Raw genomic sequence first — 72,089 nt, 5'->3', positions numbered from 1 at the left:
ACACACACACACACATACACATCAACCAACTTGTTTCTTTGAAGTTCTGTGTAATTTTTCACTTGCACAGAAACTCATACATGTACATTTTTCGGTGCATGTGCCTATTGAGTAAAGCATTGTCAGCACATTACCTTTACTACCACCTCAGGAAAATAGGGCAAAATACAATCCACTCCCCTCTAGTGGCCAGTTCTGATACTGCACCATGTAAATGATTAACAAGATTTCTGATGCTGTTTAGGATTAATGAGAGAGTGATATATGAAAAAAAATTCTGACAGAAATCCTCTACAAATGCTGTAAAATACCCTTTCAATATGACTTTCAAGAGTAATGAGAAAATGCTAATCGTTGCACCTAAAAGTAACTTTATTAACTTCTTTCCCTATCAATTTTAAAACACTGTGAAGGCTGTGGCTGTATTGATTTTCAATGTGTTTCACCCTTGTCTTTATTAATCATAGATTTGTCGGTCAGTTTAACTGCATTTCATTTGTTTCTCCTCCTTCTTCCTGCTCCAGTTCATGCTCTTCCTTACCACTGATATCATGACCTAAACCGGTTGATCTCAAACTTTGGCCTTCCAGATATTTTGGACTTGAGCTCTCAGATGCCCTGACACCTTGACTAATGGTAAAGAATTCTGGGAGCTAAAATACAGAAGCTTAAAAACTACAGATCTTCCCAAGCAATTTCCCCACAATTATTTATTTTATTTTATTTTATTTAACTTATATGCCGCCCACACTACCCAATGGTCTCTGGACGGCTTACAACAATTAAAATACAATAAAAAACCAATTAAAATACAATTAAAATATATACTCTAAAATTGCCATCAGGACATACAGTTGATATTATTTCAATTAAAAGCCTTCTGGAACAGAAAGGTTTTGACCTGGTGCCGAAATCTCATCAGGGTCGGCACCAGAAGAATCTCAGTCGGGAGGACATTCCATAGTCTGGGGGCAGCTACCGAAAAGGCCCTTTGTCTACAAGCCATCCTTCTTACCTCTTTGAGGGATGGCTCTATCAAAAGGGCCCCCTGCCTAGATCTTAACTGCCAGGTAGGTTCATATGGAAGGGTTACACTCAAATTACACTCAAAGGCATGCTTTCCATGGCATAAATTCAGTCATCAGTCCTAACAAGAAACAGAACCACTGAATCAATTGCCGAATGGTCACTTGTGCAAATCCCACCAATCCAATGGATGCAACTCTAGGTGGGACTGGCAACTGGATGCAGGTCTTAAAGCCTTCCAAGAGTCTTACTTCTTCAAGAGTCTGAATGGCTTTAAGTGCATGAGAGATCTGTTCACTCATCAGTTTGATTAAATTTTTCTTCTCCCTCGTTTTCTCTCTTTGGGTAGCTGTCATAAGAACTCACAGTAATAGCTAAATCACTGCAGAAACTGCAGGCAAATGCAGAATTACATAGTAGCTACTAAAAGCTTGGAGTGGTGGATGCTTTTGCAACATGCTCAGGCTGGAAAATAAGGGTAGATGTTAGAAAATTGAAAATGCTCTGACAGAAGGATTATTGGAGGTGCTGAGTCAGTTCAAAGACTAATTATTTATATAACAACATATTTACAGTTAGGTTGAGCATAAGCTGAGAGCAGTGCCACCAGTTTCCAAATATATGCCTGTAAGATGTATTGATATATATATATTTGGGGGGGGGGGGAAGGGACACGGAGCATGGTAGATGTCTCAAAAAAATGTGACAGTGATTGTTGAAAAAATTCTTCAGATTGGCCTACGTTTTCCTGGGTGGTTGAGCGGAAAAGATACTCAGGAAAGTTTTTTCTTGGTTCCAAAGTCTTCCAATCACTCTGTCTTAGCTTTACTCACCCGTTGCTATCTCCTGTAATTTCTATAGTAATGCATATATACTGAAGTGAAGATGATCAGGGCATTCTTCATGGTCATGCCATCAAGGAGAGTTATAAGAAAGAAAGAGAGAGGAAGAGAGAGTAGTAAGTTGTAGGCATCCTTCACTCTCGAGAGACTATGGTAACGTGCTCTGAATAGAGGTCTTGGAATAATGTCTAGTGTGGCCAAGAAGGCCAATTCGAGAGTGACAATCCTTTTCACACTGAAGACAAATACAATCTGTCCCCTGTCCAGCTCCCTGATTTTGCTGGTTTTGGGACTGCCTTTTTGCTGCGGCCTGCTGAACAAATGTGTCTTCAAATTGGGAGAGGCCGTCATGCACCGCCTGCCTTCAGGCTGAACGCTCAGATGTCAAGGTTTCCCATCTGTTGAGGTCCATTCCTAAGGCCTTCAGCTCCCGCTTCCAAATATCCTTGTATTGCAGTTGTGGTCTCCATCTGGGGTGCTTTGCCTGCAATAATTCTCCATACAGGAGATCTTTTGGAATCCAACCATTAGCCATTCTCATGACATGCCCAAGCCAACATAGATGTCACTGTTTCAGTAATGTATACATGCTAAAAATTCCAGCTCATTCTAGGACTACTCTATTGGGAACTTTGTTCTGCCAGGTGTTACCAAAAATGCATCAGAGACAATGTGTTTAGTTTCCTCTCTGGCTATGCAGAAAGGGTCCAGGACTCACTGCAGTACAGGAGTGTACTCAGGACACAGGCTCTATAGACCGGGATGTTGGTATATGCCATCAACTTCTTATTAAACCATACTCTGAGTCTAGAAAACATGGCAGCTGCTTTGCCAATGCATTTATCCAGCTCGACATCTAGGGAGAGAGTGTCAGAGATCATTGAGCCAAGGTATACAAAGTCATAAACAACCTCCAATTCTTGTGTGGTAATAGAGGGAAGTGAGTCCACACCCTGGCCCATGACTTGTGTTTTCTTCAGGCTGATTGATAATCCAAAGTCATGGCAGGCCTTACTAAAACAATTCATGAGTTGTTGGAGCTCTTCAGCAGAATGCACAAGAACAGCTGCATCATCGGCGGAGAGGAAGTCCTGCATGCATTTCAGCTGACTTTGGTTTTCGCTCTCAATCTAGAGAGATTAAAGAGCTTTCCATCTGATCTAGTCCAGAGGTAGACGCCTTCTGTTGCAGTTCCAAAAGCGTGCTTCAGCATGACAGCAAAAAAGATCCCAAACAGGGTTGGCGTGAGAACACAGCCCTGTTTCACTCCGCTTCGGATGTCAAAGGGGTCTGATGTTGAGCCATCAAAAACTACAGTGCCCTTCATTTCCTCATGAAAGTATCTGATGATGTTAAGGAGTTGAGGTGGACATCCAATCTTGGGAAGTATTTTAAAAAGGCCATCCGTGCTAACCAAATCAAAGGCTTTTGTAAGATCTATGAAGGCCACTAAGAGTGGCTCTCATTGTTCCCTACATTTCTCCTGCAACTGTCTGAGGGAAAATATCACGTCAGTGGTGTCTGCAAGCACCTGGAGTCTCTTCAGAAAAACACAGGGAAGCAGCTTCCCTACAACGTTGAGCAGAGAGATGCCATTGTAGTTATTGCAGTTGCATTTGTCTCCTTTTTTCTTATACAACGTGACAATGTTTGCATCCTTCATGTCCTGTGGTATTCCACCTTCCCTCCAGCAGAGACGAAAAACTTCATATAGTTCGGTGGTGATGATCTCTTTACAGCACTTCAGCACTTCAACAGGGATGTTATCATTCCCAGGTGCCTTGCTGGAGGCGAGGGAATCCAAGGCCGCTTTTATTTCTGCTAAAATTGTTTCGCTGTCCAGCTCTTCCAAGACAGGCAGGCACTCAATGTTATTTAATGCCTCTTCGGTTACTGCATTCTCTCTGGAATACCGTACAGCTCAGAGTAATGCTGCACCCAGCGTTCCATCTGCTGTTGTTGTTCATGACCCAGCGTTCCATCTACTTGGTCCTGGATGATCACCCCGGTAGCAGTTTTCAAAGGAGCATATTTGGACATCAAGCCTGCTTGATACCATCATATATACATAACACTCCTCCAGCAGGCCAGTTTGTGGTTTGTTTCTTGAGCGGTTTGAGGAGCAGTGCTTTCACGAAGCAGAACAAAACACTGAAGTTTTTCATCTTTGACATTTCATTTCTCTTCACCCACCCTCCGTCTGGCAGGTACCTTACTCACTCTGGGCCTCTGCCCAGCTGAGTGGGATAGCAGACTGTCTGGAGCCTACTTCCTACCCCAGTACTTCCTGGGAGGCTTAGGTTATTGTAGAGAGCTTAGTTCTTTGAGGGTTCCCTATATATAGCCAAATGGGCAGCAAAAGTAAACTTCCCACAATACCCTAAGCTTCCCAGGAATCACTGGGGCAGAAAGTAGGTCCCAGAAAGCCTACTCAGACAGGCAGCGCAGCTGTGGCAAAAGGGATGAGGCCCTAAGCGAGTAAGGTAGCTGCTGGGGTCCATGAAGTTGAGCTACACAGAAAGCTTCCCTTCCTTTAGAGATGGGTCCAAACTCAATGAATCATGAACTGGTTTGATTTTTAAAAAAATTTGGCATAGTTTGTGAACACCAACGAATCATTGCAACCTGCCATCATGCTGGTACGTGCCCTTCTCTATCATTAGCATTAACACTATTGCTGGCAACAGGTTGTTTTCACATTCAGAAGAGTTTACATTATGACCCATGCTAGTTTAAAAGTCCTTGTGCTTCAGACCTGTAAATCCGGGCTCCACTGCATAACTAAGCTTACATCTCCAATGGTACACTAATGAGGGAAAGAGGCATAGTCTTTGATAATCTGGCCCTATCATTGCTACACTCACCTGTATGTTGTGCTTTAATTTTTCACATCTGATCCCAGTCTGCAACTGGTCATTAATTTGAATAATTAATATTTTCTCTAGTTTTTTTTTTTTTAAAAAATGTGTCATGAGCTGCAATGGATACATTCAGTTTGAATGGGACCTGCTGAAATCAGAAGAAAATTAGATCAAGACCAGAAAGAGCAACAGACAAGGACACTTTTAGTCCACGGGTTGAAAAAAAAAAACCCACCCAAGTGCAGCTCTCTCAATCTTGCTGGAGACGTGTCTGCATATATTGATCCTATGTTCCTTCTGTTGGAGAAGCAAATGTTTTTGAGCTCCAACAGCTGAAAAGCAGGCATCCGCCCTCTTGTCCCAGGATTAAAGTGTAAGTGTGTGTGTTTGTGTGTTTTTGTGTGTGTTTGTGTGTGTGTGTGTTTGCATAAGAAAGCTTCATGTCTCCTCAGCAAGCCACAGCCAAGTGTGAATCACAGGTGCCTTGCCCTGCCTCCTCACTGTTCCTCACCTAAATAATGACACTGAATCTCCTACACAGCCTTCTGTTCAACCAAATGACTTGTGTGTTTGGCATTATATCTGACTGACATTTTCAGGGTTCACCAAGAAACTGGGGGTGTGGGAAATAATGGCTTTCTGTCAGCATACATTGACCAGCCCAAGTTGTCCTCTTCCTTTCTAAAACTGCACTGTCACCTTGGCTGTCCACTAAAAGTGATTCATAAGAATGCCATGCCTTCCTCATGGACAGTCGCCTTGCCTTTAGAGCAGTGGTTCCCAACCTTGGGTAACCTTGGGTGATTGTAGACTGCAACTCCCAGAAGCCTTTGCACTAGCTGTGCTGTCTAGGGTTTCTGGGACTTGCAGTCCAAGAACACCTGAGTTTCCCAAGGTTGGGAACCACTGCTTTAGAGACTAAATATCTTCACTGATCAGAGGATTGAAAACCAGAGCATATCTGCTTCAGCATGAGCCTGTGTCCAAAAGTGCAGGATACTGTAATATGCTTGACTAAGGCTGCAACGACATGGTCAAATGCTGCAGATTTACTCTGGCTATAAAAGAGATGACTCTTTTACTGATCACATGAGACAAAAGCCAGTTGGTATCAATCCAACTCTTTTTTTTTTTTTTTGTTCTCAGAGCAGAGTTTTTTCTCTGCCAGGAGGGGCACCTACTTTTTTCAAGCCAGAACCTGAATGGAGTGTGATCAGTTGCTTCCTTCTGAAAAAGGATGGAGTATGCATCTGTGGGTGGTGTTATGGCATGTAGGCAGCTGGGGACTGCAGGAACACTCTCTTGCCCCCCTAAGTGTCCCCTGGATAGAGTGGGTGGCATATAAATAAAATAAAATAAAATAAAATAATAAAATAATAAAATAATAAAATAATAAAATAAATAAATAAATAAATAAATAAATAAATAAATAAATAAATAAATAAATAAATAAATAAATTTGTTTGTGGGTCTTTTTTTTAAATAAACGGCTCTAGCACTGAGTCATTCCATTGGTACGTTGATGCACTAGTTTAGCACTAGATTATTTCCACAACAAAATAGATAAATAAAACATTGCTATGAAATAGAAACAACTCTGATGAGATCTAGAAGTCTACATATGTTTCTGTAGTATGCATTTTTCTGTGTATGTTATAAAGAACTTTGGAAAATTGCTACATTTTCCCTACTGCTGGGAAACTCTTTAAAAACCAAGTGGCTTGACAGTGAACCATAAAATGATCAGAAGAGGTTGGAACACAGTAAGGAAGGAAGCAAGGGGTGGCTGTGGGCTGAAATGCGGATCACACCATATTCATGTGTGAACACACTGTCACTGACTCAATCTGTGATCGCTGTTTGCTTACTAACTGCAAATTGAAACAGAAGATAGGTTGTGAATCGTCAGAACCTAAGTGAACTGATCCAGCAATGGGTGTTTTACACAGGATGACTGACATGGCAGAACATCACTAAAAGCATCAGCTAAAAAACCAGGAAGTCCCTCGGTGAAATTTCACCTCTTACCAATTCACTAGACAGTTTAACGTAGATTAAAACTCTGTCAGCCTTAGTCTTATCTACCCCCTTACTATGTGAGGATAATAATACTCCAGACGTTTTTGGAATACTGGACATGGTTTTGGTCACACCAGAAGGTGAAAAAGGAGAACCACCAACAATTGTGAGTATAAGGTCGGGGAGGAGAGCCATGTCTATCACCCTGAGGGGAAAAGAAGACGACAAATGTAACAAATTAAACAAATCAACGGCAGGATAGAGAACCTTCTCACTTGTGACATCCCCTCACGGAACTCTTTCCTTTGGGAACTTCACCAGCATTACTGTTGTTAGGGCAGAGTAACTGGGCTTTGACCCACGGTGCAAGAATTTAGGAGGCACAAAAAATTGCTGCTGGAAAGATGCAAACCCATTTGTTGGTATTTGCTGCTGGAAGAGTGAAAACTTTCCCACCCTGAAAGCAACTCCAGGTGCTCCTCCCTGCGCAGAGGGAAATGTTAAAATAAGCAGGTTTAGAATGGAACCAGTAAGGTTGTCATAAGCACAGAACCAGGAAATTCATTCCTCCCCCTGTCCTCTTCATTTTATTTTATTATTTTTATTTGTTTGTTTGTTTGTTTGTTTGTTTATTGATTTGATTTGATTTGATTTGATTTGATTTGATTTGATTTGTACCCCGCCCATCTGGTCTATACAACTACTTCACCCCACATATGTCAGTTTCCCATGGCTCAGACTGAATCAACAAGGCAGTAAAGCCCCAGGCACCAACATTGCTAGTTACAGCTCCATTCATCAGCACTTACATTGATGACTATTCATAAATAGGATGACTAAAGGTTTCGGCACCTGACCCAACTACACAGACCCCGTTTCCAAGATGAAGTAGAACAGAAACAGATGTTCACAACTGAGGCTGTCCTACTTTGGGCACATCATGAGAAGATAGGATTCTCTGGAAAAGACAATAATGCTGGGAAAAGTTGAAGGAAGTAGGAAAAAAGAAAGACCAGATATGAGACAGACTGTCTACTAAAAAGGTCATAGGCCTCAGCCTGCAATAGATTAGCAAGACAGCTGAGGACAGGACATTTTGGAATGCACTCATTCATAGGGTCACCATGAGTTGTAGGAGACTTGACAACACACAACAACAACAACAACAACAACAACAACAACAACAACAACAACAACAGCAACAACAGCAAGAAGAAGAAGAAGAAGAAGAAGAAGAAGAAGAAGAAGAAGAAGAAGAAGAAGAAGAAGAAGAAGAAGAAGAAGAAGAAGAAGAAGAAGAAGAAGAAGAAGTTCTATAATAATTTTTCCTGATGAGTTCTGGAGAACTCAAATGTTCATTTTTATTTTTAAATATTTATTTACTTTTTCTTTTAGAAGGATAAAATTTTCATGATCTAGTAAAAGTATTACCCAGTCTTAGACTGTGTTTCTATGAACACAAAGTCATTTTGTGGTAGTTGTAACACCCACATGGAAAGAATCCTATTGGGATTTTACTCCAGTGTAAGTTGAATTATATAAGTCACACTGGCAAATGGCAGTTGATTAACAAGGTGCCAGTTGTAACCAGGCACACAATTGTCACTTTGTTAATGAGCTATAATTTGCCACTGCATCTTACATGATTTCACTTACCCTGGAGTAAAATCCTATGAGGATCCTGGCCAGTGATTGCTGAAGGGATTTGATTGCTTGGAACACTTCCCTAATATTCTCTTTGAGTAAAAGAGGAATTCTCAACCTTATCAGGAAATTTTAAGAAGTGTTTCTGTCAGGGGATACAGTTCATCAGCAGTTTGCCATTGTGTGTTTGCTGACTGGCCAACCACCACAATGAAGAGTTGAGTTGCTGATTTCAGCAGAAGTTAACCAATCATTAATCATCTACTTGCATGCAGGGCTTGGAAAAATTAATTTCCTAGACTACAGAGGCCATGCTGGTTGGTGGGTTTTTGAGTTCTGGTTCAAAAAGAAAAAAGAAAAAGAGAGGGAAGTAATTTTACACTAGCTTCCTGTTTCCACCATCTTTCATGTCTGTTCCCTGTCAAATCCCCCTAGTGTGTTTGAAAGGACATTTCTGCTGGGGAAGTGGTTCACCAAATTCAACCGGGGACAAACCAATACGCATGTGATGTGTTGATGCAGAACTTTGGAAATGTTAGTCTTTTAAAATGAAAGTTCCCCACATCACTACCCAGCCAACATGTGCACTGGCAACATGGGTCATGTGTTCTGGTAAATGTAGCCCAGTTTTTCCAAGCCTGTTATGGACAGACGTGTGAATGAAATGAATTGCAAATTCAGATGGGGGCAGTAAGCTGAGGCTGGCATTCTTTCAGATTCTTCTCCCATGTTAAGAGCAAATGTTGCAGTCCTGTTTAGGAGAAAGTGGTTGTATAACATCCATGTTTATCAGGCAGAAGATCTCAGGTTCAGCCCCTGAAATTCTCCAGGTAGGCCTGGGAAACCTCTTGTCTCAATCCTCAGTCAGCTACTATTGCTTAGTCTAGGCAAGCCTATTCCTAATTTACTGCCTTTCAAAGATGTTGAACCATGGTTTCCATCTTCCACAGTATTGTGCCAGACAGATCAAGGCATAAGTTGGTATGAGATGACTCCCTATCTGCCCGTTCATATTTGGTGCATAGCATATCCTACAGAAATCTGAAAATAAAAGTTGCAAATCCTAGTATTTTAAATGTACTTAATCACTATTCCTGTATTCTTTGCATGTGTAAGGAAACAGGCACTACTTTTGTAAAACAGGCAGGGTATAAGTGATTTTAGTTAATCAATCAACCAGCAGCACATTACAAGGGGCTGCTCCAGTGATACATTTATGCAGATAAGAAAAGGCCAGTGTTGAAAGTGGAGAAGAGTGCAGGTTCTGTAGTTTGGTCTTCTCCACTGATGAGTTTTTGTTTTTTTGGTTTTTGCTACAATCCTACTTTTATTGGTTTTCACTGCATTTCCAATTAGCTGGAACTGGACATCACTGCAAGAGCTAATAGTGACATGGAAAATGGGATAGCTCTTACAGAGATGAAAAGTTAATTTTTCTTCAATATAATTTGCCTGTATTGTGGAGGTATGTGGGTGGGGAAAATCAGCTAAGATTGACTGTTTAGGATGAAAATCAATTTGTCAATCAATCAATCAGTCAATCAGCCAAACAATCAATGTTGGATTTTTCCATCAGCCACCTTCAGCGTATAATATATGATTATGAGTACTTACAACAATGTATAGGGCTTTTATTTTGGAATGCTGTTAGAGGCATGACATTAGTACTATTAGGAATATTGAATGTTTATATTTCTTACCCATTGTTCTTCCAGCTCATAGACCAAAGAGAAGTTGGTCTATGAGCTGGGAGAAAATGGGTAAGTTGACTTTACGAGACACAACGCAAAAAGAATGGGAGCATCACAATGGGAGGGCCCTCTCACCTGTGCCCATCCAGAGGACCTTCCTGAGCAAAGGTGTCCTCAAAAGGATTCCTTTTTGCAGATCTAACTGAAAGACTCAGGATACCTGAGGTTGCAAATCCATACTTCACCATACTGGGTGACCTTGCACCAATCACAATCTTTTAGCCAGACTTACATCATAGGGCTGTAATGTGGGGAAGGAGGAAGCCATGTACACTGCTTTGAGCTCACTGGAATAAAGATGGGATACTAGTAAAACAAACAAATAAAAAAGAAACTACAGAAGATTGACAGTCCCTTAAATAGCCAAGCTTTAAATCATGTTAGTTAGGGCTTAAAAAGATAAAACCAACTGGGAACATAAATCCATGTTGGACTTGTCCTTGAACACAAGGATGAGGAACTGCACAACCAGCCTCCTCATCTGGCAAGAAGGTGGGGTATTCAGTGACACTTTCAAAAAGAGGATGACAACAATACATTTTTGTGTGCATTAAGAAAAGCATGCAAATAACACAAACGCTTTAATGCATATTGCACAAAATGATCAGAAGGATCAGAACCATCAGAAGAGTTGTTTCTTTTTAAACCATCAGCCAGGAATTCTGTATTTGCTGCATGTATTGTGTGTGCTTTGCTTTTCAAAGGGAAAGGACACTGTTTTTGTGCAAAGACTGGTAGGGCAAATTACAGAGATGCTGAGAATAAGAAGAAATAGCACTGTATCTTCTCAGCTGGAGGTTAGGGATTTGTGAGATTTGAGGATTCTTTGTGGGGGTGTTGTCAAGAGATTGGGAAAACAAGGATTGTGATTTTTACTGCCTTTTTGGAAAACAGGCCTTGTAGTTCATGGCTAGGAGAGTTTGAGCTGATTAGGAGAAGGAGGAGAAAGTCCCCACTGTTAATTGGAAGACAACCAGCACCTGTGCCTTATTTCTGTGAGAATGGAAACTTCAAGGCCAGTCTGAGCTCACTCTTTGGTACAGAGTTAATTAAGAGGACTAGATTCAGATGAATGAAGGGAGTGGGAAGAGAAGTTACTCTTTTCTTTGGGAACATTTGGGGAAACTCAGTGTTTGATTGGTGGATGTTCTCAAGGGTCTGGAAACTGGAATGTTGGGTGTAAAAATAGGGAGAGAAGATACTTAGTTTAACCTAGTTTTAGGAGAATGCTATGCTCATCTGCTGCCTGCTACAAGACTTGTACTTCCTTTGTGTTCTGAGGCTATACTGAAACTATGCCAGGATGCAAGTATTAGAATATATTAGCTGGCTTTCTTGTTTTCTTGGGAGTTTTGTTGTGGAATTGTTCTTGCCACAAAATTTTGATTGCTTCCTTTTGCTGCGCAGTTCTATAACTATTCTATTACTGTTGAAACTGCTTTTGAAGTTTGGCTTCTTTGACTTTTTTATCACCTTTAATCAAATGTAAAGTTTCAACAGCTGTTAGTTCTTTTGGACCAAAAGGGTTGATGGTACGAAAACCAGGCTTGCCTTGACCGTTTACCTGGAGCCTGTGTGTTTTGTGGGTATTTTTGGTATTTCTTCCTTGCAGGGTTGGCATAAGAGTAAAAAAGCTTAACCTTGTGGATTTTTGCTAACTCCCTGGAGACACTGCTTAGTCAGAGTGGACTAAGGTGTTGGGAGGGTGCCAGGTAGGAAGGTTTCCCCAGTCATCAGCACATTTAGCCCTCCTGAATTTTGCTCACACCAGGAAAATCAGGGGAACGTGGATGAGTGGTTAATGTCAGCCTCTCTGCCCTGGCATAATCTTGACAGGTGTCTTGTTCCATCAAGGCAACTAATTAGTGAGTGGCCACATCCCTAAAACTAACACTTTGAGCTGGGAAAATAATTGATATCCCATACAGATCCCTCAGTACTAAAGTAGTATGGCTAAAGCTGCAGCAAACTGAGCTTTCTCCAATCTGGAATGAAGTTATGCATTTCTTCTAATTATATTGGAATTCAGAAAAATGGCATCTACGATAGAGGGAAGTAAACAATCAGATCTTCTTGTCTGTATGCCTTCCATTCCTATCCCCCGCATTGCTGCTGCAATAGTCCTGACTGTCTCTGCACACAGTACTAAAACTTAAGTGCCAAGGTATCTGCCTGCGTGAAGCTCTCCCTTCTCATTGCCAGCAATGTTTAGCCAAATGTTCCTGCATCCAAAACATTACACTGCCCTTTCATTAGATGAAGGCTGGATAGAACGCATTGGCTACACACACAGAGAGAGAGAAACACACCCATAATATATTATTCTGTCTGCAATAGTCAGATGTGATGCTTCAGAACATCCGCCAAAGATGTCAGGGTGATCCAAACTGTCTAAAGTGCTTATCAGATGGCTGCTTTCTAATATATTTTCAAATTGGGTTTCCCAATATTCTTTCATGACATGTCTGGTGATGCAGGATACTACAAAGTCAACTCTGTCGGGTGGTTTTGGGAGCAGGTTATAAAGCAGCTTGGGTGCCATGCAAAAATCTTGAACCTTTTAAGACCTGCAATTCACATTTAGCCTAAATATGCACTTCGATGGTAATCACATCTTCATTTTTATCATGTATTAGTGTGATGACAATGCTACGAGTGGAAATAACCATAGGCAAATAATGAGTTCTAGTTAGCCAGTTGGAGTTCAGTTCCTTAACATGACAGTGACCTAGAAACTAGGAACTCTGTGGTTGAAATCTGACCTCTACCGTGAAATCACTAGGTGGCCTTCACAAAATTCATTGCCTCCTAGTCCCAGATATGGTTTGGGCTGGCTTGCTTTTTTTGTTTGTTTTGTTTTTGTTTTGTTTTTAATTAAAACTCCCAGACATCCCCAACCAACAAAGCTGCTGGCCTCTAAGGTCTGTCTGCCTCCCCCTCCCATTTAGCATACCAGCATACCATGCCCTGCACAATTGCTTGATGATTATCGATATAACACAAATGAAATGCTATTAAAAAGTTACATAGGATCTCACATACAACTACTGAGTATGAAGTTTTGGAAAGCAAATACCCAAGACATATCCACATAGTACTGCAAGGGACTGTAATGCCTCCTTACCTTGAGATTAGCTATGGATTTAAGCCTACCAAGGAAATAATAGGGCAGGAACAAAGCAGCTCAGTGCTATGCAGGCTGTCTTGCAGCACTCTACGAATTCTCTGGATACAAGTTACTTGTGATGTTCCCAAGTGGTCGTCAGCACAAGTAGAATGTTGAAAGAAACACATGGGGGAAAGTGTTATAAAAATAGATCTTTTAATAAATGTATGGCCATATTGTGGATTTTGGATTATTGTTTGGACTGGATTATTGCTTGGATTGTTGCTCTTTCTGGAATTCATTTTTTTAAGTGTCTGCAGTAATGGAAGCTGTTTTATGAGAAAGACAGGAGACAGAGAGGGATGAAGCAAAGTATAAATCAGTGGTGAAGTGTCTTGGCCCTTTCTCATATTTTGGACTACAATTCCTTATAATGGACCATGCTAGATAGGAGTGATGAGAGCATTTTCACATGAAAAATGTAAGGCTGAAAGCAGTCTTTGTTGGTGACCTCTCCTTCCACCTTGCTCAGCTCTTGCAGACTCAAGCCTGTGGCTTCCTTTAGTGAATCAGTCCATCTTGTACTTGGTCTTCCTCTTTTCCTGCTGTCTTCTACCTTTCCCACCATTATTGTCCTTTCCAGATAATCCTGCCTTCTCATGATGTGCCCAAAGCACACAGTTTCAACATTTTTGCCCCCAGAGATAGCTCAGGCTTGATTTGATCCAGGGCCTATTTGTTTTTCTTTCTGGCAGTCCGAGGTATTCACAAAGCACTCCTCCAGCAGATTTCAAACAAAGCATATTTTTCTGTCAGTTTTCCTTGTTGTTGTTGTTTAGTCATTTAATCATGTCCGACTCTTCGTGACCCCATGGACCAGAGCACGCCAGGCCCTCCTGTCTCCCACTGCTTCCCAGAGTTGGGTCAAATTTATGTTGGTAGCTTTGATGACACTGTCCAAACATCTCGTCCTCTGTTGTCCCCTTCTCCTCTTGCCTTCACACTTTCCCAACATCAGGGTCTTTTCCAAGGGGTCTTCTCTTCTCATGAGATGGCCAAAGTATTGGAGCCTCAGCTTCAGGATCTGTCCTTCCAGTGAGCACTCAGGGTTGATTTCCTTCAGTATGGATAGGTTTGTTCTCTTTGCAGTCCAGGGGACTCTCAGGAGTCTCCTCCAGCACCACAATTCAAAGCATCCATTCTTCGGCGGTCAGCCTTCTTTATGGTCCAGCTCTCACTTCCATACATTGCTACAGGAAAAACCATAGCTTTGACTATGCGGACTTTTATTGGCAAGGTGATGTCTCTGCTTTTTAAGATGCTGTCTAGGTTTGTCATCACTTTCCTCCCAAGAAGCAGGCATCTTTTAATTTCGTGGCTGCTGTCACCATCTGCAGTGATCATGGAGCCCAAGAAAGTAAATTCTGTCATTGCCTCCATATCTTCCCCTTCTATTTGCCAAGATGTGATTGGAGCCAGTGGCCACTTTCAAACCCACACAAGGCAATTAGAAAGATAGCAGCGAGGATGATCTTTGTGTTGGTCTCCAGTGACACATCCTTACACTTGATTATTCTTTCTAATTTCTTCATTGCTGCACTTCTTGGTCTCAGTCTCCCTCTGATTTCTTGGCCGCTATCTCCACGAGGATTGATGACAAAATCTCTTTTCAATTTCTTCATTGTCAATGTTGTTGACAATGGAAATAGTAACGCAACCTTAATTACAGCCAGGATTTTTTTCCCCAGTCGCTGTTTTGGTGTCAACCATCAGACAGTGTTTCCCCTCATCATGACCATATTTGCATTGGTAGTAAAGCAGTAAGGCTTTAGAAAAGTTACTTTTTGGACTGCAACTCTCAGAATCTTCCAACTAGCTATGCTGTTTGGGAAATTCTGGCACTTGTCATCCAAAAAAGTAACTGCTCTTAGCTCTGCTGTTCCTAGCTAAATGATGTATCTGAACTTGGGAGCTCAATTTTAATCATCTGTGAAGCCAGTGTGGTGTAGTTTATAGTGTGTGGGACTGAAACACTGGAGACCCCGGTTCAAATCCCTAGTTGGCCATGGAAACTCATTGGGGGAGTGGCACTAGTGAGTCTCTGGAAATCACAACGTTGAATGTGAACATAACACACACATTAATTGTTCACCTCCTTTTCAAGATCAGCTAAAGTACTGCCACTGCCACACTTTATGCAGCAAATTTTCTTCATCAATTGCATTGAGAAACACTTTGTTTCCTCTCTCTTGCATCTAGTATCAGGCTCTTTCACTGCATGACTCTGAGGCTGACAGTTAAGAAAAAAGGAGAAGTACCTCATTCTATTCACTTTCTCCCTGCTCTAAAAGTGTATGAATTAAGATCTATCCTGTTCCTCAACAACCTGCTTTTCCCCCCTAAACATGTCCAACAAGAAGTTTGGGAGCATGGTCTCCAAGCCTGAGGATGGGACCTCTATCTAGCATGTATCCTTTGTGAAATTGTGAAGTACGTTTATGGATACCAAGGCCTCATTATGTATAAAGAAGAGAATGTTGCCTAGGTTTTTTTGGAGCATAATCATTGCCTTTGTTACTGTTCAAACTATACGTGCAGTGGAATTCACAATAATGCATGACAACATGGATGGCTGGACATCGTGAGCCACTGCAGTATGGGGTGAGAGAGCTGGATTGAAACTTGGCATTTCCTTCTTGGTCAAAAAACTCACTAGCTGACTTTTTTAGTTAGGGTTAGCCATTCTCTCCTAGCCTAACTTACCCCGTAGGGGTAGTTTGGAGATATAAGGGAGACAGTCTGATGAAGGCTTCTAGACAATTTGAGTGTGTGCACATTCTCTGAAGATACATGCAACAAAGGGATTGCTTCCCTGTGGATTTTGTGAAACTGAGAGCAAGTGAAATTAATGTGCTTGTCTGTTCCTGGAGAAAAATGTATGAGTTATTAGAGAAAATACACTTTCTGATACAGCTTTCAGAAAGTTCCTCCTTCCCTGAACCTTCTTTCTATGTAATAAACATTTATAATCTTGCAACACTTTCCCTGATGCATCACTGAAAACAGGCTAGAATATATTGAAGAGTTCATCTGATTTCCCCCCCTTCCTATAATGAGATGTGGTTTTCTCTTAAAGCACTGTGACAAACTACAAACTGTTGTGACAGTGAGACTTCTGGTCACCAGGGGTTCCTTAGTTGTGCTGTCTGGGATATTTGCTTGTAAATTTTGTCATCTGGCCTTGAGCAAGCTTCTTTCCTTACCTCTTAGTGGTCATGTGGTATATAAAAAGGACACTGACTCAGTAGCCTTAGTAAAGATGACTATATCAGCCATGTGAAAGTGTCTTGAGCTCCTTTGATATAACTTCCCACTGGAGGACAACAGGTTTATCTCCACCAGAGCTTTAAAAATTTATACATTTTGGGGCTACAACCAGAATATTGCACCCAGCATGGCTGTTATATTGAAGAGGGAGTTATCTCCATCAGCCAGCTGGCTGGATAACTCACTGAGTTAAGTATCTGGATGTGGAGTCTGAGGTTGCGAGTTCAATTCCCCACTCTGCATCCCAGAAGAGCCAGCCCCCGTGGCCTTGGGCAAGCTGCATGGACCCAGGATGCCACTAGAAGAATGGAATGGTAAATGACACTCTCTACCTAGAAAACCTTGAACTTGGTCACTATATGTCAGAATTGAATTGATGGCACACAATGATTACTGTATTATTTCTGCCAGAGCTTTAAAATGAATGTTTTTGGACTACAACTCCTAGAATGCTGCATCCAGCATGGCCAATGGGACTCTGGGGGTTGCAGTTCATCAAAGTTACTTTTCTGAGCTGTGATCGCTGTCTATATAGCTCTTAGGGAGGTCAACATTGTTAGTCTGATATTATAGATAAGGCCACTAAGGCAGAGAGAACGTGGTTTGCTTAAGGTCACTTGATATATACACGATTCACAAAATCTGAACAAGGGACCTTCCAATTCACATGCTTAGCTGCACCATCTTATCTGCTGTCTTGGCAGAAATGCAAAAATGTATATATTTCTCTGTATTTAAATAAATAATTAAAAAGGATGTGTGAGAGTCAGGATGGTAATGGGGAGGGGAGAACAGAAACAAGTTTGTTCTAGGTAAGCACAAGTCAGCTCAGCTGACTCACAATCATGCTGAAACAGTTGCTGAGCTCTGAAAAACCTTCAGTCCCATTGCAACGTATCCCAAGGACTAGGTGTCAAAACTTTGAATTAGACAAGGTGTTGTTAGCAAATGAGGCAAGGGGAGAAGAGCTGGATCATCTCCAGCCTGAAGAGCCTTCCAAGCACAGCTCAGTTCTCTGTGCAACCCCTAACAGTCCTATTCAAAACAAGTGGATCGGCCTCTTAGAATGTACGACAACAATGACACCGTGGCCAAGAATCAGGAGACACATTATGTGGGATGACGAACATAATTTTGCTTCTATGAGTCACTGCCTGGCATTGAGTTGTCCTTGTGGTATAATCAGTGTGCTGCTTATTACGCTCATGGATGATAACCAAACTAAGTCTTAATGTGTGGTAAAGAAGACAATAGTGCCCTTTGCCAGAACTTGTTCACCTTGACAACCCGCCTACAGGCCAGGTACAAAGATCGCTATTGTTTACTTGGAAGACTGACAGAAAGGATTATGGCCTGTTTGTGTGCATAGGAGACACACATGCCTCATAATCACTTCTAAAATGCCTTTTATTGTGGTGTCTGTATGTGTGTGTGTGTGGTGTCCCAGACATGTCTGAAATATCTGGCGTTTGAAATAAGTTGCTGTTTAAATAGTACAATTCCAAACTGAACGTAAGAGTTTGGAAAACTTGCCTTAATTTTTTTGTATGATGACTTCTGTAATGCACCAACTACCTTGGCCCCTGGGAGTTGTGGTTCAAAAGTAAATTTTCCAAGCTCTGGGTGTCAAATGTAACTGTAACACAGGTTGTCTAAGTTGTTGTTAGGGTTGCAATACAAAGTGGAAAAAAAGTCATTATTACCCATTCATCTCTTTAACAAGGATTATGCGTGGAAAGGTTTATCAAAATCAGTGCAAAATGTTTTACAGCCTAAGGCCCAGGATGAGATGGTTCCACGCACTAAAGTTGACTGGACTGATAGCTGAATTATGTTTGATCGTTACCTACAGGACAGAATTTTGCTCTGCACCAATGGGCTTAGGCAACTTAATGAAAGTCATGTGGCATTCAACTCTGTCCTTCCAATGGCTCATTGCCACTCCCAGGTCTTTGCCTTTGCTGCCAGATGTAGCTACTTACTTTGCCTAATGGTAGGGCTGGACCTAATGTTTTGTCAGCCTGTGCAGCCACACTGCATAGAATCATAAAGTTGTAGTGTTGTAGTGTTCCTGTTAATGTAGGAAATCTCCTGCTAAACATGGCTGATGGATGACCATGCAACCTCTAAATGAAAACATCCAGCAAAGCAGAGTTTGCCACCCCCTGCCTAACAGCTCTCAACATCAGTTCTTAGTGTTTACTCAGAACTCCTTTCTCATAGTTTGAATCAACTGGCTTGGGTCTAAAGCAGTGGGAAATAGTCTTGCTTCATCTTCTACAGCAGTGGTTCTTAACCTTTTTGAAAGAAACGCCCCCTTGAGCCATTGAGGAAGTTATCATGGCCCCCCCTCCCCGTGGTGATGATATCTTTTATTTATTTATTTATTTATTTATTTATTTATTTATTTATTTATTTATTTATTTATTTATTTATTTAAGACACTTAAATCCAATGACCCCTGAAAACAAAATTCAATTCCAAGAAAATGAAATGCCCCCAAAAAGTAACATTTAATGATTTAGTTGCAAGCGAATTTTAAGACGCAAAAGAAATATAAAAAGGGCATAAAAACAAACCGCAATGCAGGAACTAAAAATTTCAAGACGAAAACTCTGAAACTAAATTAAGATTGGAGGAAAATATATATTCATGCACATTGTAAAAAGGCTGCAGCCATCTTCACAGATTTGGCTTGCTACAGCGCCCCCCTACCGCCCCCCTTCTGCTCCAGAGCCCCCACACCGCCCCTTTTCATTCTACCGCCCCCCTGAAAAATGAAATTGCCCCCTGGGGGCCATTATCGCCCACGTTAAGAACCACTGTTCTAAAGCATAGCCCTTCAGATGTCAGAAGAAGGCTCTTGTATCACCACTCAGTCTTTTCTTCTCCAACTATTCATACCCATTTCCCTCCACTGTTCTTCATAGGGTTTGTTTTCCATCTTGGGTTTTCTCCTCTGGACACATTTCAGCTCTTTCATATCCTTCTAAAAGTGTGGTGCTTGATCCAAGGAGTGCACACTAGTTTTGTTCATTAGTTGATAAAGTTATCTTTGCAGACTGCAACAGTCAGAATCACACAGTTGACATTGCTGGAGGATTCTAAGGTACTATCCAGACATTGCATACCACACAAGGAATCATGGGGAGGACCCTCTCAGGTTGTACACCATTCATTCAGAAGAATGTGAAGAAATCAAACAAAAGTGACCAGGACTTCAAGCGAGGAAGGTGATGAAGTGATGAAGAAGCAGTATTCATTGATGAAGGGAACAGTATGCACAAGGGAGCATGTAGTGCATTTACGAAACACACTTATAGCAGTTTGATATCATTTTATCTACCATGATTCCAACTTAGAGAATCCTGAAATTTGCAGTTTTAGATACTTAGAAGTCTCTACTACAGAATGCTAGTGTGCTCTCAGGAATTTTAAGTGCTTCACTGTGACGGGTGGTGATGCTCCAACAGTCCCCAGCGGGATGTTTATTTCAGACCCACACCTCTCAGCAGACTACGTGGAGATTGCAGCAATAGGGTGACCTGAGAATGTGCAAAAGGGGAATTAGCTGCAGCTGCAGGCAGGGCTAGAGTGGGAGTGAAATGGAAGGCACTATACAGTACTTTAAAAAAGAAGAGGAGGAGGACAAGGGAGACATCATGTCAGTCTCATATGGCATGGGATCAGAGGCCTGCATGGAGCCTGCAAAGAACCTCTTCCTATATTCTGTGTGCTTGGTGAAACTCAGCCCTCATTGCACCTCATAGCTGATCCCTCACTGCATCATGGCCTGTGAATTGGTGAGTGAGTCAGCTTTGTCCCCAGCAGAAGACTCAGCATGTGGAACATTTGCTACTCTGTCCATGCTCCTGCAATGGTCGTACCTGGGCTTGGCCGAGCTATGACTCAGTCAACCCACAGCCACTCAGAAGAGGTTCTGGTGGTGGGAAAGACACAAGCAGTGATTGTGACAGTTGATTTGGGAGTAGGGCAAGCTTCTGGGACTTGGGGACATCCGTCATCCTGGCTTTAACCAGCCATCCTTCAAGACTGCTGGCTGACTGGGGTCAGTGTTGTGAACTCAGCCCCAGCCTAGATGGGAGAATCTGGTGAACCTGTGCAAGGGACTCAGTTAAAATAATGACCAACTTAGACTGTTGAAGCAGCAGGTTCAAGGCTTCCAACCTTGCTCCTCAAGTCTAATAAAGGCAAGTTTCAGCGACACTGAGAGTCCAGAGTCCATGGAGTCTAGGGTTGAGGAAACCTCTGCAGCCATTTCAATCCTGGGTGGTGTTGGTGGCAGTCACATTCACCTAATTACGAATCCGAGAATTCTCTAGGATGGAGCCATAGCAGCAAAGGTGGTTCAGAACTGCTGTAACTATGGAGTGTAGATGCATCAGTAGTTGAAGAAACAGAAGCTGATCTTTCTTCTGGCTGATGAAGAGATGAGCTGTTCTCCAGCCTATAAGGTGGAATGATGCAAAGGATTGTGAGTGATGTTATCCATCTCTTTTGAGCCTCTGGAGATGTAGATGCTGTTTTACCACATTATGTGGGACAGAATAAATGGGAAGATGATAATAAATGAAATAAAATAGAATGCTGGGAAGAGGGAGAGTCATGAAGATAGGTGCTAGGGAATGGTTGCAAAGGAAATTAAGGGCAGGCAATTGGGAAAAAAGGCGGAGAAGTAGAAGGGAGGGAAGACAGTAACTTGTGGAGGATATTGGATTCAGTTGAGAGCCAAGAAGTAGCTGACCCAACCAGTGGGAGACAGAATGGTTCTGAATGGCAGACAGGTAGTAGGGGGCCACTATTGGACAAAAATCTCAGGGTATAAATCTAAATTACGCATAATCTACCATTAGAGTTTAAATCATGTTACTATACCCAGATATGGTTTAGGAGACATTTGTATTTGAGAAATTATAAGTAAAAGTGGCTGGAAGTATTTTGACATTCAAGACATTTTTACCATGCTTGCATTATTTGTAACCTAAGAAGAACCAAGGAGGACTGTATTTCAATGCTTTGCATGGGAAAGGTCTCGATCTTGGCATCTCTATTCACAGTTGAGAAGGATCCATCTGAGTCTCTGGAGACCTGTTGCCAATGTGCAGAGACTGGGTACCTTCCAGTCACCTTGTGTGAAGGATGTCCTAGTTTAGTACTGTGCTTGGCTTGTAATGCACAGCAGCAAAAGCAACCAAACAATCAAAAGAGCTGTGTTCCAGAGTTGCACAAGGGTTCTAGATTGTACTTTTCGGATCATGCAATGTCTTGGGGCCCCAAACAACACTATGAGCCGATATGACTCCTTGGCTCATTTGTGCACCCCAAAAAAGCAACTTCATTCCTGTTTCACTGGATATTCCAACCCAAGTTCAGCCTTGTTAGTCCATCTCCATATGATGCCAGCACAAGGCCTTGTGAATCAGAAACAGCACTGGAGTTCAGCAGTGCTTGGTCATGAGGAAGTGTATGACCCAAAATGTTGTCACTTTTCTTAACTTCCTTCTAGCTATTTGCTATCCTCTGCAATGTTTTCTCCTTCATGCCCCCACTCTGTTCCTTCCCTCCCCTCTGTCCTCTTTCCAAATTGTCACTCACTATGCAACAATACCATGATTCACCTGACATGGCATGTTGATGAGACAAAGGGCAATCCCTTCCCTCAGGACAAGCAGCATCTCTCCTTCCCAACTCATACGCCTCTGCTGTATGTTGTGCGTGAGTCTCCCGTAAGTTCATGGTGCCCCCATTGAACTGGGTTGGCCCAGTTGCTCCTCTTTTGCTTGTTTCATGAGCATCTGGGAGAGACTTTAACAGAGATAACAGACAATGCAGTATTTGGAGGGAGGGAACGTTGTATGAATTCAGTGTGCAAGAAAGACTGATGATTTCTTTTACATTAAAAAAAAGTTTTGGGGAAAACTTGACTAAAAATATTGGTCCTAATGTCTAGATTTTTTTTTAATAGATGGGGGATTTTTTAAAAATGCAGTTGCAATCAATCAAGTGAGCCTCACATCCACAGCCTGAGCAATCTCACATTTCTTTCCAGTACTGCATGCCAGATAACATGTTTTTATCTCAGTGACAGCTAGGCCTATGTATTCCTTCCATAAAAGAAGGAGACTACAATGGATAATACGGACAGATTTTGGAGACGATATGTCATCAGAGATACAGAGTGCAATCCAGCTTGCTAAGAAAACAGCTGCTAGCAAAACAAAACAGGCCTGAAGTAGTATGACTTCAGGAAATTAAAAACCCACCAAATTTGGTGAAATGTTTGTTAGTATTTATTAGCAATGTGATGTCTAGCACTTGACGGATGAGACATTTTGAAGGGAAAGCTTGTATATTGGTAGGACCACTTGGGCTGTGGTACTCATACACCCCTCCCTTTACATATACTGCAAGTTGTCCGTCAGTAAGGCCTGTGCCATGCTTTCTCATGGCTGGAGTGTTGTTTTGCTTTCACCCAAACAAAATTCCTGCACTACAGCATATTTCTTTTCCCTATAGGAGTCAATGACAATAATTTACTTAAATATGAGAATATCACAAGGAATGATACATCTGCTCCTATAATGCTGCCCATTGCAAGCTATTTCCTGCAGGGTGCTTCCAGGTGAGACTTTTATTTAGAGATGGAATATTCATATTGGTAAACAAATACAAATATTCTAGGACCAGGTCCCCAGTCCTGTGTCCCCGAATTGACCGCATTCGCAGTTGGCATCCTGCTCATCAAACCAATCTCCAATGAATCCCAGGTGGTGTTTCTCCACCTTCCTACTTTTCTGGCCAATCAGCAGCTGAACGGGGAGACTCATCATCCCACCCCCTGGCTGGAATAGCTGGCAGATCAGGAAGGCAGAGAAACGCCAGCCAGGATTCATCGGAGATTGACACAATGAGCAGGACACCGGCCACCTGGGTCTGGGATATTCATATTTGTTTATAAATTTGAATATCCCATCTTTGCTTTTATTGTGGGGCCAACCTTGTTCACACATTGAATTCTACAGGGCCAAGACAGTGGTGTTGATGTTGTCTGTCTATAACCTTCTTTGCATTGTCCCATTATTTCTTCTGTTTCATTTCCCCAAATGTTCTAAACAATGGAACAGCTATACAGTGCATACATGAGGATCAATGTGTCTCATGCATCCTTAATCTCATCTGTAATCTGTTTCTTAATTGTGCTAGCATGTGGGGAACTAATAGAGGGTGAACAGACTGATAGCAACACAGTAGTAGAACCCTACATGTTGTAAGGCATGTAAAGCAGCAGATATCTGTCCTGGAAGTAAAAGAAGAACATTGTATGACAGTAAGTGGGATAAATGCTATCGAGTCCAATGATTCTTAAAGAGTGATGGTGTATCTCAAAGAAAATGTTCTTCTCGCAGCTTTTCTGCATGGAATGATGGAAAATAGCTCAGTAATGTAGTACTGGACAGTAGTATAGTAATGTAGTATTGCATTCATAAGGTCTAAGGCCCAATCTCTGATGCAGCCGCCTAAGAAAGAATTGGTAGCAGCAAATTATGTGGAGTCTCTTGCCCGACATTATGGAAATGTGCTGTCTGTTGGAGTAGACTCATAGAATCACAGAGTTGGAAGAGACCACAGGGGCCATTGAGTCCAACCCCCTGCCATGCAGGAACTCCATCAAAGCACTCACGACTGATGGCCATCCAGTCTCTGCTTAAAAACCTCCAAAGAAGGAGACTCCACCACACTCCGAGGCAGCCTATTCCACTGCCAACCAGCTCTGACTGTCAGGAAGTTCTTCTTGAGATTCAGATGGAATCTCTTTTCCTGTAGTTTGAAGCCATTACTCCTTGTCCTAGTGTCTGGAGATGTGGAAAACAAACCTGTCCCTTCCTCGACATGACATCCCTTCAGATATTTAAACATGGCTATCATGTCCCCCCTTAACCTTCTTTTCGTAAGGCTGAACATTGCCAGCTCCCTAAGCCGCTCCTCATAGGACATGGCTTCCAGATTTTTGACCATTTTGGTCGCCCTCCTCTGGACACGTTCCAGGTTGTAAACACCCTTCTCGAATTGAGGTGCCCAGAACTGGACACAATACTCCAGGTGAGGTGTGACCAAAGCAGAATAGTGTGGTACTATCACTTCCCTTGATCTAGACACTATACTCCTATTGATGCAACCAAGACTTGCATTGGCTTTCTTGGCAGCCACCTCACACTGCTGACTCATGTCCAGTTTGTGGTCTACCAAGACACCTAGATCCCTTTCACAGGTACTGTTGTCTAGCCAGGTGTCTTCCATCCTATATCTGAGCAGTTCATTTTTTTTCTGCCTAGGTGTAGGACCTTACATTTCTCCTTGCTGAAATTCATTTTGTTAGTTTTGGCCTAGGACTCTAATCTGTCAAGGTCATTTTGAATTTTAATCCTGTCCTCTAGGGAATTTGAAACCCCTGCCAATTTGGTATCATCTGCAAATTTAATCAGCTTAGGTTGTTGTGGGTTTTTCGAGCTCTTTGGCTGTGTTCTGAAGATTGTTCTTCTTAATGTTTCGCCAGTCTCTGTGGCCGGCATCTTCAGAGGACAACACTCTGTGCTCTGTGCTGTCCTCTGAAGATGCTGGCCACAGAGACTGGCGAAACGTTAGGAAGAACAACCTTCAGAATATGGCCAAAGAGCCTGAAAAACTCACAACAACCATTAGATCACGGCCGTGAAAGCCTTCGTGAATACATTAATCAGCATACTCGCTATTCATTCATCCAAGTCATTGATAAAGATGTTGAATAGCACAGGGCCTGGAACACAACCCTGAGGCACCGCACTAGTTACCTCTCTCCAGGATGAAGAGAAGCCTTTGGTGAGCACCCTTTGGGTTTGGTCAGTCAACCAATTACAAATCCACCAAACGGTAGCACTGTCTAGCCCACATTTTATTAGCCTCCTTGCAAGAATATCATGGGGAACTTTGTCAAAGGCCTTACTGAAATCAAGATATGCTACATCTACAGCGTTCTCTTCATCTACCAAGCCTGTAACTCTGTCAAAAATGGAACTGAGCTAGGTGGACAAATACTCTGACCCAGAGGAAGGCAGTCTTCTGTGGGACCTGGACAGAAGATGGCAGATGATATGTATCGACCATTTGTGTCGATTGCCCAGCACAAGCTGCTATTCTTTAGCAAACAAATGGCTAGCTAACACTGCACAGATCACATACTACAAGTGACTTCCCCATTCTTTTATCTAAAACTGTGTAAAGGGCAAAGAAATGAGTGCAAGAATTTCCCAAGACCTGCCAAGACATCATACAGTCTGGTGGATTGCATTTATCTTATTGCATCCAATAGCAAGCATGCTAGTTGTTATTTATTTATTTATTTATTTATTTATTTATTTATTTATTTATTTATTTATTTATTTATTTATTTATTTATTTATTTATTTATTTATTTATTTATTTATTTCCTTTTTATACCACCCATCTGGCCGAAGGCCACTCTGAGCAGATTGCGACAATGACACTCAGCAACATAATTAAAATACCAATTCAACAGGACAAAAAAATTGCAAAATACAGATAAACAATACGATTAGAACACATTAAAATAACCTTACATAAATGAACATTTAAAATGGTGGAATTGGTCATATTATGACTAGATTAATTATCAGTTTGTTTCCTCTTTCCTTAGAGAAACGATTTCCCTTCAATTCCATTTGGCTTGTTCTAATTTAGGGTCAGAATGAGCCACCATCCTTCATGAGGCCCACTGTAAAAGTTGGAGATTATGGTTAAAAGTATGCTAGATTTGACTTAAGCAAAAAAGCAAGGTCATAGGTGTGGTCTAAGCACAACTGTTGAGAAGATCAGTTCTGAACTTTCCATGTACCTGTCAACTTGCCTGAAGTCAAACATTATCAGACACTAGGACAAGGATTGAAGCTCAGGAACCAGAGCTCATTCTGCCCATGATGCACAAATTCCCATTGGCATCTCAGGAGGAAACTACCTCAGCTACCTTGGCTGGCAAAGAGCCATCTGAAACTCAAGTGTGAATGTAAGACAGACTTCTTCTAACCTGGTGGCCTCCAAATGGATCAGAGTCTACTACCCCTCTCATCCATGACTAGCATGACCAATTGGAGGATAGAAGTTGTGGTCCATTCCTTCTGGCGGTTTCCAGGTTGGGAAAAGCTAGTAAAAGCCAACTTAATCTGCCTGTCTTCTGTGTCACTATTGAGTTTCATGCTGAGCTGAGAAAACCAAACACTGTCTTGCCTTCTTTCTCAGTCGGGAAAGAGATGAACAAGCTTATTATCTAATTAGATTACACAAATGAAGGAGACTTTGCATCAAAGGCCTGTTATTAAGTTCAATTTTCGTTATTCCATGAGCAATTGATGCTGAACCCGAAACCAGAATATTATATACCCTGATGAGGTCTAGTGTCAAATTAATCATTGACAGCAATTACAACACACTCTTTAGGCAGCCAGCTCATTTAAATGTTTATTTTGTTTTATTGCTTCATTATCCAGGAAAGTGTCAGGAAAAATCTTCCTGGCTGCCGATGAATTCAAAGGAGGGTTTAGAAAGAAGAAAGAAAGAAAGAAAAAACAATTCCCCACTGCCAACAACATGACTTTTTTGTTAGCAGTGATGAAGCAATGACGTAAAGCTCCACTGAATAAACTTTCTAGAAGGCAACTGTATCCTTTAATGTGTCCTTTGCAATGAGAACTTGCCAACATGGGAGTGTCCCATTTTAACAGGTATTTTCATATCTATATGAGACAGAAGTGAGGGATGCAATAATTAAACCAGAGAGAAGGTCCCCACATTGCATAATGTTTTGCTCCCAATGTAGGCTGTGATCCCACAGTTCTTTTATTTGGCTGGTCATGAAGATTAGTCAAATCAGTTCAGATGTAGGCACATTATAGCTAGAGTTTATAAACATGTTATGAGGCACCAGCTTAGGGTTATTTCAAGTGGCACAAGCAGCTGGTAACAGGGTTCATTTTTTAGTATGGTTTTCCCCCATGGTACTTTTTTTTTAAAAAAAATCCACACATTCTTTCAGTTCTAAATATGAAAAACTTTACCAATGTTGGTAAATTCTTCAGAAATGAACGAACTAAAAGAAAATTCTCACACCTCTGCACTAGCCCGATGCAACAGCTACAATTATTCTTTCTTGCATGATAATAAATTATTATGGATAGAGATGGACACAATTGTTTTAAAAAATCATATTTGTTAAAAAATTGCTAATTTGTCGATTCATATTCATATGAGTCAATGCCCCCGATGGATCACGAATCAATGAATTTTAGTGATTTTTGATTCATTGATTCATTGGGTTGTAAAATGCCCTCCAAGGCACCTAGAGAGACTAGAATTGCTGGGAAGCTTTCACTGACTCTCCTCTACTATTCCTCCAAGTTTGGTGAATGTTGGATTTCAGATATACATATTATGCACCCACAATGAGGACACCCCCCAGAAAGGTTCCCGCCAGGCACCTAGAGAGACCAGACTCACAGAGAAGCTTCCTCTCCAATCCTCCAAGTTTTGCGAATATTAGGTTTCCTCAAGCCAGCTGTTAAAAGACACTTTTTTGGGGGGACTACTTTGTAGATGTGTAATTTGGATATGTGAAACTCAGTCTTCACCCAACCTGGAGGGATTGTAGAGGAGAGTCAGTAGAAGCTGTTCTGCGATTTTGGTGTCTCTGGATGCCTAGGCGAAGCTTTCCGGGGGGGGGGGCTCCTTGTGGATATACAACTTGGACATCCTATACCTAAACTTCACCAATCCTGTAGAATTTGTGGAGGAGAGTCAAGGGAAGCTTCCCTGCAAATTTGGTGACTCTAAGTGCTTGAGGGAATTTTATAGGGTTTTAAAGTAAAAAAATGAATTGACAAATTGGTTCATCATTATCAGGAAAAAAAATCATAAAATCATAATTTGTGATTTATTGATCTTGACAAAGCACAAATCAAAATGATTCACCATTTTTCTGCTCTGTGCCCACCTCTAATTATGGATCATCAATTATTCTCAGCTGTGGCAACTTCCCCAGCATTATGTAGCTACAACATGCTCCACAAACCAGTTCTTCATTTTGATGATGTTCTGGGGCTATGCAGCTTGCCAAAGCTGCACCGATGGCAGTGCATGTAACCAGATATACACATTCCAGGTGATCTTGGCTGGCTCCTGGAAGTCACAGTGGAGATCTGAATTCCCAGCCCTTTGTTCCACAGTCAGATGTTCCAGCCTACTGAGCTGTACTAGCATAGAAAATACCATATTGTATCTATAAAGATGACAAAGAAGTGGAAATTCTCAGAACATGAGAAGGGGGACATGCCAATTTGGCACAAATATAGTTGCACACACAGAAATGCAATGCCAGAGTTATCAGAATTTCCCCCCTTATCTGAATTTGTTAAACATCCAGTTCCTTCCATCTCAAATATGAAGAAATATATTTGTTTATAAAAATAATTTATATATTTATTTATATATAAATTATTATAAAAGATGCACTGAAGTGAAATTTTCAGTCAACCGTCTTCAGCAGCAGAGTTGTGGAAAAAGCTGAGGTGTCAAGTGGTGATTTTCTAATACTCTGCCTGCAAGGATATTATATTTCATAATTAGGAATGAAGGTCTTTTTTTTATTCACTTCTAATTTTGGTAAGAACTTAACAAATTCATAAATCAATATGCAGATTGGAATTTAGTTATCATCTTCAATTGTTCACATTTCTCAGATTTTCTTTTGATACAGCTGTGAAAAAAATAGTTATGGAACAACTGTGGACAGAAAAAATATGTAAAAATTATGTACAAAATGTGACCCCCCACCCCAGCATTTTCTCATGCTTGGCTATAAAGAAGAAAGAATCATATCTATTGGGGAAATGGTATACAAAAACGCATGCAAATATTCAGGTTTTTTTAAATGTGATAAACTGATCTGGAAACAGATCTGAATGGATGCAAGATTGGGAAGTGAGAAACCTGAAATGGATAGATTCATATTTTATATATTACTTTTCTATATATTTTTATTTATTTTTTTAAATATTTTCCTCACCTTTCTCCTTAAAAAGGACCCAAGGTGGCTTACATCATTAAAAGACAAAATTTAAAGCTAAAAACAGTAAGTATACAAATATTTTAAAAAGATCAAACAAATATTATTAATAGGCTAGGTATGATCAAAGCTTGAAGGTAATTAGTGAAAAATAACTAATAAAAATAATATTAATTCATTTCCAGGAACTAATGTGTACCTGCATTACCTATGATAGCAACTTATCATGCAATAATTTCTTTTGAGATGTAAGTGCCACTTCTTAGGCATTTTTATAATTAAGGGTCCACGTTGCGTTGCTTACCTTGCATTCAGTTGTGGGTGCAGAGGCAACAGGGAAGTGAACAGGAAGAGAGCTTGTTTTGTACCACAGGCAGTGACTTGCAAAATTCAGATACAAAGTAAGATTCAGATAATTTGAGAAATGGCCAAGAAAACAGCAAGTGCTAAAATTAGAACCATAACTGCAACTAATTTTGGAACTCATTGGAAAAGACCTGCCTATGGTCCTTTCTGATTCAGAAATAAGCTATTTTTAGGTCAAAGCAGGGCCTTTCTTGGGCTAGTTCAGTATTATGGAAAACCTTTCAAGGCTGGCCTTTTTAGTGCAGGTTTGCAGATATTTAATGGATCATGAAAAACATTCCTTAAAATAAAATCCCAAACAGATTTTAAAGGATGGGCTAATGTATTGGAGCATGTTACAAAGTAATCAAACTGGATCTAGTTTCCAGTTCCACTGGATTTGAACATAACATGGAGAAGTTGTGTCATATACAAAGGTGAGCATGTCATGGACACGTTTCAGCCTATTGTTTTCCCGGATGTGCTGTTTGTTCTGCAGAATATATCCCAACAGACCTTGAACTCTGGTCTGGAAAAGGAGAAGAAGGAGCAGGCCTTTTTTGTTCATACAAGAAACTGACGTCTGTGTTGAAGCATTCAGCAGCATCTTGACGTGGCCTTTTTCCCTTGTGTGCATCTTCCAGAAATGGAAAACGTTACCTTTTTTTGAACTACAACTCCCAGACGTAACCAATTCTTTAGCACATACATCTATGCCGAAGGCCCCCCCTTCCCAAGACACACAAGACTCCTCTGGGTTGTCACGCGGTATGCATTGCTTTCAACTCCTTCTTTGCTCTAATCCTTTCCTGACATGGAGCTGCTGAATCAACCTTTCATTTCACAGAAAGTATATTTATTGCAAGTGTTTCTTTGCAGCTGCTCAAGTTTTGTTTTTTCCCCAATGATGGATGACAACTTCTTGGCAAACCTAACACTTCACTTGTTTGTTGTTTCAGCGATTGTGTGTAACTGATACATGCAAGGCAAGTGTGGCTGTGTGTGATCTTGTTTCTCTTTGGGCTTTTCCCTGCCTCTTCCTTGCATGTTCCTATAAAGAAAGAAAAAAAGGAAGTATGCATCTACACACTTCATTGCATGAACATGTAGAGCTCAGCTGGTTTAATGCTGACCCAAGCCATTGGACCATTGGTCCATCCAGCCAAGAAGGGAAGGTGAAGATATTTCAGAGAACTACTTGGAAACAACAGATAGCACGATTGCTTATTCTGTGCCAGCAGCAATGCTGGCTGCCTAGTTGTTTCAATGCCAAATTCTGTTGAAAATGGAGCACCAACCCAGGTAGTGGGTTGAAAGGTGCACAAGAGAGAGGCAAATACTCTGGGTATTTTTACCTCTCTTGTCTCTTCTAGATCTACATTTAGATGTCTGTTCCTTGGTTTTTTCCCCTCCTTCTCCTTTGGACTTCTCAGCAGCCGTGTAGGGAGACTCATTTTCCTGCCCCCTGACTGGAGTGGCCAGCTGAGCCAGGAGGCAGTGGATCTACTTCCGTGATTGGCAGGAAGAGCGGGAGGTTGGTGGCACGTGAGCAGACCTGCATTAGGTGCACCTGGGATGGGGATATTTGTATTTGTTTACGAATATGAATATCTCCATCTCTAACTAGGACTAAGGAGATCTGGGTTCAAATTACTGCTCAACTGTGGGAATCCCGGTAAAAACACTCCTTAAATATCTCACTTACCTTGAAAACCCTATTAGGGTCTCTATAAGTTAGTTCCAACTTGTCATCACACCATACATACACCTTTCAACCCACTGTATACACAGAGCTGATTGTTTCTGAAGTTTGATTATTTATTTAGTATAAATCATTATTACTTGTCATCTCAAGTGCTCCCAGAGGCAGCTAGTGCAGCCACTGTGAGATACAGGAAGCTGGACTAGATGGGCCCTTGGTATGATCCAGCAGGGCTGTTCTTATGCCAATCATGTAGATAACACTCTACTGGGTTATGTGGGCAATTGTCTGATCTAGTATAAGACAGACAAATAATACTAATTTAGATAGCCTAAGATGGGCCAGTAGGTCTGCCATGGTGCAAGAAAGCTTTACACATTTTAGAATTACTTATTCTCTCTGTTAGCTACCCTCCGTGAGTTCAGAGGGAGGTTTTTACAGCTTATCTGTCTGAGATCAGATATTTCTTGTTGTTATTACTATTATTATTATTTTAGTGGAGAAGCACAGGTATAGAACCCAGGACTTTCAAAATACAAAGCACATGTCCTGCCACTCAGTATAATCCCAGGCCAGCAGATTCTTGCAAAAACATACTGCCTTCCGTACCTGTGTTGTTTTAGTTTTGAATTCAGGGAATTACTCCCGAGCACTCCCAGTCTGGATCAATGTGGACAGTGGGAGTGGAGTGTTTAATGTTTGGCTCTTTTAATAGAATCTCAGTCCAGATTCATTCCCCCTTCTCCCACTATGCCTTCAGTTTTCATTCTCAAAAATGTCCAATTTGTTTCAAGGAGACAGGAGAAGGCATGGTCTCTGGAACTGACACTGAGGGAATCCTCACGGGGTGTATATCCCCCTTCAGGCTATTGTACAGGAGCATGTTGTGTCATTTGTTTGTTGGTGGTCCAAATGACACACGCCTCAACTGATCATAGGATCTGCGAGATTCCTTGTTTATGATGCCATTTTATTGATTGTTTTATCCCAGTGTTCTGTGCCTGAATACTTTCTCACAACACGTTCTGGCATCCCATGATGGCAGAGGGCACAGGCTGTGTGGTCACTGGTGATGCAGAAGTGGTGGCTGTACTCCTTGTTTTGGTGACCAGCCTCTTCCAGCTTGAGTACATTCAGTTCTACTTCTGATAATCACTGCAGCCCCAAGATATGTCCAAGCTTGCAGGCTATGATGTCAGTGAATAAATGGCTGAAGAACTGATAGAAGTGATGGATTGCAAAAGATGATGGCACAGTAAACTGGTGGAGTAGTGGAATGTTGTTGGGCTATTCCAGTCTTGAACAGGGCCTCTCCCATCATGGCAACGCTTTGGCACATTTCACATTGTTGAAAAGGATTGTTGTTGTGGCAAGGAGTGGAAAATGAAATTAGGAATGCTGTGTAAAGAAATGGGGATAAAGAAGTGTTTTATTTTCATTTGCAAGACCCTTTGACTCTGTGACATCTGTTTAGACTGATACTCAGGGTCTGTCCATCAGTTTCACCTTTTCTTTTTATTTTCTTCTTTAAAGGGCTGTTGCTCATCTCCCACGTGCCCTCCAGGACCCATGTCTATCTAGTTAGTTTTGGCTTTTCTGTCTAAATATACTGTTCTTAATACAGTGGTGCCTCGCTAGACGATGATAATCCATTCCACTGAAATCTCTGTTTAGCGAAATCATTGTCTAGTGAAAAGCATTTCCCCATTGGAATGCATTGAAACCTGTTTAATGTGTTCCAATTGGGAAGAATCGTTGTTGTCTAGCGAAGATCGGCCATAGGATTGCCACTAATCAACAAGCTCCTTTTTAAAAAAAAATGTACAGTACATGGGGGCATGCAGATCACAGGCAATGCAACAAGGTTGTATTCACTCTGGAACAGAAAATGTAACATATTAATTAGCAGTAATTTGCCACTGCAGATGACATCATTTCCACTGTATCAATGAAGCACCATCAGAGGCTACTGGCCTATAAACATAGTTTGTTTCTCAGTCTTTTTGAAACATTAGATCTCTACCACATATTCTTGCAATTTAGCAGTAGATGTGTTTTAATTTGTGACCAATCAGGGCAGTGATGAGAGTGCCCCTTCATTCTACCCTGAGTGAATTTTCCTTTCAACATAGGGTATTCACTTATATTTCCAGTGCTGGCAAGTAAGGGAAAATGTGTTTGCTCATCACAGTGAGAATCTTCTGTATGATCCCCCCCCCTTAAGAAATCTTGCAGGAGAGTGCACAAGATGTCTTAGTAATTTAGTAGTCATTTTTGCTCTTTACCAAGCTGTGAAAGATAATTATAACTCCTGCGCGTAAGTGGAAGATGATATTGCCCTTATCAAAAAATGGCATTTTTCCTATATAGGAATGCACTGGAAAGGGAAGAAGAAACACCAGATTGCAGGATTGTTACCATTCCTGTGCAGAATGGCATCTTTCCTCTGGAAGAGTATAGCAGAAGAGGACAGAAGAAACACTGAGCTGTGCAGGATTGTTACAGTTCCTGCATAGAATGGCATGTTCCCTGCACAGGATTCAGTGGAAAGAACCCCAAGCTGCACAAAATTTGGCAATTTCTTGAGCAGAACAATGGACAAAAACATAGGAAAAAGAAGGGGGGGGGAGAATAAAACTGAGCTCTTGTTTCTCAGGAAGTCAGGAAACCTTGGTGATGTAGGGGGAAATCTTGGTGGGAGGTCTCAGCAAATCTCTAAGAGTACTTTCATTGTTAATGTCAAAAAATAAGAAGCCAAACTGAGATTGCTTCTAAGATATATTGCTATGTACCGTATTTTTCGCTCCATAAGACACACCTTTCCGTAAGACACACCAGTTTTTTAGGAGAAGAAAACAGGAAAATATAATCTGTTTTCTTCGCTCCATAAGATGCACAGACTTTGTTTTGTGGGGGAAAAGTGTGTCTTATGGTGCGAAAAATACGGTATGCTACAGCTTTAAGGTTCAAAATCTGGCTTCTCCACGTATGGGTGGAAAATACTCCTCTTTGATATCATTGAGGGGTGCTGCGAGTCATAATAAAATATCACGTTGTATTACACCAAGTCAGATATTTAGACCATCTAGCAGAAGCTCTCCAGGATCTCAAGGAGAATTCTTTCCCACTCTTACCTGGATGCTCTGGTGTCCGTGTTCTTTCACCCAAGTGTTAAATCAGCTCAACTCCACTTGCAAATCAGACAAGATTGAGTATAGACGATTTTGACTTTGACAGACCAATGGTGGTAGAAGTGGATGATTCTGGTGGGTTTGGAGGCCAAATGTTTTTCTTCAAACCAAACTGAAGGCTGCACTGGGCCTGGCACAGTCAGGGAAGACCTGTTCAAACAAATAAGTATACAAGCAAAAAACACAAAACACTGAAACAGAAACTGCTTGGATTGATACTTCTGGTTAATTTTTGTGTTTTGTTTTGTTTTGTTTTTGTTTGTTTGTTTTTTGTGGAGGGGTTGTTGAAGACACCCCTGCCTAAGGCAGCCAAGTTCCTGGAGGCCCCAGCATTTTGCCCAAAAAGGCCTATTTTCCATTCCTAGAGCCTTTTTTTTGCCAAAAAGTTGGGGGATATGGGGAGATTTTAGGGATGTACTGGGGTGACCTGCGATGTTGCATATTGACTATGGACCACATGTTGCCCACCATAGTCTAAGGCAGCATTCTATTTTGCCATCAATGTTCCACTGAAATGGATTTTATTTAAAGTCCTTTATGTTTAATATAACTAAATATATCTGTGAAGATTCTCAGTCATCCAGGTGAGGTTATCCGGAAGCTGACTCATGGCAACTGGACTTCTTTCTTATTAGGTTAAAATGTTTCGCTAATCATCCAAGCAACTTCTTCAGTCTGAGGAGAGTTGGTAGGAGACCCCTGATATATCCTCCCCTTTAGTTTCATTTCCCCCTGGTCTGAACAGGCTTGTTAGATGGACAAAGGATAAATTATATAATAATTTTATTAATTACTTATTATTGTATATCTATGTGGGAGTCTATGGTCTTGAAAGATAACTAAGAAATGAATTAAATAATCAATTAATCAGTTTATTCAAAAGCATGCACTAGTTTGCATTGGAAGAAAAAGTCATAAATACTGGAATCTTGTAGATATTCTTGTATTAACAAACATCTTTCTTTGTTAGGGACTGGAACTGTCAAATTTCCAATCTAACTTGAGATTTCAGAGGATCAGGATTGAAGTGAAGTACAGCACACCTCAGCAAGAGAGAATGAAGTGTTCACTTTTAGAGAGACAAGTATACGAATGATTGGCACAATATTATGCCAATGTAATGGGCTCTATTTGGAGGGGAAAGGGGCTAAGCGATTGATTAGAATATGAAGTCTGGGAGGGAGAGTTGGAAAGAGCCAGGAATGCTGGCTGGGTGGTGGTGGGAATTCAGTCTGTTGGCAACTGGCAGAAGGAAGAGGGTGGAGGGGGAGAAAGAATTAGTTGGGCGGGACGGAGCGGAGAAGATTACTAGTTCTAACTGCATGCACCCTAGACTTCAGTTTATTGTGAATTTATTTTCATTGTTTCTCAAATAAACACTTGGTCTATTGTTAACCCTGGGTAGTTTTCAGTGAAACCCTCGCTTCAAGGCATTCCTCTTCTGATGCTTCCACCTACGCAATGCTTTTAGCACAGTAAAGCTGTGAGACTTTCATATTTCTTCACACACAGGTGGGCCTCCCAAAAATGTATCTTTCAAACGGCTAGTGATCTTTAACAGTCGTACAAAAGAGAATGAAAAAAGTCATTCCAACAGGGACTGAAGTACTTTGTGCTCAGGTCAAGAACCTCAGGCTTTGGAACTCAACCTGGCCTTCACACTCAATCCCTTTCCCATGATACCATCACTGGACAGTTTCCTGTCTTTTACCTTCTTGCTTTTTCCCATTTGTAAAAGCTGGTTCATAGATCAAATCAAGCCTGAATTTTCTATGGAAGTAAAAATGATGAAACTCAGGCTTGGTCACATCATGAGAAGGCAAAACTGATTGGAAAAGATAAGAAATGGAACACTAGGAAAAGTTGAAGGCAGCAAGAAATGAGGAAGACTAAGTATGAGATGGATCAACTCCGGAAGGGAAGCTACAGCCTTGTTTTTACAAGACGTAAGCAGGGCTGTTAGGGAGGTCATTCATTCATTTTGTTATTTAGTCGTTTAATCATGTCCGATTCTTCATGACCCCATGGACCAGAGCATGCCAGGCACTCCTGTCTTCCACTGCCTCCCAGAGTTGGGTCAAATTCATGTTGGTCGCTTCGATGACACTGTCCAACCATCTCATCCTCTGTTGTCCCCTTCTCCTCCTGCCATCACAATTTCCTAACATCAGGGTCTTTTCCAGGGAGTCTTCTCTTCTCATGAGATGGCCAAAGTATTGGAGCCTGAGCTTCAGGATCTGTCCTTCCAGTGAGCACTCAGGGTTGATTTTCTTTAGAATGGATATGTTTATTCTCCTTGCAGTCCAGGGGACTCTCAAGAGCCTCCTGCAGCGCCACAATTCAAAAGCATCAATTCTTCGGCGGTCAGCTTTCTTTATGGTCCAGCTCTCACTTCTGTACATCACTACAGGAAAAACCATAGCTTTGACTATGTGGAGTTCTGTTGTCATTCATTAGGTCACCATAAGTCTGAGGCAACTTGACAGCATGTTACAACAGCAACAAAGGTTGAAAAGACCTCTGAGGGCCTTAGGAAGCTAAAATAGATTAGTGTTAGAGGTCCCACTTTTTTGTTTTAGATATTCCTGCCCAGGATATTCCCAAACCCCATCCCAATGAATTTGACATTCAAGATAAAAAAAATATTTTCAACCCTTGTTTTGGAGTAACCTGGCCATCAGAAACCAAGGTTCAAATCTTTAATTAGCAAGAAAATCAGCAGCTAGTTGTGGGCGGTTTTCAGTTTCTAAATTTAATCTGTCTCACAGGGCTATTTTAAGACTGTCTGAAGCTTTTTGGAGTCTTTGGTGCCAGAAGACAAAAAGCCTCTGCATCTTTTCTGACGGTAGCTTTAGAAGCCTGGAAGTGCTTGTTAATGTATTGTAACTCCTTCAGGCATTCCTTGGCCATACTGAGGGGATTTAGGAGCAGCCCACAGCACATCCCCTTGCCACACCAACATTCCCTTTGTTTCTTTGAGGAACAGTCCTTGAGAATGAAGAGATCACACTGCAAGGGCTCTTCAGATGGCTGCAAAGTTATGCAAGGTGAGTGGAAAGAAATTTGATTCTCTGGTCATAATCCTTGAGTTATCCAAAGACGTTGATGGTGGAAGGTTCAGAATAGCTAGCAGGAATCACTTCTTTACAGAGCACATAGTTTAACTATGTAATTTGCTTGTGGAATCAATTCATTGGAATCTATTCTGCATATGTGAATGCTTAAAAAAAATCTGCCATCTGATACAGTGCTGTACCAGATAGCTGGAATTAAAAAGCAAACAAAAAACTGTTGGTGCCTGTCTGATCGCCCCTATGCCCGGCCAGTTGTCCCCTCCCTCACCCAATTGCCCCTTCACTCACCTGGTTGCCCTTTTCGCCTTCCATTTGCCCCCCCCTCGCTCATCCACTTGCTCCTTCACCTGCCCAATCATTTCTCCCCGCTTGGCTCACTGCCTCCCCTGCCCAATCACCCTTTCGCGCACTCATCCAATCGCTCACCCCTCATTCACCCACCTGCGCACTCCTGAGAGGCTTTTCCCCATGCCCTCCCACCCCTTGCCCTTTATTTCCCTTTCCACCTCTCTCATCCCCCATCCCCCCCTCAGGAGCAGACCCACCTGAGCAGAGAGAGAGAGATGGCAATAGTGGTAGCAGCAGGGAGCTTGAGGAAGAGACAGAGATGGCAGTGAGGATGCACACATTGCTACAAAAGTTTTGGAGTCAGGCTAAAGTCCACATGATTTTAGCCTGAATGCAAAAAAATTGTTCTCATTAGCAGTTTATTTCGGCAGTGGGAACAAGTCCTAAGGCAGATTCTTATGTTCCTGTCAAATCAGTGTGTGTGTGTTTTCTTACAACCTTTAACATAGAACTGCTGGATAGCCCAGAGGTTTAGGTCTTTGGTTGCAGAACCAAAGGTTGAGAATTCAGTTCTCCACTAGGCCTCCTTGATGGGGACTGGATTCATTGATCCATATGGTCCATTCCTGCTCGCAGTTCTAAGATGATCATAAACCGCCTAGAGTGGTCCTCACACGACCAGATAGGCGGGATATTAAAAAATAAATAAATAAATAAATATCTGCATTTCCCTTCATTTTAATGGGTCTCTTAGAGTAGTAGTCTCCAACCTTGGGCCTCCAGATGTTTTTGGACTTCATTTCCCAGAAATCCTGATCAGCAGAGGTGGTGGTGAAGGCTTCTGGGAGTTATAGTCCAAGAACATCTGGAGGTCCAAGGTTGGGGACCACTGTCTTAGAGGTATTTTACCATATTGGACTATTTTCACCTTATTGGCCTTCACCTTAAGTATCATCAGAGAGGCTAAATTACTAATTGAAAAGATTTTTCAAAGCATGCCTTGCTAAAAGGATGGGTTTGCAGAGCTGAGGTGCAAAGACAGGTCAGCCATTAACTTAACCACTAAAAGGGAAGTACTGTATGCTCAGAGCAAAGCAGCCCAATTAAAAAAAAACCCCTGGTTAACGTGTTAGAAATTCCTGTTCAAGTAAAGCTACTGAGGTGGAGATATTTGGTTTGCGTTTCTGCTGTGTCTGCTTATTCCCAGGACCATTCTTAAAAATAGCTTGTGGCCTGTTTGTGTGAAAAAAAGGATACCAAGTGAATGAGTTGTTATTAGCCACACATGCACACATTGTATTTATTCTCTGCGGAGTCAACAGCAAATGGAAAAGCAACATTTTTGGACTGCAACATCTAGAATCTCAAGTCAACATGGCTTCTACCCTACGTGGAACTAGTAGGCCAAGAATGTAGGTTTCCAAGATCTGTACTATGCTGTGGAATAGATCAGCCTCTGAAGAACAGCATTGAACCAGCTGTATTTGCATTCATGTTCTGCTTCTGGACTTCCAATGGGATGCTGGATACGAAAAAATTTTGGTCTGCTCCAACAGGACTCTTGTGTTCTCAAAATGTTATTTTGCCTCCTCAGCTATTGAAAACCAATTTGAAGGAGTATTTTACCCTCCCCACCACCCCACTGAGTTTCCATGGCCAAGCAAGGATTCGAACCTTAGTCTCCTGAGACTTAATCTCTCCTCAAAATCAGTGGTTCAAAACCTTGGATCCCCAGATGCTCTTGGACCAAAATTCCCAGAAGCCCTCACCACTAGCTCTGCTGGCCAGGATTTCTGGGGCCTCTAGTCCTAGAACCCCTGAGGACCAAAGGTTGGGAGCCATTGGTACAGAGGCCCGATCAGGACTCAGGAGACTGAGGTTCAAATGCGTGCTTGGCCATGGAAACTCTGTAAGGGGTGGTGATGGTAAAACACTCCTTCAACACGTCACATACCTTGAAAACCCTATAGCAGTTGTCCCAAGAAGCAACAAACAAATTGTTGAAATTGTTGAATAAGAAGGGCTATAATCTTTTTATCACAGGTCCAGATAAGCAACATAGATAGCCACATGCTTCCCAGTGCTTGGAAAGTTACTCTTAAACATTACTTAAGGCTTGACTATACATCACATTAGGAGCAGGCTGGAGTGGGCTAAATATGGACACTAGGAGATCTGGTATGCCATATGAAGCGATCCTTGCCTTCAAATGCCAGATGCATATCGAGTGACTCTCTTTGGCCTGCTTGCTGTCAGTTTACCAATACTGTGAAGTAGATCTCTTCTTAATCTACTTCATGATACTGGTGAATGAAAGGAAGGCTAGCTTTTGGTCCATTTCCTGTGATCACATGTGCTGGAAGCAGGCCAACGCAGAGTGATCCTACCGGCACTTTAAAAAGTAGAAGCTTCTGATAGGGACCAGAAAGTTCAAGAAGAAATGCTTTGGGGATGATTTGGTTCCCTCCAGCAATTATGTCTTGTGATCATTGTCAAAATGAGTGAACCAACCTGTCCTTGCAGGGGTCCAAACAGCGGGCTAAACACCTGTCTGATCACATCCTTTATTTACAGTTCCAAGGCCCCCAAACATATTTAACTATTATAGTTACAAATTTTAAAAGTAACTTTTCACTTTTCTGATTCTCAGAAGTGACTACAATAGTAACTGATAGTTGTTGCAGAAACTGTACAGAATCACTTTGCAAAGACCTTAACTATAATGGTAACATCACAACTACTGAGTTGTTTCTTATCAGCCAGATTCTATCAACAGGAAATGGAGTAAGAAACAAAAATCCAAAGCTATGTCCCCTGTCATTATCTGATGAGCAACCTATTCTGCATTCTCCTTGGGGCACATGCAAGTCTGGTCACTCCATATCACAAGGTCAAAGAGTCTCGCTGACTATACAACCAACACGCATGTCCTTAATACTTCTACAACGTTGCGGCAGTGCTGAAATAAACTTTTCTTTAAGTAAATTCAAAGTTTAGTTTTAAAACAGACTGATGCCTATCAATGAATATAATGTGCCATCAATTCTGACATATGGTAACCCTTTTCAAGGTTTTCCAGACAGAGGAAACACAGAAGTGGTTTACCATTCCCTTCTTCTGAGGATACTCTGGGACTGTGCAGTGTGCCCAAGACCACACAGGCTGGCTCTACTCGCAAGAGGCACAGTGGAGAATCAAACTCCCAACCTCTGACTCTACAGCCAAACACCTAAACTACTGTGCTATCCAGCCCTCATGCCTATTACTCATCATTTATATAAATTATTATTAATCACTACAATCCATAATAAATTCAGAGGGTGCTGGAGATTAAACATTCTCATAACATTTTCAAATTTAAAGTAAGGGAGTAATTAAAACTGTATGGTCAGTTTACACTTTAAAAGCCAAGGTAGCACAGACTAACAGCCACAAAATAAATGACACACCCTTCAGCAATGTGTGTGTGTTGGGTTGTAATCTTGTGTTGTGAGAAATGTTGGAGGTCATGACTTGATGTTTTAAGAGTTGCAGAAGCAAAAGATATCAGCTCCCTGCCTTCAAGGAGATTACAATCTAAATCTTAGCAATGCGTACAACCATGTTTTTAATAGAGCAGGAGTTATTCTACCTATCTACCTGCTCCCCTTGCTAAAGCTTCAAGCTACCTAGTGAGTTCATGGGGCGGGGGGAATGAACTTTAAATGGAGTTCGTGATTCATAAGTCACAGAACAGATTGTTCACTGAAGGTATCTTGAAAACCAAAGGTGACTGTCATAAAACAAATTCTAAATTCCTTACCCGGGTGACAGGAGGCCGAACTGAAAGATGAAAAAACAACATGTAACTCTTCAAAATCTGTAATCTTCATTAGGTGAGACATTACAAAAGTAAATGGGAGGAAGAGGGAAAGGCTTGAACTTATGGCAGATATGTGTGTGCATGCCGTTCAAGTCAATTCCAACTTATTTGGAATTGTGATATGTCCAATTTGGCTTCTGTGACCCTTTCCAGGGTTTTCTGGGTACAGAATACACAGAAGTGGTTTGCCACTCCGCTGTTCTGGCACTGTGCAGCTTGCCCAAGACTACACAGACTTCCTCTTTCTCTAGGAGGCACTTTGGGGACTAGAACTCCCAACCTCTGCCTCTGCAACCAGATATCTTAACTCACGTGGAGTACTGTAACCTCATGTCTGAAATTTTCTCCAGGTCTGACACTATAAACAATGCCTTTTGCTCTCTGCTTTCCACTGACTAAGGAGTCTGCAAGATGAGATAGGATGGAGGCATCTCCAGGTTTACTGTAAGAATATATATATAAGGGGAAACCACTTCTGTGTTTCCTCTGTCTGGAAAACCTTGAAAAGGGTTACCATATGTCAGAATTGATGGCACATTATAAAGAGGGAAGACCAGGCTTTTCTAACTTTTCTGGTCTCAATACGTCTATGGGATACTCCAGATGAAACCTAACAGTACCGCATCATTTTATAAGCCCCATTAGTAGAGGTGACTCAGGTCCTGAGGCAAGGTCGGTGCCTCACCATGGAATTCCATGGACACTCCTCTGCCCATTCACAAGCTGCCCCTGGTCCACAGCCTTCCTCCTCCATTGCGTGTAAAGACACTATACAGATTACAAGGATTTAAGATAACACCTTTCCCTGCCTCTCCACTCCTTTCCCTTCCTTCTGTAATGTCTTGCCTGGGAGCTGTTTAATTAGAGGTAAAAGACGGTCACTTGTCAGATGGTCACAATTTCAAGATTCCTGCACTGAGCTGAGGATTGTACAAGATGATTTCTAAGATTCTATCCAATTCCAAAATTCTATGGTTAAAGATTCAGTAGTTCAGATGAATTGTGAGCAATACTGTGCACAGATTCTCTGATGTGATTTGGAGACAGTTTGGGGCTTTGGAATACATCCTACTCAAGTGATCAGTGCACATCTTCAGTTTGTGTCCCAGATCTGAAATGATGTGCAAATATGTAAAAATGCATTAAAAGTAGACATCACTTTTTTTCTTTTGCTTTTACACTGATGTACATGACAATTTGGAGGCGTGAAAAGAAGGGAGCAAAACTGATACATTTCAGGCAGCAAACTTCAAGTACAGTATTTGCATACTGGCCACCTTTAAAATTTGCTTTTACGGAAAAAAGGGATGAAGCCATTTGTGGTCCATCCAATTTGGTTTGTGCATGAGACACGTGTGAGTCTATAATTTCATTTTCTTTTGCTCTGCGCCTGGAGCCAGATCTGGCCATTCCACGTCTATGGAGACCTCATACAAACTGGTATGAGTCAGGCCAATTGGTAAGTAATTTGGGATTTGTTTAAAGTCAGTGCACAGCCTTTGTTGGGGGTATTGAAGGGCAACTTGAAGTCCCACATCTGTATGGCAAGATAAAGGGTGTGCACATAAAAGGTATACATAGTTCTGCTACATGTGAGGTCACCATTTACCAATTCCCAGAAAATATAAAAGACAACAGTTGAGGAGGGGAAAGAGAGGGACGGATTTACATAAAAATTGCACATAGTAATGCAAGAAACTGCCTATGTTTATCCACTTTATTATTTATTTATTTAAAATATTTTTACTCTGCCTCTTTCTATAAAAGGATCCAAGGCACTTTACATCATTAAAAGAGATAGACAAAAATATTATTCAAATATTTAAAAAGAATTAAGAATATTTAAATATACATTATAGTAAAAATGTCAAATAAAAGGAATATTAAAACAGATCAAATCAACAAAAATACAGTACTAATAATCCCAATTTTAAATCCCCACTTAAATAGCCAGTCACTTTTAAAAAGCCTGCCTGGAAGAAACAGGTCTCCACCTGCTTGTGAAAGGACAACAAGGATGGGGCCAGCCTGACCTCTTTTGTGAGGGAGTTCCAAATTCCTGGAGCAGTGACAGAAAAGGTCTTTTCTTGTGACCCCACCAAACACACCTGTGAAGGTGATGGGACTGAAAGAAAGGCCTCGTCTGATGATCTTAACATATAACATGGATATAAGTCTATAGTTTTCCAGTTTTCATTCATCTCTTTTTAAAAATAATAACTACACTACTGTTTTGTCATACATTACCCATTAATTGAAGAGTATCTGGTGTGTTTTTGTTATCGTTTCACGCACACACTCCTTTATCAATTCCACTATTACTTCATCTCATCAAGGAGCTTTTTTGTTCTTAACTTTTGTTTACATGAAGAACAAACACTACCATTGGTTCATTCAGTATTGCGACACAAGACTGACAGTGGCTTTTCCCAGTTCTTAGCAGATTTCTTTCCCAGCTTTGCTAAGAATATCAGGTTTTGAACCTGGAACCATCCACATTTAGAGTCTGTGCTCTGCTACTTTTGCGCATCTCTGAATTTAAACTGGATAACCAGTGTGGTGTAGTGGACAGAGTGACGGACTAGGACTCAGGAGGCCAAGGTTCGAATCCAAGTGCAGCCATGGAAACTCAGAGGGGGAGCGGAAGTGATAAAAATATTCTGGATTGCTCAGTGGTTTAGGTAACTGGCTGTGGAGCCAGAGGTTCGGAGTTGAATTCCCCACTGTACCTCCTTTACAGATACTGGACTTGATGATCCACAGGGTCCCTTCCAACTCTGGAGTTCTAAGATGATTATGATGATAATTCCTGTTGTTTAGTCATTAAGTCGTGTTTGACTCTTTGTGACCCCATGGATCAGAGCATGCCAGGCCCTCCTGTCTTCCACTGCCTCCCGGAGCTGGGCCAAATTCATGTTGGTTGCTTCGATGACACTGTCCAACCATCTCATCCTATGTCGTCCCTTCTCCTCTTGCCTTCACACTTTCCCAACATCAGGGTCTTTTCCAGGGAGTCCTCTCTTCTCATGAGATGGCCAAAGTATTGGAGCCTGAGCTTCAGAATCTGTCCTTCCAGTGAGCACTCAGGGTTAATTTCCTTCAGAATGTTTGTTCTCTTTGCAGTCCAGGGACTCTCAAGAGTCTCCTGCAGCACCACAATTCAAAAGCATCAATTCTTCAGCGGTCAGCCTTCTTTATGGTCCAGCTCTCACTTCCATACATCACTGCTGGAAAAACCATTGCTTTGACTATGCGGACTTTTGTTGGCAAGGTGATGTATCTGCTTTTTAAGATGCTGTCTAGGTTTGTCATCACTTGCCTCCCAAGAAGCAGCCCCCCTTTAATTTCGGTGCTGCTGTCACCATCTGCAGTGATCATGGAGCCCAATAAAGTAAAGTCTGTTACCTGCCTCCATATTTCCCCCTTCTATTTGCCAGGAGGTGATGGGACCAATGTCCATGATCTTAGTTTTTTTAATGTTGAGCTTCAGACCATTTTTGATGCTCTCCTCTTTCACCCTCATTACGAGTTTCTTTAATTCCTCCTCACTTTCTGCCATCAGAGTGGTATCATCTGCATATCTGAGGTTGATATTTCTTCCAGTATGTTCATTTCCTCTCATTACATTTAATCTTAATTCTGGTTTGCGATTCCTCCAGTCCAGCCTTTTGCATGAGGTATTCTGCATATAGGTTAAATAAGTAGGGAGAATACACAGCCTTGTCGTATTCCTTTCCCAATTTTGAACCAATCAATTGTTCCATATCCAGTTCTAACTATTGTTTCTTGTCCCACATATAGATTTCTCAGGAGACAGTTAAAGTGGTCAGGCATTCCCATTTCTTTAAGAACTTGCCATAGTTTGTTGTGGTAGACACAGTCAAAGGCTTTTGTGTAATCAATGAAGCAGAAGTAGATGTTTTTCTGGATCTCTCTGGCTTTCTCCATTATCCAGTGCATGTTAGCATTTTGGTCTCTAGATCCTCTGCCCCTTTGAAATCCAGCTTGTACTTCTGGGAGTTCTCAGTCCACATACTGCTGAAGCCTACCTTGGAGGATTTTGAGCATAACCTTGTGTGAAATGAGTGCAATTGTACGTAATTGGAACATTCTTTGGCACTGCCCTTCTTTATGGTCCAGCTCTCACTTCCATACATCACTACTGGAAAAACCATAGCTTTGACTATGCGTGTCTTTGTCAGCAAGGTGACGTCTCTGCTTTTACCTACAGATGAACAAAAGCAGGCCTGGATCAAGAGCTAGTTTATAAATCCACAATATGGGTAAGTCCTCAAGCAGTCATACAATTAGACTAGAACTGAGAAACGGGATCACACAAATAAAGTCACTGGTTTCCTCTGACAACTTCTTACACAGTCTTACACAGAAGTGTGTTCTCTGCTTTCAGACAATGGGCCATGTTTACTTAGTCACTCATTTCTATTTGGAAAAGACAAATAATCTCTGACGAAGGAGAGGTTGGTCACATGTGCAAGCAGAAGGGACAACAACATCCAGAGAAAGCTCAGAATTGCATGTCAGGTTAAACACTCAGAAACGCCATCACTTTCCTTTCATTACTACAGCAACTAAATCTGAGGTGGGGGGTTATATATTTTCATGTGCACAGACACACACCCACACATTAAAATGGAACAAATCATTACTTTTGGCACCAGCCAACCTTCTATGATTTTACTTCTGTGATTGCTAGGGTTTTTTTTTTTTTAATAGACCTTAGTTCCTAAAGCATTTCTCCCCTTTTGCATCCTTCAATGACCCTCTTTTCCATGAAGCTTATTCTGACAGTCTTTATTTCCAGTCTGTGACAAAACCCAAATCAAACACATAACAGTAAGCTAAATGTGACTGGTTTGCCTTTTTGTTTTGAAGCAAGCCAGGAATTAGAAGCTAAGAACAAAATGGGGCCCAGATTCTGGCCTGTAGGGAGAGTAACATGCCAAGAATCATTGTTTAAACAAACAAATAAGCACTGATGTTTCCTGGTTCATTTAGCCAAGGGAATGGTCCTTTAGAAACAACTAGTTATTTATAGTTAATTCTTTTGGAATAACTTAAGATACAAACAGTTTGCACTACCATTGTAACTTGTAAAGTTCAGATTCTTTTAAAAAAAGTATTTGATATAAGAAAGAATAACGTCTTCAAAAATTGTACCTACAATGGCAATTAATTACTTTTGTGGTTCTTGGAGCTATTATGCTTTTTAAAGAAACATATAAGGATGGAAAACATTTGGTCCTCAAAGCCCACCAGCCAATGGCCCGATGACCAACAGGAAAAGACTGTGGGAGTTATAGTTCAAAACACCAGGAGGACTATAGGTTCCACACACGGATGGATACAAGAGGCAGAAAAATAATAGTTGTATAAGAATCACGATCATTTTGACACAAAGCAATGCCTTATATGAACATTCATGCAGATCAGGATATTGCATGAGTGAAGAGGGTTTAGTCTTAATACCATTGTATGTTCCTGTGACTCTTGCTCTTGACGCCATCCCATTTTTGAGGAACCTAGCTTGAGGGACTACAAAAAGTCAAGGGGAATTCAAGCATGCATGGGGAATGCATTACTGTCTAGTCATAACAAAGCAATGAAGAGAGAAGTTCCTGACTTAGCTGTGGTGGTGACAACTGTCTTGCTTCTTCTTCCACAACAGCAAAAGGCATGTGTGTGTGTGTGTGCCACCTTCCCCCCCCCCCCAAATGAGGTAGAGTAGAGGCACGTAAAACTGATTGGGGGATCTGATGCAAGACATTAATGAGTATTCTGGTGACAAACTAGCTGAATGGCTAAAATCAAGATCTGCTTGTCCAACTCAGTATTCCCTCATCTACCAAGATCAGAGAACACCCCAGCCAACTTGATGGGAGTTGTAGCCCATTGCCTCTCATAGACTCCAGACTGGGAAACACCGTCGTATGAGATTTAACAGTAGGGAGAAGGAAGTGTCAACAGAACAGGAGTCCCCATCTGCCTCACTCCCAGTACTAGATTTTCCATGCCTCTCACAACAGCTTGGCCAGTGCCTGCCTGTCTCACTCCTTTGGATTTCCTCAAGGATGACACTGCAGAACTGATTGACAAAGATAAAAGCAATGAGTTTCCAGATAAAAGGTGCTGACACCTTTTCCCCAAAGACGTGTTCAATGAAGGAGTGTATCAGGCATGAACCCACCACCGCCTTCCCACTTAATTGTTTCCACAGACCGGCAAATGGCAGCCTGAACAAATGACACACAGTTTCACTGTTGCTGATGAATGAACGCCCTGGGCATGAGAAACAGATTTATGCAAATCAGACCAACTAATCTGAGTTTTGGGTAAGAGGAGGAGCCACATTCCCCAAACACACACACACACACACAATGCCTCAGCTACTCAGTCACTGACAAAGGGAAGGTGAGAGAAGGGGGATTTCCCAATCTCATGCTGCATATCCTCATCATCTCCACCATTCTAACCGTTCCGTAGTATCCCAGTAAGCTGTTCCATCTTCCCTAGAGCATGGAAAAATTACTCTTTAGGGATTCCAAATCCCACAATCCCCCAGCCAGAAGGACCACTGGCTGACAGATCCACCACTGACTGGGAGATTTTAGGAGCCATATCCCCTCAGAAACTGTTCTTCCAAGCTCTGTTCCTCCCCTCTATTCACTACCTCCCCCACCCATAATAAAACATGATTCAATCATGCCAGTTAAGCCTTGGTGATAAACCTGTTTCTGGGCTGGAGTACTTCTTCAAGTTAAACTTACACACTTTGTATATTTATCGAACGATTGCTATCTTCTCTGCCTTCAAAAAGATCAGCCGTAGTAATCTATATTTCTCCCCAGCATTTATCGCTGTCACGGCCCTGTGGTTAAGTTGGAAAGGAGTGACTGGTTCATGGCTGTCGAGTGAGCTGTATAGTGAGCAGGGATTTGAACTCAGGTCTCTGCAATTCAAGTAATCCCTAGTAAAAAACAACAACCCTGCAGATAGAAAACTAGATGTCAAGGAGAAAAGCTGGAAATATTCCCTGTGTTATGATCTGTCTGGTCATTACTGTGACTCTTGGAAATACTTGCCAGAAACAGAAGCTAGAGTTGTACACGCCCACAACTCTGCCCGCATTGAGGAAGCTCCTGGTGGCATGCAGAACTTTGGCCTTTGTGGCCAACGAGTCACATGACCTGCTCACCACAAGCTGGAGACAACTATATATGCATTTTGAACAGCAGCCACAGGTTTCTACCCTTGAAAGTTTGGAAAAGTTACTACAGCTCACAAAGCACACACACACACCCAATCCAGCTTGATCATCAGGGATCAGTTTCATTGCCAAATGGATTTTTCCATCAGGGATGTTCTCCTAATGCTTAGTCAAAATTATCTTTTTTGTCCTTTGAATACTTTAATTTGAGTCTAAAATGTTCTCCTTTTTTAAAAAAAATTTCCATTTGTACATATAACGGTTTCATATACTGTATTAAAAATGGAGAGGGGAGAAACCAATGGGCAGAAATAATCATTAAGGCATGCTAGTTTCCACTGTCATCCTCACTTTGGAATCGGAACTGGGGAAAAGAGATGATTGAGAAAGGCTGTTAACAGACTGTGCTCAACAAGAAGCAATTTTTTAAAAAAAGAAGAAAAAAAGGCAGACCACACAAGTGAAAAACCAGAAGTTAAAGGATCAGAAGCCCTGAAAAAGCCTTACTAACATTTGGCCTGTCCTACTGGACAAGCTAGGGCTACAGTTGCATCTTAACTAAATAACAAGGGTTGCCAGCAATTGGGTTTGAAAAAGCAGGGAGATGAATACAGGCAACTGTAAAGATTGATGATATGATGGCAACATCATCCAGATGCTGTGTCAACAGTGAGTGGACAAAGGATGACTATTCCAGAAAGGGGGAAAGCTAATGCAGGAGCAATTGTGAACTAAGTTTGTGGGCAGCTTTTGAGAATTCACAATGAGATTTTCCCAGTCATTGCCACCCAGTAAGCAAGATGATGTGATCACAAGAACTGTTATTTTAATTAAGCCATCACAACAGTTACCACCAGTGATTCACTACTTGATCTGCTCAACTGATGTGATGATTAGCTGGTTTCATACATAAGAATGCCAAACTGAAAAGGGGCAATTCTTATCTCACCTCAGTCTTGCTCCTTCCTGACTTCTTTTGGTCAGTCTTAAAATCAGAAACTAGCTGCACAAGGTCAGAAGACCTGCAGTCATAAGATCAAATCCACGCGATGGAGTGAGTCCCCGTTGCTTGTTCCAGCTCCCACCAACCTAGCAGTTCAAAAGCATGCAAAATGCAAAAATGCGAGTAGATAAATAGGTACTACCTCGGTGGGAAGATAAACAGCATTCTGTGCCTAGCCACACTGGCCATGTGACCACGGAGGATTGTCTTCGGACAAACGCTAGCTCTATGGGTTGAAAACAGAGATGAACACCGCCACCTAAAGTCGAACACAACTGGACAAATTGTAAAGGGGAACCTTTCCCTTTCCCTTTAATCTATGTCTGTCTGTCTGTCTGTCTGTCTGTCTGTCTGTCTGTCTGTCTGTCTGTCTATCTATCTATCTATCTATCTATCTATCTATCTATCTATCTATCTATCTATCTATCTATCTATCTATCTATCTATCTATCGTAGGAAAAACCACTGGGCTAGTCAGGTAAACGACTAAACAACAACATGTATGTATGTATAACTCCCTATCATTTCAACAAGGAAAAATAAATACAACTATATACAAATACAATTCAACAAACAAATAAAACAATTTATTATCTATCTGGGGTGGGGACAAAACAAAGAACTTCTGTGTGGTGTTTTAAATAGCCCGAAAAGGCAGAAGTGAAACAAGTTGTATCAAAATGATTCATGCCCATCATGCTCCACCCTGGATCCTAACTGTTTACATTGCGACATAGAACTTCCCTTGGTCCATCAGATCGGGTAGGCGGTCAGTCCTTCAACAGTCCACATTTCACAAAGTTTTGCTCTGCTACTACTTGCTCAGGCAGGGGTTGCAGGAGAAGAGGTGGTAAGGCTGGTTCCATGTCTGAAGGGTCCTTGAGGAAGGACCTCAGCTGGGCCTTCTTCTTTGTCAGCGGGTGCTGGAGAAGGTGCAGAGTTGTGGTAGCAACACCATCCAAAGATCCTCAGAAAACACCTCTAGATTCCTCATGGCTATTTACCACAATACTTGGTCAAGGCATTATGGAAAATTAAAATTGTGCTTAGATCAGAGGGGAAGGACTTGAAGCCACTTAAAGTCATAATCGGTCTCTTGGGAGTTCCCCCAGATAACCGTGCCTCTATTCCCATGACACCATCACTTGATGTGTTCCCAACTTTGGTATGGGTTTTTCCTTACTCTGAAACTCTTCTCCTAATGCTTCATTTAGGAGCGTTGTGGTAAAATATGCTGCCATTTTTGGCTTAGTGCATTGGAATGTGTCCTCCGAGAGCTTCTCTGAAACAGGATTTTGCCTTCAGGCTAAAAAAGAATCCCCCGCCTTATGCTAGAGGGTCACCATCTACTAGGACAGGGGTGAGAAAGGAGAGGGTGGGGTCATATACAGGCACTAGTAGAACTCCCTGCCTGTACCTCAATGCTGGCAGCTAGGCAAGGATGCTACTGAGCACTGATGATGGCTCTGGATGCTTAAACTGAAAAGTCCAAGCTCCTCAGACTTTGTTTATGGCGATTTCCTTCTTCACCTTTCTTGGACCACCAAACCATCTTTTTTTCCCCTTGTGGATGTTATTGTCACTGATTTTAATCCAATGACTTATTTGTTAAGATACACAGCAAAGCTTGTAGGCACAATTTTAAATTAGTTTGTGTTAACAGGGCAAGGCAGTGCTGAAATCTGTAAGCCATTCCCAAAGGATCCAAATGCTTGGAGCTGCTTCCTGCTGAGAGGCATGGGACTACAGTTTCCTATGCCACTAGAATGGATGGAAAAGCAGAGGAAATAATGAAACCCATGCTCTTTGGCAGCAAGTGATTCTGGGAATGATTAAGAATGCTGCTTTCTAGTGCAAGACACAGTCCTCCATCTAAGATTTGTCTGGCCACAAACAGTGCGAAAAATTTCAAGAAGCCATATTTGTACATATATTTCCCAGGTTGTTTTGTGTTGCTTTGTTATACAAGACTTTGTATTCAGAAATCACATGCTGCAGTTTGTTTATTTCTTACTTATCTTGAAAATCTTTTACTCCAGCTTGCAGGGGGACATGTTATGAAAAATAAAAGATACATAAATAACAAATTAAAGAAATATGTTGCTAAACTAATGTATGGCAGGAACTACATGTTTGCAAACAACCCACAGTAAGCTTTCAACTGAAAACCAAAGCAAAAGTGCTTGAAAGACACAAATATTTTAATGTGTGTGTTTCGCACAGCGGGATAGCAGTGGCAGCAGTGGCCAAGGACTCTGTTGACAACCTCAGAGATGATTGGGGGAGGGTCTCCCTAGCCATTGAAAGGCACCACTGCTGCTGCTGCTGCCACCATTGTGCTCCCAGCCACTGCTTTTCAATTGCCCACTGGGCAATCTCTCTCACCCTGTTGACCACTGGTTAGCAGCAGTGGTGCCCAGGGAATGTGGTGGCAGCAGTGGCACCAATGGCAGCGGCAGCAACAGAGGGTGGCACCTGACTATAGGAGACTCCACGGCTGCCACCACACTCCTGGCCATCACTGTCCAGCTGACTGCAGAAAAAGCCCTACTGTGGTTTAAAATAATGGCCACTGGACACTACTGTACTTTAAATTGCAGTAAGGTTTGTGTCATGCAAAGCAACAAAAGTTACTTTGCTTTCCACCCTTACCCACCCACCCCGGCACATAGCTGCCATATATACCGTGTTTCCCCGAAAATAAGACAGGGTCTTATATTAATTTTTGCTCAAAAAATGCATTAGGGCATATTTTCAAGGGATCTTTTATTTTTTTCATGTATAACAATCTATATTGATTCAAATACAGTCCTGTCATCTTCTTCTGGTTGCTGCACAAGGGTGGAGGCCGGGGTTTCACTTAACTGCAGCTTATTTTGGGGGTAGGGCTTATATTAGGAGCATCCTGAAAAAATTGTACTAGGATTTATTTTCAAGTTAGGTCTTATTTTCAGGGAAACAGGGTATATATAAATTATTGATACATCAATATATCGAGAAGAGGTTTCTGTTTGGAAATATGCCCTCTGTTGCGCTGGCTGCGTCTGCAGAATCACATCGGTCCATCTACTTCGCCTACCATCTCCCCTGCCTTTCACCTTAATCTGCCATTTCCTTTTACTTCTGCAAACCCCCCTCACAATGACTGTTGAAAAGTGGTGTGTCAAAACGCTGATACTGCAGCAATGGCTCAAATTGCTCTGTGATGTCCTTTTACCAACATACCGATGTCCTGGCCACAAATTATTTTTCAAAAAACAAGTGTGTGTCACAATAATGGCAGCTTCTTGGCTTTGATTCTGAAAAGAAGTGGGGCAGGTTGTGTACAAAGGCAATCCCGGTAAGGAATACACCCACAGAACAGAGGTACAAAATAAGACAACCCTTCCAGGGAGTGGAAAATAAACTGCAATAACATTAGTGGCCAAGAAAATGTTTCAATCTTGACTGTGTGTCATGTGACTGGGGGTGGTGGATGGGATGCAACAATCTGTGTGACAAATAGAGAACATTTCCCATTTGTGGTAAAGGTAAAGGTAAAGGTTCCCCTTGACAATTTTTGTCCAGTCGTGTTCGACTCTAGGGGGCGGTGCTCATCCCCGTTTCCAAGTCATAGAGCCAGCGTTTTGTCCGAAGACAATCTTCCGTGGTCACATGGCCAGTGTGACTTAGACACGGAACGCTGTTACCTTCCCACCGAGGTGGTCCTTATTTATCTACTTGCATTTGCATGCTTTTGAACCGCTAGGTTGGCGGGAGCTGGGACAAGTGGTGGGCGCTCACTCCGTCGCGTGGATTCGATCTTACGACTGCTTGGTCTTCTGACCCTGCAGCACAGGCTTCTGTGGTTTAGCCCGCAGCGCCACCACGTCCCCATTTGTGACCAAGGCCTAAACTGTGTTAAATTAGGAGGGAAAGCTGTATAAATTTGCAAGATTTCAGAGACAAATTCTTTTATAGGAAGCCTGTTTGCTACCTTCTGCCCCTGCCTTTTGTTCATCAGAGGCTGAAATACATCCAGATTTGAAGGGTCAAATCTACAGGTATTTGAAAAGCAAGTTCCCAGTTTTTGAAAAAAAAAGAATACAGAAAACTGTCTCCAGATCTGGTGTTGGGCCCTGTGACAGCCAATAGAATTAAAGGTCACTGTCGAATGTGACCAACAAGTGTTGAGAAAGTAAGTTAACTCACATAAGAGAATGAAACCTGGGTGGGACAGGCAAATCCAGTCAGTGATATAGTTTCCAGTGAGGTAAAAGGCGGGGGGGGGGAGAGCAGAAGAGCACATTGAAAGAAAATCTATGGCTCTAGTCCAGCGAGAAACAAAGAAGTGAAAGGGCTCCAGGCTAGGTCATGCCTCCTGCATATGACAAGAGTATATTTTTAAGTTAAGCAGATGGAGAAAAGGAAAAAGGAACAAGGAAAAGTCACTGGATACAATCACCCCTCTTCTAAAAACAAACACCACTGATGGTAGTCATTGGATTTGTTCCTAGATTTTCAGTTTGGGTGACAAGCTACAGAGATGCCATAAAACCATTAAATTAAATCAAAGTTTCAGTGTTGGCATTCTGGTTGAGGAAAAATCATACACAAAGAAAGTCAGTCAGGGAGTCACTAAGTATTTATGCATGCAGAGCTGTAACTAGCAGTTTGAGTGCCTGGGATGTGAGGAAAAGAGGTCTTCTCAGAGGCTTAAATGCAGCAGCCTCAGACAATGCTTGGAAAATGTTATTTCTCCCAGAAACTGTAGCCATCTGTAGTTCACACACACACCCTCCCCTAAACAGTGATGTTTCCATGCTCTGCTCCCAGAGAGCTTGAAGAAAGCAGCGACTGTGAGGCATGTGCCCGGACTTCATGGTGAGAGAAACACCAACCACCTCATCTTGCCAGTCAAGTCACCACACCATGGAATACCCCTCAGGGTATTCCAAGGATTTCTTTACTCATTCAGGGCACAGAAAGAAAGAAAAAAACACCCCTTGGCTTTCCCCCCTCCTCTTGTGCTTCCTAGGCAAATGGAAATGAAAAAGCTGGAAGGGATCCCTCTCCCCTCCTTGCTCATCTTCCTTCTGTTAAGGGCTTGTCCACAAGAGTCCTTTTAAGGTTCTTTTGGACACTGGCTGGTGTGAGTTAAATAGCATCTCCTGGGGTTGGTTAGAAGTGTGATGTGCCAATTGATGTGGTCTTCGCACCCAAATGGCTCCAGTGACCCTATTTTGTCCAGCCCCTTCTAGCTTGAATTTCCGATATTGTGAGTGGCTTAATAAGCAAGGCATTTCAGGATATCAGCAGACTGAACACTTCCTCAGCAGAGAGACAGTGGAAGTGAAAAATATCTTAAGACTGTAATAGACCATTGCTGATCAGCTGCATCACTGACATTCCCCCCCCCCTTTGCTTTGTCCTAATGGACTGGTCTGGAAACTGCTTGCAGCTGAATTGAGTTTCTCGACCAGCCCTTCAGACAAAATAAATATACTATTTTTAAAATAAGTGATACAGTGCATCTGCGATGGATTATTATAGTCTAAAAATATTCACTTCCCCTGCCCCTCCTCAAAGGTCATATATGCAAAAGCCACTGATGTTTGTTCAAAAGATCCTCTGTCAGATTCTAGGCTGAATGTGTTCCAGTCACTTGGAGCTACAAGCTAGGCCTGTGTAACAGATTCAGGATATGAATACACTGGCACAAAATGCAGGAAATGCTATGAGACTGGAATGTTCTGACTCACATATTTTTCTATTGACCACCTAACATAAAAGCCAATGCAAATGAGCCCAGGATTCCCCACCCCCATCTATACTTTTTCCTCCACCACTGGGGCTTCTACTTTTTTTAAGAGCAGATCAAGATTCCCTCTAAGTTTCTGTCCCGCTGCACAGAAGTCTCACTCTCTGTGTGCAGGGATGGGTGGAGCTTCATTCAAAATAGGAAGTAAATAAACTGGCCGCTAGATGCCCATGTGTTACCCCAACGGAGTTCTGGGCAAGTGCAAGTATGAACATGCATGCACACAGTTTAGAGGGAATCTTGGAGCAGATCTATTTGCATCCGTCCTGGCAGTACAATCATTTGAATCAATGTAGAAAAATGTGTGCAAGGATGCTGGTGACTGGCAAGCTAGGGGAAAGACAACATGTATATTACCTAAAGCAGAAAATAGGTGCCTTACTCAAGGAATTCATCACCGTTCAGCCTCCTCCATCCACAGGAAGAGCTTGAGAGCCTAGCAAACAAGCCCCCTGTGGCACAGTGGTTAAACTGCAGTACTGCAGTGAAGCCTCTGCTTATGACCTGAGTTAAATCCCAATGGATCCAGGTACCTGGCTAAAGATGGACTCAGTACTTACTTCCACAGGCCTGCGTGCACACACACAGACATAAATTAGTACTTGCTGTTTCAAGTACATTCCCCTTCACCAGTTACCTCATGAAGGAGGACAAGCTAGAGCCATCCGTGTACCAGTTTGCTCAGCCTAGACAATGTCCACAGCAGTTTTTCTTTATTTTCCACACAAAAAATAAAGAAAAGTAAAAGAAAAAAAAGACAAGGAAGAAATAGAGACAGAGAAAGAGAATGTGGAAAAGAGGGAGAGAGGGGACAAAATTGCCATTTGGCCCTTGTTTACAGCTTATTAATGAAGTTCTCCAGCTGTGCCTCTTGCAGATCAGAAAGGCTATAGGAGAGCTACATTAACAAGCCGCAAACAAGGCTGTTTGTCAATTTCCTCCTCTCTCCCTGTGTGAACAATTAATGTAAATTTATCTGGGAAAACCCGACTTCCCAGTTGTGACTCCATATTGGGTCAATTTGTTTTTTTTTCTTACTGTACAGTTGCACTCTCAGGCAGTTCCCACATTACTAACCCAACTGGCATTATCCGGACCACCTTGTATGAGAGGTTGAATGGCCAATGGTCAGTTCTAGGATGAAGCAAAGTAAATTAACACATTAATTTGTGTCCAGAGCACAAACTGAATTGTAACCCTCTCCCACATCAACTCTGTGATTTGTGGCATCATTATCTTCCTTTGTGCAATTGCTCTGCTTCACATTCTGTTACTCTCACCCCATTCACCTCTACTGAGCACAGTTTCCTTAACTTTTAGAACTCATGTTTACATCACATGACAGCAGCCAAATATAACCAGTGGCATCTGCTTAGTGTCACTTCTGCTTCAGCTATTAAAGAGGACCTTGGAAAAGTTATTTTCTGTACTACATAGAGAGTAGCTATGTTGACAGAAGAATTCCGACATTAGCAGTCTGAAAAAACAACTTTGCCAGACTAAAATCTGTCCGGCAATGGTATTCAAATCAGTTGTGAAAAATTATAAAAAGATTTGTTCACATGTAAAAGATACAGAATAGAACTGCCAAAAAAAAAATCTCACTCTTCTGAAGAGCAAAGGGTACCCATAGTTTTCAATACTCTATTGTTACAGTGTACCGTTTTTACAACTGGAACAATGCTTGTCTCACATGCAGTCCACCCTCCAGTAGTAAATCCCTTATTATTGTTATGTGTCACCAAATCATCTCCAACCTATGCCAACCTTATGAAAGACTTATCTTGAAAATTTCAAGTCCTCAACAACCTTGCTCAGCTGTTGCAAACTCATGCCTGTGTCATTCTTCTGGGAGTCAATCAATTTCATATTTAGTCTTCCTCTTTTCCTGCTGTCTTCTACCTTTCCCAGCATTATTGTCTTTTCCAGAGAATCCTGCCATCTCATGATGTGTCCAAGGTAGGAAAGCCTCAGCTTTGACTTCATGTCTCCAGAGATAGTTCAGGTTTTATTTGACCTAGGACCCACTTGTTTGTCTTTCTGGCAATCCAGGGTATCCACAAAGTTCTCCTCCAGCACCTTAGATTAGATTAGATTAGGCATCCTTCAGTCTCGAAAGACTATGGTGTCGTGCTCTGTATGGAGGACTTGGAACAGCATCTAGTGTGGCTGAAGAGGCCAATTCGAGAGTGACAATCTCTTCTACGCTGAAGACAAATCCAGTCTGTCCCCTGTCCAGCTCCCTGGTTTTGCTGCTTTTGTGACTTCCTCTTTGCCTCGGCCTGCTGGAGAAGAGTCTCTTCAAATTGGGAGAGGCCGTGATGCACTGCCTGCCTCCAGGCTGAACGGTCAGATGTCAGGGTTTCCCATCTGTTGAGGTCTATTCCGAAAGCTCTCCTCCAGCACCACAGTTGAAACAAATATATTTTTTCCTGTTAGTTTTCTTTACTGTCCAGCTTTCACACCCATACATCGTTTTTCTAAATACAAGAGTGTGGATGAGCTTGGTCTTGGTCTCCAGTGAGATGTGCTGACACTTGATGATCTTCCAAAATTATTTCATGTCTGCCCTTCCAAATCTCAGTCTTCTTCTGATTTCTTGGCTGCAGTCTCCATTTGGACTGATGATTGATACGAGATATACAAACTCTAACTATTTCAATGTCTTCATGGTCATCTTTATAGTTCTTCTGTAGTCATAACTTTTGTGTTCTGGATATTAAACTGTAGTCCTGCTTTGGCATTTTCTTTTCACTTTCACTCAAAGTGGTAGTAAGTAAATCCCTTACTATCTAGCAAAACGATGGGAAAAATTGATTTAATCTCTAAAGCCCCATTCGGCCATTTATTCTTGTGTAAAGTAAACACGAATGAGTTTCTTCACTAGCCATAGGGCTCTCCGGGCAAGGTGGCACCCTGGAAAATCTGTACCCAAACAAAGATCTGGACTTAAATCTGTTAAAATAGCAACGGCAACATATAGCTCATTTAAGGGACCAAGTTACTGAAATCAAAATGTGTCTTCTTTGTTAAGTCTTCTTTTTGCAGATGTCACACCTTCCCTTTTTCAATTCTTTTCAGAATTCCTGCATGTTGTGGAGACACAATGCTCCTGCAGCAAAACAAATCATCCGCCCTTGGTCCTGGTATGACCAGGTGCTCTGTTTTTCTTCCCCCCACTATTATGCCAAAGAAAGAACACATGGTTTGTTGTTGACTTGTTTCTTTGGTTGGTTGGAGGAGAACCAGTCTAGTAACTTAGGAGCTCCAGATGTGAACCCACACTGAGCCATTGAAACTCACTATGGGCCAGTCACTCTTTCTGAGCCTGCTCTACCTCACAGGGTTGTGGTGAGAATGACGTGAGGAAGAAGAAAACCATGTATACCGCCATGAATGTACCAGAGGAAAGGTGGCATGGAAGTATGTCTTGTAAACAGAATAATAAACCCAGTTTCTTCTGGAATCATTCCAATCTATTTGTAGTCCTTTCTATCTAGGGGAAGTCAATGAGAGACTTTGCTGTGGTGATGCGCAGACTGATTTCCTTCTGAAATTCTTTGATATGCTTCAGTAGGTAATATATATTTACAATATGGACTCAAGTACAGTATCTCTTCCTTTCCTGAATCCTGTTTGAATGTCTGGCTTTTTTAAAAAATTGCTCCATATATGCTAAAAGTACTTGTAAAATAGCAGTCCCCACCACATAATATGAATAGGTTTGTCTCTAGCCCACTGAACTAAGGAGCAGAACACAGTGTAAAAAGGAAAGACAAGCAGAAGGACAAAACGGGCCAAGAAGTCCTTCTGCTTCTAACCAGACATATTATAAATCCCTGTCAACTGTGTAATGTATCATCCATCAAATAGGTTATCCATCTCTTTACTAGATCAAGGCTGGTGGGCACAAAAAGTTCACAGCAGAGGCCTTGCCCATTTTAATATTTCCTAGACTATTGTTTTAAAACACTACAACTACTCAATTCCTTCACCTACTAAAAAAAAAAGGCCTACAAGGGAAAACAGGGCTTCTGGAACCCTCCAGAAGAAGCATTTCTCCTGTAAAGTAGGACTTGTGGCCTTGCTTTATAGGAGAAAAATGCTTTTCCATAATTGTTTTTCAAACAGGAAGTGAATGTACATTTTTGGTTTTCATTCATTTTTAAAAACCACATTTCTGCAAAAGTAAAGGTTTTTAGTAGGAACTGGTCACCGGATCCATCAAAGTTACCCACCCTTTCAAGTACTGGATCATGCAGTTCAGCAGCAATCAGAATGGTCTTTGCCTCCTTCTCTTGGCTAAATATCAGACTTGCAGTGGGAAGTCCAGTGCAGAAGGCTAATCTCCTAGAAAACTGAAAGGTATACTTATTTTAACACGATATACATGAACATCACGTAATTCCTCCATTTTATCCTCACAATGACCCTGAGTGAAGAAAGGATATAATTCAATGGAAAAGTGCATGCCTTTCATGCAGAAGGTCCCAGGTCAAATTCTTGGTTTTTCCAGGTAGTTGGGAAGAGAACTGAAGATACACTCCTCTCTGAAAAGCTAAGGGAGCTGCCGTCTGACCCCAGGTGGTCCCATGGTCCTTGACTCAGCAGCATAAGGAAGAATTCTGAGCATATACAAAAAGCATATTTCCACACCATACATGCTGTCTGACTTGGGTGCAGGAAGGAAGGGCCTCCAGGCAGGCTTGGGGCTCCACCAGGCGTCCTTCCATTGAGAAATAAAGGACACTCACATGTGCCTAAGGCTGAAGACAGAAGCAAGTGGAACAGGTTGATCCTCATTCCATCACAGACATGAACGGGAAGCCAACAGGCAACAGGCAAAAATCTCCGCTCCCTCCCCTTTCATGACATGCTCCATTTGAAAACATTCAAAGCTACACCAATGTATCCTAAACTCAATGGAAAGCTATAGATATATGCTGAAATTTTTAAAAGGTAGTGGAATGGCAGAGCTTGTAATTGGGTCTTTGTTGGGATATGTCTCTAAGAAATCCTAGCAGCCCTGCCAGATGGGAGATTTTGGAAGTTGTGATTTTAAAAAAGCACTTTTCAACACCCTAGAAAGATAAACAGCATTATGGCTAAGGCTAACCTCAGGATCAAAGACCCAGAGATCCGCCACCCGACAAGTTCCAACCAAATAGATTCCCTTCAGACTTTAGGTCCATGCTTTATGTAGCATGATGTCCACCCAGAAGAATTGGCCACTGTCACGCACCCATTCCCCTCTTTGTTCCTCCACACAACCCAGGTTCACTTTTGGGTGTGACATTTACTTTTCAACCCTTTCCGCTGCCACCAAAGGAGATATTCCTCACTATATCAAATAGGACTCTTCAGTGTGATTCAATTAAACATTGTTTATTAAAGTGTTCACAAGTAAATCATGTAAAGTAAATCATGGATGGTCTTATTTTATTCATTTAATCAACTGTGCTTTGATAACATTTATATTTGCTTAGATAGAATCATTTTAATCAAGGTATTTTATTCATTTCTTTTCTCATTCCCTATCTCTCTTTTTCTCTTGACTAACAAAAGGCTGGTCCTAGTAACTGCCTAAACTGCTTTTCTCTAACACCAACCCTAACTCATCCCTACTTCTTCCCTAACAGCTTCAAATTCAGACTCCAAACTGCTCTTTAACTGTCATCCATTCTCTTATATATCCCTAGTCCCGCCTTTTCTGTACAGCCATTGGCTCTTGAATCAGGGTTCCATTGTGATGGACAGGAGCGGTTCCTGACCTATCCGTCACAGCCACCCAGAAACATATTCTGTTATTTGTACATATTCTGCTTGCTAACCTACATTATGCAGATTAAGCATATTGGTATATATTTTATGTCCTTTCTGTTTCTGTCATAGTTTGGCTGGATGGTGACGCCTCAGCTTGTGGTCCCAGGAACTACGAAACTAGATCCTGCTTTTTCTATTGCTAAGGTTTCATGCTTGATATTTCATCTTTCAAGCCACAAGGACTAGGTGCTTAAATTTTTAAACACTGAAATGGTTTCCCACCATCACCAGGATGCGGAACATATTATATAATATAAGCCTAGAAGGCAGAGCTGGAAGGGACACTACGGATCATCGCATCCACCTCCTGTCAAGGAGGCACGATGGGGAATCAAACTCTGGCTCTGCAGCTAGAGACATAAAAATGATGACTATAAGATTAATTCCTGTGGTTGTTGGCTGTAGAGGAGCCCCATCATGATGTATTGTTTGTATGCTGGAGTTTGCTCATCCAAAATTTAAACAAAAATTAATGGTGGAGAACTTTCAGTGCTGCTTCTGGGCTTGATCTCAGTTACGGCATATATACTTCCTCAAGGACGACTATCACCTGCTCTGAGCCATGGATAGGAGGTTATAAAATGAGTCAGATCCATGGCATGTGCAAAAGAGCAGGAAAAGAGTTAAAGGGATCTTGCTTCTGTGTCAAAAGTCAATAGGCCAGAGCTAGAGAAGATCATTGAACTGGCTCTTTGGTTGCTGTGAGCACTGTGTGTGTGTGTGTGTGTGTGTGTGCATGTGTATGGCTGCAGACCCCACCCAGGCAGCCAGTCAGCACAGCACACTGTGTTCTTAGTTTGAGTGACACAGTTCCCTCGCACACAGGAAAAGCCCAGCTGTGCTGTAGCACATAGGCCGCCTGTCTCTGGGCTTTTTCAGGGGATTTCCCTTCACCGGAGGTCACCACTCAACTTCTTGTAAGCAGCCACACATGACTTTGACTGTTCTGCCCTCTGACTGTCACTGCAATTAAGGCTGTTGGTAACTGTAACTGGAGCGCATCATTAAAGCTCTTGCCTGCAACTCCCTAAGAGCTGATTGTTCCTTGCATGGCAGCCTTGTTGGGAGGCTCTGGGGCTCTCTGCATTGACGCACGGCATTGTCAAGGAGAGATTTATTTAATATAGAGTTGTGGCTAGTGGCTGGAATTCCCTGGCATAAGCTCCCTGTTTCAGACACTGGCTTGTAAAACCCTGGATATCTATGTACAAATGGGATTTTAAACGGCTGTGTCTGAAACAGGGAACTCCTGCCAGGGCAGAGAGAACAGCATGAGTCAGTGTGATCTAGCAGATGGTCTTAAGAAGAGCACAGGCACTTAGCAACATTTCCCGAACAGCCCCTACAAACCCCAACAAGCAAGCGCTCAACTCAAAAAAATGGAAAGCAGAAGTGGACAATCAATTCCCTCATGTCATGGTTCTGGAGAGAATGCCAGGACTATACTGTACTGTAGAAAGAAGGAAGTACTTAAAATGAATGAGATTAGCCCACAGTCTCATGGAGAACTGCTTGTGTGGAAGTCACTCAATAGACTATGAACTGGACTTGGCAGAACCAAAGCAAATCCAAGAAAACAGGGGGTCTGCACCAATACGGTCCTTTGTGAATGTGGAGAAGCACAGGTAACCTCACACCTATGTCAATGTGTTCTATGCCCTTCAACATGTCCAATGGAAAATGATGCTAGCTGCTCCCATATGGTTTTGATTCCCCTTCCCCAACAATTTTGGATCATTTGGGTTCATTTCCTCCTATGGTGTGGCTCAAGGCAGGTCCTGTGGACAAACATTTGGCCTCCAAGCCTGAGAAAATTGCCCCAACTGGCGAGGAGATTTGAGGGTGGTGATAGTTAAAACTGTTTGACAGAACCTCAGTACCTCCTTTATTAGACGTGATTCATGATCCAAGCAACACGGATGTGCCTCAATCTAAAATGGCAGGGTGATGTTCTTCTCTTGCTCAGACCCCAAGTTTCTGATATCCTCTATGTATTTCCCATGTGAGTAGGCATATGGGTGCCCTTAATCTCCAAGGTCAGCCTACTTCACATGACGGCTATGAGGATAAAATGAGATTATATCTCCTGATGATGCCTCTGCACCAGAAATGCCATGATGAACTGTCTAGAAAAAATATATAAGGTTTCATGGGGAAAAGGCAGATATATATACTCAGGACTTTGTGTCTACCATGACAACCATGGGGCTATCCCTAATATGGCCCCACTTATGTTGGAGGGCACACTCTTGACCTGGTTGCCTGTACTGGGCAGGATGGTGATTATCTGGCTGGGGATGAACTCTCAGTAGTTCCATTGTCATGGAGACATCACTACCCAGTAGTGTTTAAGCTTATCGGAAATGTCAGCCTTTGCAGGACTGAGGGGCCCATTAAAATGGTCCACCCCAGGAGACTGATGGATCCAAATGGTTTCCTGATGGCTCTTGGAGAGTTTCTGGCTATCTTGGCAGGTGAACCTGTTGATGCCTTGGTGGAACTCTCGAATGTGCAGGTGACCAAGGTTATTGATACAATCGCTCCCAGGCACCCCCTCACATGAAGTGCATGAAATGAGGGGGACAGAGACTAGAGTGATGATGGCAGAACACTTGGAACAGATTTGATTGAACATGGGCTAGAGCCCATTGGAAAGTCTATTCTGTGTCAGCAAAGAAGCTATTCTTCTCTGCCACCATTGCATCTGCACAAAGCCATCCAGTGAAGCTCTTTTGGGTGGTCAAGGGCCTGTTGCACAGATCACCACAAGAGAAGGATGCTGACCACAGAACAGCCCACTGTGAAGATTTTGCATTGACGTTTGCGGGGAAAAATTACTTGGATATGTTCTGACTTAAGTACTATAGTTGATTCAGGTCCTATTGATGTAAATTTGGCCCCTGCTTGTCCCATTATAATAGATACATTTCAGTTGGTGCAGCCTAAGGATGTGGACAGGATCTTTGGAGCGTTGAAAGCCACCACATTTGTGCTGAACCCTTGACCATCCTGACTTAATAAATTCTTCAAAAAACCTCTGGTTTATGAATGTGGGATATTGTGCTTCTGCACCCATGATTCAAAAAGCCAAGAAATGGCCCAATATTGCTGAACAATATTGTGCCCGTGTTTCCAGCAGGAAAAAGGATGTGAAGCTTTATATAGTAAAGGGCAGCAGTTAAGATGATCTACAGCAGGGGTCTTCAAACTATGGCCCATGGGCCACATTCAGCCCACCTTGCCATTTTATCCGGCCTGTTTCCTTTAACCCGTGCAGGCGGTGTGTGTGTGCATATGTGCGTGCATCAGCACAGGTGGGCGGGCAGACATCCGGGCAGGTGGGGGTGCATGCGTGCATGCATAAGTGTGGGCGTCCATGCGGGTGGGCAGATGTTTGTGCCGGCGGGGGTGAAGATGGGTGTGTGGCTGTGCGTATGTGTGTACATGTGCATGTATGTTCCTTTGGCCCTCAAAACTATGAAAAATATATGATGTGGCCCAATGGAAGGGGAAATCCTAGAAGCTGACTCCTTTTTTATTATTCACTTCTCAACCAAACACAAAGCAATTGTCAGGGCTGTTTTTCAATATGTGAATGGCAGTGAGCAGAAGAGTATTCTGTAGACCATCTTGACTGTTACCATTGGTATTGTAAACATTCAGTCTTCAAAATGCATTAAATCTCTCTTAAGTTAGCAGGAGCTTAAGGTCGCTTGGTGCTGCATAGAGGTAAAACAGTGTTACTTTTAAAAACCGATAAATCACAACCCTTCACTCAGATGTCCCCAAATTTAGCATAGTACAAGAGCGGATGTTCTGCTACATCTGTGCCAAACTTGGTGCTGATCCAAAGTCCAGTTTTATAAATATAATTTTTAGGAGGCACCCTTATTTTTGGAATTGGCTTTGGAATGTTGAATCGTACTGTCAGCACAATATATTGGTGCCTTCCTAGGCACCAATAATAAAAGCAACCTGAGGAGGACTGGCTGAATGGGTTAGAGCAATGGTCCCCAACCTTGGGTCTCCAGATGTGCTTGGACGTCAACTCACAGAAATCCTGGCCAGCAGAAGTGAAGGGTTCTGGGAGTTGTAAGTCCAAGAACATCTGGATGCCCAAGGTTCAGGACCACTGGGTTAGAGGACAAGTTACACTCCCCTTGAAATGCCAGATCCACAGTTTGGTTGTGTCCTGGATTCAACCCTGAGCACAAGTCTCAGTGCTGGCCAGGAAAGCCTTTACATAGTTAAAGCTGGTGCAGCAACTGTGCCCATTCCTGGAGATGTCTGATCTAGCCAAGGCGACACATGCCTTAATTACATCTCGTCTGGATTACTGCAATGCACTCTATGTTGGACTGCCTTGAAAGAGTAGTCAGAAACTTCTGCTGGTTCAAAATGCTGCAGCCAGGCTGCTGACTGGCACTGATTACAGGAAATAGGTCTTATTACAACAGCTTAACTGGCGGCAAGTCTGTTTCCAGGCCCAATTCAAAGTGCCTATGAAGCTCTATGCATCTTGGATCCTGGCTATGGGGAAGATTGTGTCACTCATATAAGATTTTCAGCTTTTAAGATTTTCTGGGAAGCCCCCTTTCTCTGTTCCACTACTTTCCTAAGCTGGTTTGGTGAGGACACAAAAGAAGGCCTTCTCAGCGGCTGCTCCTTTGGAATGTACTGGAATGTACAGATTGGCCTCCTTCCCTCTTATCCTTCTATCATCCTTTTCAAGCATGTGTTTAAGTGATAAATGTTTAGGGACACCCTGTTTTTTAAATTCAGATTTTAAAAAAATGATTTTAAAATGTTTTCAAAATTTTTTTGAATTTTGAAAAATGTTTGTTTGCTTAAGATATAGTTTTGTATGGCGTTCTTAACATGTTATTATTGTATGATTTTAATTGTTGTGAGCTGCCATTGGGAGAAAGATGGCATATAAACAAACAAACAAACAAACAAACAAACAAACAAACAAACAAACAAACAAACAAATAAATAAATAAATAAATAAATAAATAAATGTCGAGAGCATTAGAACAGGAAATGTATTCTTCTTGAGAAACTGAGAAACTCTCTATTCAAAATTGGGGACATCTATAGGGGGACGTGGTGGCGCTGCGGGCTAAACCGCAGAAGCCTGTGCTGCAGGGTCAGAAGACGAAGCAGTCGTAAGATCAAATCCACGCAACGGAGTGAGCTCCCATCGCATGTCCCAGCTCCCGCCAACCTAGCGGTTCGAAAGCATGCAAATGCAAGTAGATAAATAGGGACCACTTCGGTGGGAAGGTAACAGTGTTCCGTGTCTAAGTCGCACTGGCCATGTGACCACGGAAGATTGTCTTCGGACAAACGCTGGCTCTATGGCTTGGAAACAGGGATGAGCACCGCCCCCTAGAGTCGAATACGACTGGACGAAAATTGTCAAGGGGAACATTTACCTTTATATAAAACTAATGTAGCTTGCACTGGGCCTGCAACAATCCAGGTATGTAGTTAAAAGGGACTAGTATAAACTGAATATGCTGTCATTTGGTACTGGAATGTGCTCGAAAGCAAATTGTGGGCTCACAGGTAGATGACACATCCACTCTGTTCAGTGAATGTTATATGGAAGCACAATGTAGCACTTACCTAAACCATGTGTAAACACTGCAACTTGTTGAGTGCAAATGCCATTGAGTGCTTGAAGAGCTAAATACTGTATGTGAAACTGACTTATTTCCTTCATAGATTTTTTTTTAAAAAAACCCTCATAGGTTTGTTGTGAGGATAAAATGGGAAGGAGCAGCAGCATGTGTTTTACCTTTGAATCAATATATTGAGCCAGCTTTCTCAGTGCCCAAACTCAGCCCTCTGAACTTGCCAACTGAAGGTCAGCATCATATGATTTTCACACAGAATGTCAAAGTCCCTCCCTCCCCAGCCATGTTGATATAGGGAAATCTGGAACCTACTGTATGAAAAAGAGACTTTTCTAAACTCTGATGGTGCGATGGCTTTCCAGAGCATATATTCCTGTTGATTTATCCTTGCACAGTGAATAGGGCAATTCCCTTGCAAAGCGTACAGAGGTTTTTCCACAGATTGTTCTGGAACTGTAAAAAGATTATGTGGTGAGGATCTCTTTGCCCTAACATGAAAAAAATGGAACATTTTGGGCCATAGCTTTTCCTTGTTGGCTAATTGTTTGCAGTGAAACTAGGCAGTTCTCTGTGGCTGACTCATCACATAATTCCTCCAGTTTCACACGTTTATCCTATTAAACAATGAATTGTGATTTTGCATGAAAATCTCGAGGTGTGAATACCCACCCTGAAAGACTATCCTCACAGAACTGACCCCAGTTCACTCCGAACACTCAAAAGTAAACCCATTGCTTTCAAATGGAAACTATTCCAGCTGCACCTGTTTAAGTCCAGAGTCTTTCGTTTGAAGATCAAAATATGTTTTTAAAGTATTCATTAAGGTTTGTAAGAAGCAAGAACAGTATTATTATCCTCATTTTATGGTTGCTGAAACTGAAGTGGGAGTTATGATTCCTGGCTCCGCACTGTAGCCACTAGAGCACAGTTCCTCCTTTAATGCTGGCACCTGTTGTGCACTGGAATACAAACAGTTGGGCTTTGAAACTGATTGAGCAATCTAAGAATGACACCTTTACCAGCCAGAGTGTAGATCAAAGCTCACGCCTTCCTAGTCCAATATCTTGACTAGTGTAGTAAACCAATGTCTGGTGCTTCAAAGAGAAACACAACCACTCCTTCATTAATGAACCCCTATGCTTATGCAACTCGGCATAAAGAGAGAGAGAGAAATCTCCAAGACTAGCACAAGCATTCTTCTCTCATCCTGAATCAGGATATTTGGTCACAATTATCTCATTTTCTGGAACTACAGACTCTCATGTATCTCATTTATTGGGAAACAGGACTCACTTATTGGGAGGACAGTACTAATTAAATGTGCACAAGACGGCATACTGATAGTTTGCAAAAAATATCCAGGCTTCTGGGGGGGGGGGAAATCATTATGGCATTTGGATATTCAACTTCTAGCACAGTATCCAAGGTTGTTCCCCCACCCCTGCATCTAATACTTTTATTTATAATGATTTATACTAAAACTACCTACTGTCCACATAGGGCAGAGTGATCATAAGTGCAGCTGTCACATCCTAATTCCATGAAAACATCAGCTCATATGGGGACGGAGCCAGGAGCCAGAGGTACATTTCTGAAGGCAGAGGCTCCTTCTGTCCATGGAAACAGCAAGGGGATTACTATTCCTTTGGCTGGCAGATATAGCTTCTGAAAACAGAAGCAGGATGGGGTGACCATCATCATTTTCAGAGTGAGGAATAGTAGTTGGAATGTACATCTTTATCCTTCATAATTTTTCTGACAGTTACTGTATCTTAAACAATTGGAGTGGTATTGTGTGCTTTGAAATCTTTTAATAAGTATAGATTGTCATAGCTGGATAACAGTATTATTGATTATAGTTGTTGCTTTTTAAAAGGAATATATATAGCCATAACTCTCTCTGTGTGTTTATAACTCTGTGTGCCACTCAGAGTAGACTGTGTCTAAATGGGCGGCGTATAAGTCCAATAAATAAAATAAAATAAAATAAATATACTTACATAAATTATATAATTTTATATTAGTTACAGTTATATATGAATTATAAGGTTGGTAATAGATATCTATACATGAGACTTGATATTAGTTCTAGAAGTGAATTAAGTTTTATAGCAATTATTTATCTCTCTCTACATTTTCATCATAAGGGAGCAACAGGAATTTACCATGTGTGAAATATGTTGAACAGTAGATATATTCTGTCTATTCCATTATTATTCTTTTTTTCTCAATAAATGTGGAGAATCATAATATTTGTTTTAGTCTTTAGTGTGCTAAAATACATTTGCTTGCTTTTGCTGCAACAGGCAAACCAATTACAGTGGTGCCTCGCTAGACGATTCCCTGGGGGACGAAAAACCCTCAAGACTATTGTTTTTTGCGATCACTATGGTGCCTCGCAAGACTTTTTTTCTATGACCATGCTTCACAAGACTTTTGTTTTTAGACCGATGCTTTGCAAGACTTTTTTTTTTAGACCAATGCATAGGGAACCTGAAAGACGATTTTTTCACAAGACGACCATTTTTGCAGAACGAATTAAAATCGTCTTGCGAGGCACCACTGTACTGTACCTCTTTGGCATTTGTACACAATATACTTCAGTGGCAGGAAAACTCTACAGAGCCAAACTTTGCTCCTGTCAGTGTGAAAATCTGCCATGCTCTTCAAACTCGATGAAGCCTCGGAGGCTTGTGTTTATCCTGGTGAGGCAGTAGTACCTGTTGCTTTGCTGAGGAGTTTAGCTACTGCATTTCACAAATGTGTGTGCAAAAATGCATTCACCATACATGACATAATTGCATGTACTCCTGTATCAATTTATCCAATCATATGGCAGACTGAAGCAATTAGCAGGAATTAAATTTCAAAAGAAGCACCCCAATTCCACACACTCAGAGCTAGGGAGCCTTTGCAAGTTTGTATTCAAATCTAAGTGTGTAGAAACTTTCTGTGAATTTTTCTTCATCTTCCTCGAACTTCATGTGTGTGTGTGTGTGTGAGAGAGAGAGAGAGAGAGAGAGAGAGAGAGAGAGAGAGTAATGTTCAAGAGGAAGCTGGCAGAGGTACTGGGAGACCCTGACTGGCAGCATGTGGCCTTCAGCCCGCATAATTCCCACTCCTTCGGGCTGCTTCTGTTGTCACACACTATTTTTGGACACAGCCTTGCGTTGTTCATGCAGCCAATTTGGTACAAGTGGCCTCGCTTTCACCCTCTTAAGGGATTCTATATTTTCAGGTGGGGGGAAGGAACACCATGTTATCCACCTGTTCACTCAGAACCAGCCCAGAGGGTGCTGTTGCTTGAGGTGAAAGACAAGATACCTTCTCTCTTCAGTTCCATGTACAAAATCCACCTGGAGTGGCAGCTTAATCTTAGGGCTCGACTACACTGTCAAAATGATTCAGAAGCTGGATCGGGGGATTTGAAATTGGTTGGTTGGTTGGTTGGTTGGTTGGTTGGTTGGTTGGTTGGTTGGTTGGTTGGTTGGTTGGTTGGTTGGTTGGTTGGTTGGTTGGTTGGTTGGTTGGTTGGTTGGTTGGTTGGTTGGTTGTCGATATATGAGTTCTCTTGTGGCAACTTTTATTTCTGTGTTATGGCCTCTTTTCCTTGAGAACCTGTGTGGAAATGGAAAGGGGTGATGAGCTGATAGACAGGTAAAGGAAGACTCTCAGCAGTCTTCACAAACAAGATTATTGATCCCCTTTGTGCTCAGTTCCGTTTTCTGAGCCCAGCAGCAGCAGCGACAGCGCAGCCATGGCAGCTGTTTGTCAGTTCCCTTAATGAGAGAATATTTACAGTCTCATCCCTATCATTCATCAACACATTGCTTTTCATACTGCATGGATCTCTTGGCCACCAGCACCAGCATCCTGTCAAGTTACTATGCCTCTCCCCTCCCCTCCTTTTCCCCTCACTTGTTAGTGCCTCAGGAGCCTCAGGGCAGCTTTAGATGGCCAATTAGAAGGGCGACTAATTAGTGAAAATTGTTTCCTTTCTTCTCATCACTGCTGCTGTTCTGATCCAATAGTATCCTTTATGTCTTCAAGGAAAGGATTGAATCTCTGGCTTTCTCCCCTACACACCCCACACTGTCACAATCTCCTGTTTTTAAAAACCTCCTGGATAGCTGATTAGAAGCCTGATGAAGGAGGAGAAGCTACACTAATAAAAGCATGTAGAGTTTCTGTGAATACTACCTTTTAATATTTACTTTAATATTTTATGGCTTTCAAAGCAGCATAGAACTAGATCAATGTTACCATTAGGAAAAAAAAATGTAACAATTCAGACTGCAGGGTATCCTGTAGCCTGTGATCCTGGCATGCAATAGTTGGCAAACCTCACAGACACAATTTACTCCAATGTAGGCATTCACACATGCCAAAATGATTCAAATAAATTATATTCATAATGAGTTAAAATAAA

The sequence above is a fragment of the Pogona vitticeps genome, chromosome 4 (genome assembly GCF_051106095.1).
Source record: "Pogona vitticeps strain Pit_001003342236 chromosome 4, PviZW2.1, whole genome shotgun sequence".
Lineage (NCBI taxonomy): Eukaryota > Metazoa > Chordata > Lepidosauria > Squamata > Agamidae > Pogona > Pogona vitticeps.
This window is presented reverse-complemented; position numbering follows the sequence as displayed.